The sequence below is a fragment of the Rhipicephalus sanguineus genome, chromosome 10, assembly GCF_013339695.2.
Source record: "Rhipicephalus sanguineus isolate Rsan-2018 chromosome 10, BIME_Rsan_1.4, whole genome shotgun sequence".
Lineage (NCBI taxonomy): Eukaryota > Metazoa > Arthropoda > Arachnida > Ixodida > Ixodidae > Rhipicephalus > Rhipicephalus sanguineus.
This window is the reverse complement of record NC_051185.1, coordinates 41880643-41940925: the sequence shown is the minus strand read 5'-3', so window position 1 is coordinate 41940925 and position 60283 is coordinate 41880643. Positions and strand designations below refer to the sequence as shown.

The window sequence follows — 60283 nt, the reverse complement described above, 5'->3', positions numbered from 1 at the left end:
TTCTATTTCCTTAGGCGAGAGAACCAGCACCGCGTGCCCAACTTGTAAGCTTTATATGTGTTGCCTCTTCAATAAACTTTCAGTTGAGAGTGTGCGCTTGTGTTGCCGGCCTCCTCTGTATGTCCCTGTTTTATTTCGCGCCTCCCGTTCTTTACTCTCGAGATCAGTTGTCTTTGCTTACGCGACGATAGTGTCGATAGTGTTGTGTCGCAGCTCACTGCGACACGGCACTATCGTGCTATCGCACACCGGTCACTTGAGTGACCAGAGTACAGTAACACGGTATTTTTTCGTTCCGCTTCCTTGTTGGAAATCGTTACAGAAAGGTTGCTATTTCTGCGTGCTCGCTACTCTCACGCAGGCTGTTTGAGCCAAACGCTGCTTTTTCTGAAGTGCTCTGCTTTCCTTATTTTGTGCTTGCTCAATAGCTACGACAAGAGCGCATCAACACCATCCTACAACTTGACGATATCGCAAGTGGAGAACAGGAACGCCATGGCCATCACACCGGGACCTTTCCGCACTGCTTCCAAGCTAGGCATGTTCATAACCATGGTCTTCTTTGCGGACATCTACCAACTGCGCGATTCCCTTGGAGATGACAAGAACGAGGTCTTTAAAAGACTTAAAAATATTTGTCTGGGTGGTTACAGATTCGATTTCGACTGCCTTTTCATTCGGGACGGCGACGGGCAAGTACAAATGGGCTTCAATCTGTTCCTAGTCAGCGGCGAATGGGACGACTACCTTGAGTGGCCTTTCGCCAAGAACATCACCGTGATTGTCACCCACCTGAGAGACCACATGAAAGACATCAGGCTGCCGATACGCATGACTTGGGCGAATGCGACAAGGAAGCCACCACCTGGAGAGGAAAACCCACATGGTGGTGGGTACAGAGGATTGAGCTGGCAGCAGGTTGAACTAAATGGTTTCATTGTCGGCAAGGCTTTGTATGTGAATATCGAAATTTAGGGACAGTGCCTGCAGGACTGTCCTGTGTGCGAATCCTCATTATGTTGGTTTTGTTCTTGTTGTTGGTGGAAGTGGTTGGTGTGTTTAGCATGTGAATTGCATCAATTCTCCCAGTAGTGGCCGTTCTGCTGCCATAGTAATGTTCTTTCAGTGCTTTTCGAACCAGATTTTTATTTTTATTTGGTGCACGTGTGAAGCGTGTTTATTTTTTTTTTTTTGTTGGTCTTCTAACTTGACCCATTTGATGCGCGCCTCCTTCTTATTTTAGATGCGAAGCAGCTTTTGCGCTGGGCGTTGTCCGTAGTTCCATTGGCGACCGTCCGCTTTCTAATACCTACCATAGCCATTTGTAACATATTGAGTGCGCGCTCGCGCCAAGGACAAGTCTTCGTCTTGTTCTTCGACCGCCTTGATGATGATTCGTGCAGAGCACTTTAGGGGCCCGGGCTGCCGTATGCTGTCCTAGCTTGGCGTAACGCAGACAAAACCACGTGTGCTGGCACGCGCTAGCGCGTTCGGGCCTGTGTAAGGGGATGGGTAAGACGCTGTGGCGTCTCCCCCTTACACTCTCTCAGCAATTACGTGATTGCGTCGGGGAATGAGATTCTGCAGACGTGCTATGAACCCGCGTGGCGTGCTCCAACAAGAATTTGGGATGAGTAACAGCAACAGCAACTACAGTGAATTCATGATGTGCTCCACATGCAAGGACGCGTTAACATCGGGCAAGGTGCCCGTGATGAACGGAACTTTAAGTCGACCGAGGCGCTCCTTCGCATCCCCACATGGTTCCCTTTAGTGGGAGATGGTGAAATCTTAAGTGATCCCCGTGCTTACTGAGACACATAATATGTTTGTTTTACCCTATCCTCACTTTCATGTGCTTGGATGATATTCGTGCTTTTTGTTGCCTTATTACATAAAGCCCTTAATTTCTACAATTTTCATAGTTGTATATTTTGCTAACTCTGCAAGGAATTAACAAAACTGATCAGTCCGGATGGAAATCAGAAACACTAGAAGAAAGATGATTATAAATAGAAAACAGAAAATGCCGGCAGATCCCACCCGTTGTGGGAATCGAATTGATGGGAAGCAGTCAACGAGGAGCTGCCTAAGCCACAGTTTGTAGATTTTAGCCAAGTCTTGTGATTTGAATAGACGTCTTTGCGTAAAGTGTGCAGCTGCGTGCTCATCGTGAGCTTGCGGTTTGTACCACGTCGTTGTTGGTCCAGGGTCGGTATAGCCCGTTTGCCAGCGTTTGTCTGCTACTAATGTCGCTGACTATAACTAGCGATATGGGTTTCTCTTGTTTAACGCACGCAAAGTGTATTATAAGTTTACCTGCCATGATAGCTTATTACGTAAGGTCTCAGACTGCTTAGCTCAAGTGCTCGGGTTTGATTCCGGGCCCCGGCAATTCCATATCGGTGGAGGCGAAATATAAAGAACACCCGATTGCTTCAATTTAGTTACAGGGTTAACAACCCCAGGTGGTCGAAATTAACACAGACTTTTGCGCTGTGGCCTGCCACATAATCATATTGTAGTTTGCGCACGTAATACCCTGGCAAGCGCTATTATTATTGTCCTACAAGACATCTGTATATCTTCGCTGGTCTTGAGTTTCACCTGTGACGCATACCCGCATGCCGACGACCGTGGAGTGCAGGTGTGCGCCACACGTGACGCTGGAAGGAATGTCATGGCATATGCTTCTGGCTTCTCATGTTTCTCGTGTCTTGGCCTTTTATACAGCAGTTTTAGCGGAGCGCGGATGAATGTGCTGCTCGCCTGGATAGCGATGAGGGAAAGAGGTCCCCTTATAGTAGATTCCGTTATCGTCATTTGTTTGTGCGGCCACCGCCGAACTTATCCTCATGCTCTCCGTGCAGAGATAACAGCTCATTAGCTCAGATGCGCTTCTGGTGGTCAAAATATCAGGCGTATATCATCCAAGAAGTTATTTTCTCTTATTCGTTGAGTGATTGCCAATAAGGGCTGAGTTTTATCGAAATAGCAGCTCACGGGTCCTTCTTCTTTTTTTTTTATCGAAAGCTGGTTTTCAGCTGACGGGAAGTAATAGCGGGTTCAATGATCACCAAAATATGGGGATTGCGCTTACACTGATGGATGCACAAATTTTATTATGGTCCCTCGGGACGGGCTCTAGCACGTAGCGGGCCGATCCCACGTTGGAGCAGAAACACCAAGTATCTCTGCCGCGTCGCTGGCCCATTGGACTGCTCATAGCCGTTCTTCGAGCATAGGTCGGCAAACTCACTCCTGAGTCGACTCACTCAGACTCAGATCGGCCCGTGAGTCTGAGTGTGAGTGAGTCCGGGTGAGTAATATTTTGGTGACTTTGAGTCCGAGTGAGTCCAGTTGAGGAAATTTAAAGTGAGTCCGAGTCCGAGTGAGTCTGGTTGAGGAAAATATTGGTGAGTCTGAGTCCTAATGAGCCCTAAGCGCAAAATATATTTCTTGAGTTAGTCTGAGTGAGCTCGACCTTTAATTGCCGACCTATGGTCCTATCTACTCATCTTCAACATTACTGTCAGCGTTCTATCGGCTTATGTTTATACTCAAGTCTATTCACACATATCACAACGCATTCACGTTCATGTGCCACCTCGATATTTATTGCTCAGACACGTGAATTGGCAGGGGTGTCGCAACAACCTCCCCTCTAACTCTTTCACGCGAAGTTCTTGATAACAATTTCTCGTTTATGTCGAGTAATTCATAGAAATGTCCTTACTGGATTGTTGATAACTCGTATTTTAAAGTATAAGGTCAAAAGATGTATCGAAGAGTACCGGTTATGTGACATACTGGCATTAAATAGTAGGGACACCAAGATCTAAAAAAAGGTAGTTTACGCTCACGGGCTCATGAGTCAACTCACTAAGGCTCACTCAGACTCAAGTCAAGCCGTGAGTGTGAGTTCGACTGAGTCAGGCTAAGTAATATGTTGCTGAGTTTGAGTCCGAGTGAGTCCGGTGGAGAAAAAATTTAGCGAGTCTTAGTCCGAGTGAGTCCGGGTGAGAAAAATTTTGATGAGTCTGAGTCCGAGTGAGCCCTAAGAGTCGAATATATTTGTTGAGTGAGTCTGAGTGATGCCCAACCTTTTTGCCGACCTATGTCTTCGAGTCCGGAGCTGGTATTAGCAGCCTGCCATTAGGACGGCGTGCTGACTTCTTCCCCGTGTAACGTGGGATACTGCCACAGCATACGTTATAAGTTGGCTATATCCGCCCATAATGAACATGCATTAGTTGGCTGTGTTTCCTGATAAATGTAGTGCAATAGCCCGGGGTTAGGGTACGCCCCACCCTGAAGCAGCCTGAGTGTCGGAGGCTGTGGTCTGCATAATTTTCTGTGTGGTGGAGTGTACTGTCTCCGCCTCAGGTAATAGCGTTTCGTAAGTTCGTTATACGAGGCGGGAGGGTCCCGATTCTCCAGAATCTCACTCAGCTTCAACCCCCTTCCCCCCCCTCCTCCTCCCCGCCGGTAGCTACGCGGTATGTGACTCACTGTCACGGTGGCCCTTGTGTCAAACTTTGGACAATTTATAGCGGCACGAGCTCCGAGCCACACCCGTGTTTCTTTTTCAAGCAGTTCCGGTCCAGCGCTTGCTTCCTGTCTTCTAAAGATTCAGAAGAAGCCTACTAAAATGAAAATCGATGGTTCGGGTTCGCGCTAACGGTTAGTATTAGATGCATATGATATCATAGCACAGCTTTACTTCAGATGAAGGCCAATTACCTGTCAGTATAATTATGAAAATTTTTTCATTGAGTTCATTGAAAGAATGTGAGCAGCTGGGATTGTTGTGGCACCTGGAGGAGCAGACTCAGACCAGTGGCGTAACCAGGGGGGGGGGGGGCAAACCGGGCACGTGGCTTCCTACCAAAATAATTTTGCCATGGTATATAGAGCAAATAATGACATTAGACCACATCTGCCTGCCCCCCCCCCCCCCCCAACGAAAAAAATTTCTGCCTACGCCCATGCCTCAACCACGCGCTTCTTTGTGGTCATATGAAATCCGGTTCAGCAGCTTGCGAATTACAAAGTTAACTCAAGGAATACAGCAGGGCAGACGAACGCCGACGGACGACTGCAACTACCAGACACCTAAGTGAAGGATCAGGGATGTCTACGCAGTTTTGGTTGGTCTTGCTTCGGGTGCAATCAGACGCCCAGTCGTCAAGATCCCTCCTTGTCTATATACGTCTATTCTTTAATATTTCGCGTCGCCATGATGCGAGAGTTTTGAAGTGACCAAAATGGCCCATATTTATCTGCTAACTGCTAGGTTCGAAATTATATCTGGCCGTCACTGGACGCAAACATTCGAAAGCTAGTTGCGCCGCGGTACAGGCCTCAACATGGTAAATCAACTATTGGTAGCAGAACCCGGCCTTCATCACTGCGAGTGGGACGTTTATCGACTGAGCTACAGCACCAGAGACTCCCCTATTCACACTCTTGGAGAGATGAGTATTCTTGAACAGGGGTTGTTGCTGGAGCAAACTTTTGACAAGCGATGCTCTTCCTCAAGGCAGCGAGGCAAGAGCACTCGACGTGGTCACTCTTTCGGCTTCGAATGTCAGCTCACCCGCGATGACGAGGGCCAAGTCCGAATGGTCTTCAGTGTGTTCCTGGTCAGCGGTGAATGGGACGACTACGTTGAGTGGCCCTTCACGAAGAAATTGACGGCGACACTCACTCACATCAAAGATCAAGAAAAAGACATCAGGCTGCCAATACGCATGCCTAGCCTGAATGTGACAAAGAAGCCAGCCCCTGGAAAGAGTAACGCGTTTGGTAATGAGAACGAAAACGTGAGCTGGCGCAGGGTTGAACTGAACGGTTTCATTGTCAACGACACCCTGTACGTGAATATTGACTTTGAATGATAGCGCCTGCATGCCTAATCTCTACATGCCTACACCTTGGGTTACTTAACGTGCGCCTAAATCGAAGTAGACGGGCCTCCAGCATTTCGCATCCATCGAAACGCGACCGCCTTGGCAGGGATCGAACTTGCTGCTTTCGGGTAAGCAGCCGAGCACCGTAATCACTGTACCAGCACCGTGGCTGGCATATATGACGTATCTCAGAAAACTCTCTATTTGAAGTACATAACACCTAACGAAAATAGCTTCGACACAGGTCTGGCGGTAAAGAAGAGAATTGAATCGGAAGGAAATTACGCCATCTTCTATTTTACTAGAGTATTCTGTATTTAGTGCACCATTATTGATTACTATCATTCAGCCGTATTGAGAGCACAAATATTTTTTAGTATTTTTCGGATATGGCGCAAAGTAATTACGTAGGCAACAGCCACAGTGAATAATCTGCTATGTATTCCAAGTTATCATGCGGAAGTTCTGCGAACGAAACCGCGATAAAACCTTACACATTCAGAGTACACGAGCCTCGTTACTTCAGCTCGAGCGTCACGTACAAGGTATCGTGGAACACAAGACCCTTGCTTTCCAATTCATACCAGCTCACTGGCTCACTACGTCGGCCCTCGATCCAACAGTCCGGTCGCACTTGCTTCAAAACACGGCCTTCGTCACCTATGGCAACCGCCAACTCGATGTCGTTCTCCTGTCGGTGAGGATGAGTGAGGATCACCGAGAGTTTCTTATCTGACAGCCAGTCCAGGTCACCCTCCAGGTCACTGCCTCGTAGGTATGGAATGAAGGTCACATTGATCGCCCCTCTGTCGTCTCTTCTCAGCTCGCATTCGATGCCGACAGTGTATCCACCAATCTCGTTGACTTGCACCTCTATCGTCTCGATGATCTTTTGTGAGACCAGGGACTCGCGCTTGGACTGCACGTCACAGAACTTGAACACGGTTCTGAAGGTACCGGGCTTTGTGGCGCGGTGGTAGGGACCGGAGGTCACGGGACCCGCCATGTCCGTAACCGGAAGTGACGCGTCGTGCCGGAGACCGCTGTTGAGTTGATCCGCTTGGGAAGCTGGTGAACCCGACATTGTGTTCTCGCACGTGTCGGTCAACTCTGCGAGCTAGCGAGAGCAGAGAATGAACCACAAATCGCGGCAGTTGCGTGGCGCCTAGTGCGGACTGTCGATGCCAGTGGCCATCCACTTATAAAGCCACTGTTATCTTTCTTTTTCGTCTCTCTCTGCCCCTGGGGAGGGCATCAAACAGGACACCCATCCGGTTGGTCCCCCTGCCCTTCCTTCCTTCCTTTCCTCCTTCTCCTGTTATCACTCAGTAGGCATCACAATACGGAACTTACATGTCACCGTTGTGAAACCACCTGACGCAAACTCTTATCGCAGTGGTTCGCTGAGTTTGCTGAACGACCTTCTAATAACGGCTGGTGACGATAAAGCAGGTTTCATCACCTGAGTAATGCTCCCAAACAAGAAGTGAACATGATCAGGACATTATGAATAGGTGTGTTTCTGTGCTCTGTTCAAGGACGTTTAATTTTTACATCATACGGGGTGATCGTGTCCTGACAAGCAACGCTGACAGCGAGTCCTTGTACCTTTGTTGTCGTGGTGGGAGCGGTTGTTATGTGCTTTGAAAATAAGCACTACGACAATAATACGATCTCCTCTTCGCGATGTTTTTTATGTAACACTCTTGATTTTATAGATGCATAGGTTAGAGTTCTGGATTGCGAACGTTCTTCACTTTTATTTCATGTGTATCGTCAATGTCCTAAATTCAATGTGCTTACCGTGCTCTAAAGACCGTTACGTCTTTCGTCCATTTTCCTGCTTAGCAGGTAAACTATAAGTCGTGTCACATCTTTAACAGCGGCGCTGTTTATGCCAACCCTCCTCCGTAATCTGCGAACAGAAAACTATCGTCACCATGAAGGAGCACGCGCTATTTTCATCCAAGGACGTTTCACCTACTGATCAGACGGAGCAATCATGTCCTAACAAGCACCGATAGTTCAGATAACTGCGAAGCCCTAATATAATGAACTGCCCCCCTGGACAACGCATCACTGCGTGCCTATGACAACTAATTGTGAATTGCGTACCTGTTATTGTGCCTTTGTCTTTCTTTTTTTCTCACGCTAGGCTCAGCTTTTATAAACTGCCCGACTTTATAAAGTGAAGTTCAACGGAATTCTAAATACTGTAATATTTCATGGTGAATGTGTTTTCTATTGACCTTTTTGCTTGAGCCCAACTCAGTTGAGGTTATGTAGCAAGAACAGAACAAATGAATGATATCGTAAGTTTTTTTTTTTTTACAACAAAACTGTTTAAGCTCAGAGAATGCCCGAAAGCCGCGAACAGAAATTATCATCATGATGAACTGGCACGCACTCTCTTTTTTTGTATCCGCTCCTAGAACACGTGCACCGGTTAGCTTTGCGTGGGATGCAATAACATATGGGCGAGGAAACTAGTTCAAAGAAAGAGAGATAAAGAAAGGGAGCTAAAGAAAGGGAGAAAGAGAGAGAAAAGGAAAGATAAAAAGAAGAAGAAAGCGAGAAATTCTTAGTGAAAAATAAAATTTCTTGGCGAGTCTGGATTTGAGCCCGCGTACCCACCATTCGAAAGCGAGCGTCTCAACCACTCGACTGGTCCAGTGATTATGGTGCTGACCCGAAGGTCGCGGGATCGCATCCCGGCCTCGGCGGCTGCATTTTCGATGAAGGCGAAAACGTTTGAGACCCGTGTACTTAGATTTGGGTGCACGTTAAAGAAGCCGAGGGGGTCGAAATTTGCGGAGCCCTCCACTACCGCGTCCCTCATAATCATATCGTGGTTTTGGCACGTTGAACCTTCGATATTATTATTATTAACCGCTCGGCTATCCAGTTTCTTTAATTTAGTAATCGCAATGCATCATCAAAAAGGAAAGGGATTAAAATACGTGAGCCTACTTTAGTTTATATGAATCCATAAAAATCATTCAGTTTACGCAATTAATTGAAAAGATAAGTCCACACAGGTAGTTCTCCTTGGGTTCTAAAAACGTATGTTGCAGACACTTTATACAAAATTCTGTCTTGGTGATTTCGTTTTGGCGTCAGCGTGTGTCACTGGCTTACGCGTTTTTCACAAACTGTGAAGGTCCAGAAGCACGATGCTATCATATGGTATGCTACTAGTAAGTACCTAATGCCAATGGGTGTTATGGTTAAGTGCCTTTTAAGACATCTTTGAAGGACATCCCAAGAGAATATCCCATCCCAACATTCAATAAATGCGTGCTCAATGGTTTCCGGTTTATTGCATAACAGACAGTCTGTTGTCCGTGGCGCGAATAAGACGTTTTCAACAAGCCGCGTTTTCACTGGTACGGTATCACAGTAAACTTTAGAAAAGAATGATTTTATACTCGGTTTTACAAGCATTCGCTTAACTCTTTTTAAAGCCCCATGTCCCGGACACCTCCACAATTTATACATCTGTACATGCGGACTGGCAGTATGACGTCAATCAAATTTTTGTAAAGCTGCTCCCTTGTTACAATACTGAGGTAATCCAAGGAGGATCGTGCCCTTCAGAACTGTTATGAATGTACTAGTTCTTTTAAGTAACCCGTGATTCTAGCAATCATTGTGCGCACGCAGATACAATAAAATCTGGAAGCACTCTGCTTAGTCGGGTTTGAATCACCCAGCGCAAGAAGGGGTCTTCCTTCATTTTCTCTTCGCGGATGTCGTTTGCGTATAAGCCAGGTTTCATCGTTTCCACGGTCATTAGAAAACCAAGATGACACTGCAGTTCCTTGGTCTTCTTCTTTTATGCGTCACTGAGAACAGTCCCCCTCACTATCGCAATAACCTTATTTGTATGCTCAATATTGTCCCCCTTATTAATGTTACTTGCCTTAGTGATTTTCGTTTTTTCGATTTCTTTTTTGACTTCGTCAACAAATATCTTGTCTTCCAACAACTTAACATGAAGTTTCCAAAGATCCCAATAAAACGTGTTTTGTAAGGCTTACTACCAAGTCTTATCATGACTAGGCTATGGTCGCCGAATGAGACGGGCTGAACGTCATTACGACTGCATTCTCTAATTAAATCTAGGCCACAAATTGCGTCTAGCCTCGCATTCCAACCGCGCTGGAAATGTACGAAAATGAGATTAGACACACCTGACAACAACCACCTGAGATCCCTGAAATTATAATCCTCTAATAAAGCATCTAGATACCGGGCACTCTAATCACTAATTAACTCAGTGGACGACCGGTCCTCTGCCATGCATACACAGTTATATTCATCTAACAGTAGAAGACGCTTGTCGCAACTTAGGTGAGAATCAATGCTTTCTAAAAAAGCAATACGCTAATTTGCATTATTAGGAGCACAAATGCAAGCAATGCGACAAAATATCCCTGAAAAGAAGTTTAGTCGCGGAAACAGGGTGGCCGTTCAAGGCAATGGAGCGATGCTGCCCTACCACGCAAAGGGTCGGCTTGTTTTCAATACTGTAGTTTTCCATAGAGACCTTCGAGCACGTCCGTATCGCGTCGGGTACTCCCTTGATTCTTTGGGTGTGCTTTCCGATGTCGATGCCCTCAGGGCGTTCCAAATGAATGATGTTGGGCAGTAGCGTTTAAGAACTAAGCAAGCAGGAAATCTGTGTCAAGCTGCATTGAATTCTGCACTGTGCCTCGGATGGAAAGGTGCGTGCTGCATTCTTGCCCTATGGTGAAGAGTGAATTATAATTACACAGGGAGCGATGGCGCGTCGATGACATCACTAATAAAGGGTCCATAACACGTGTGCTGAGTATGAAATAGACGGCTGGAGTTACTATTGAGGATGTTCGCCATCAAATTAGCATTGCAGGTGAACTTATTCTTTTGGTGGTAGCCGGACGGCCACCGCTAGGTCTTCGCTGCCAAGTGAAAGGCCGTGTTCGTCGCAACTGTCGAGTCTGTCGTTTGTCACGATCCAGACGCTTTGGTCACGACGAAAGCCAGTGAGTACCAACGTACGCTAGCATGACGGGGCCGTCGAGAAACTCTGACTTTCAAGAGCACGTTAATGGACGAAGAAGAAGCTCAAGACGCGGCCAGGTCAGCTAAAGGTGTCAAGATGACAAGCTCGAACGCGTCGCAGGCATTGCCCACTACTCCAAGCGTGAAGGGAGTCCAACCGAAGAGGGCTGATGAAAAGGTCCCAGGCGCTACTCTGCAATCAAACAACCCAAATGACATAGCCAAACAATCGCGTGGAGATATTCATTTTACACATCCAACTAATACGAGTCACACAGTGAAAGAACGCGAAGGTTCAGGGGCCAGCGGAACCGTAATGATGGATGCGTCGGCAGTAGTCATGAAACGCTCACATGGTCAGGAGCTCGAAGACAGCCCAAACGACGACAGTGCGCGGACACTATATATGCGTGCACTATGTTTTGCCTTATGATCCGATAAATTAACGTTGTGTGTAAAGTAAAGAAGATTGCGAATTCTAGCGCGACAAATAACTTAGCGAACTCCTGATCGATAACAGGAATTATATAGTGAGCACTGCGTGTTCACGAAGGAAACCGTGGCCGGGAAAACTGATTCACGAAATTCCGGCGAACACAGTACTCCGAAACGTTGCCCCGTTTTCTTATCTAGTAGATATGGGTCGCCAGGCTTACGTGTGTTGCTATTGCATCCTTGCAAAGCACATTGTTTCCCCGGATACCGAGGCAAGCGCTCGGCGTTAAATGTTATCCTCATCATCCCGTTGCCCGTTGGACACTGTACTCAACAAGTTCACCGACGATGAAACGCACTTCACAACTCGAAGAACAACGAAAATTAAATTCTCACCACAATAATTCAGAGAACACATGGAAGAGTGGAACACCAAAACACGTAAGGGGGCTTGTCGTCACAGACGAATATTAGGAGCGCGCCTTTTGATGCAACGCAAGGGCTGCAGCTGCACAGAATACTAACGGCGTGCGCCTCTCTCGGAGGGCGCTAACAACAAGGTTTTTCGTAATAATTAAACCCTATCATAAATTCTTTACAAATTGCACCTACATAATGTTGTTAAGGAAATAAGTGCCAATTGTAAATCTTAACGGTTGCTACGCCCTTGGTTTATCGCGATTAGTTTTTGTTTCCTCCTCACCTAGTCGCGCTTCCATCGCCGCACCCATAACTCCTTGTGCTGATATCACTGGCAATAGGTTCTGAATCACTTTTCAACCGACGCTTCGCCACCTATTCGCATAGACCTTGGTACAGACGGATCGCATGGTTGAAATCTTTAAGATGCTTTACAGCGTTTGTGTATGTCATGCAGTTGGCGCGTCTTGAGGTTGTGCTTTACTCTTACGTAACAACGTTAGAATTGTAAGGTTATTACGGGTGCGTAATCCGAAGCTTGCATGTTCGGTCCGTGCCAGCAGCAAGTTGTCTTTTCGGTCACTTTACTTTTTTTCGCATCTATGTCACAATTGTTACAATACAGTTAAAACAGTGCAACCGACGCCCCTACACGTTCCTTAGCTTCATTATCTACTGGTTTTCGTTCAGGTTGTGTCAAACGAAGAAGCGTGCCCTCAAAAATTTTCTTCATTCATTCATAGCGAGGGTCTCGTTCCGACAGAGTTCATGCCTTCAGGTAGTATGCGAGGGCCTATTGATCATCTGCCCGCTCATTAAAAAATTTGCAGCGGCTTAGCTCGGCTATGCTAGGATATACGTAGCGTTGGCAAAGGTTCAGCTGATTATTCTTAGCTTTCCAGATTGTCTAGGATTATTAGCCTCCTTCTGTTCATTCTTCGTACGCTGCACCGCTAATTGCCAGCAACTACTTCGGGATCCGATGAGATCAGCTTCTCGGCTCTTCTTCGCCGTCGAGCAGCATATGCGCTCTCCTTCTCCATGGCGTTACCCACCTGCAAACGCCAGTCACAGGCGCTATCAAGCGGCCCCAGCGCAGTGTCAGACGGCGACTGCACAGCGAAGGCGAATAGCTGCGCGCGCGCCGGCGCCACTGTGTCTATGGCTACGACGTCACTCCTCTGGAATACGGCGCAGACCAGCAGCGGCGAGCCGCGCGGTGGTGGCGGAGTCTGCGCGCGCGCCGGCGCCAGTGTGTCTGCCGCGCCTACGACGCCACTCTTCCCGAACGCGCAGACCAGCAGCGGCGAGCCGCGCGCGGCGGTGTCGGAGAGCGCGTGAGATGCCAGCTCCGGTGACCCAGCTGTGTGACATCACTGATCCTCGCGCATGCGCAGCACGTCTCATGACCCTCCACGCAAAATCGGCTCCGGCTAGGCAACTGTATCTAACGCTACAAAAATGTTCACGTGCTACGTGACGCCATCTGGCAAAGACGGAGTGTTCCACAGTCGCCGTCATGGCAAAGAGCAGCGCTGGCTCACACTCTCAGGATTTGCATACACATAAATACACTCTAAGTGGACGAGGGGACGACCGCCGCTGTAGCTCAGTTGGTAAGAGCATCGGGCACATAATCTGAAGGTCACAGGTTCGGCCCCTGCAAGCGGAAAGTTGTCTTTTCTTCGACTTTACTCTCTTCACATCTACGTCACAATTGTCACAATAGATTTAAAACAGTACAACTGACGTTTCCTATAACTTCATTGGTTTCATTATCTGCTGGTTTTCGTAAGCTTTTGTCAAACAAAGAAGCGCGCCCTCAAAAATTCCCTTCCTTCATTCAAACTTAGAATTGAGGAAGTTAAAGGGGCCCTGCACCCAGAATTACGCATGTCCTTTTCCTAAGCCGTTTGCTTGCTATGGGTCTTGATGTGTGCTGTGACAATGGTGAAAACGGCGGAAGAGAGCGTTTGATATTTATTTTTTTTTTCCCGATATGGGTTTCCCTGCCGATTGCAGCGTCGTACATCAACGATTTCTGCTGCCGGAAGTGAGGTATCGCTCAGCCAATGCTGTTCAATTTGATTGGTTGAAAATAAAGAATATATATTGCGCGCGCTTGCGATGTGAGGAATTCACGAATTGTGAGGTACTTATTAATTTTTACAGCTGCAAGAAAAACAGCAATTGGTGCATCAGTTTCATTTTTTTTTTTTGCAACTATGACACCGATAGCGCTGTCAAAGGGTCTACAGTGTGCGCCCGCGTTCCTCATTACACCGCATTCCAACTGCATTCCTGCATGGACCTCGTCCCTGTCGTCTACGCTCTAGCATCGGTCTCGGCGGCGTCGATGGAACGTTTAGAAGCTTCTCTTAACACGTAACAACGCATGGCTTGTCGCTTCCTTGTTCTAGCTCACGTTCAAAGCTCGTCCAGCCGCAGCAGCTCATTGTTTCTGGCGCGTTTTGACCTCCCATTTGTCAACACGGAGTCGTTATGTGCAGCACCAAATGGTGGCCTTTCTGCCGCATGCGGCAGAAAGGCCACCATGTCCTGCAGCGTTCTGTTAAAGTAAAATGTATTCCGCGTTTACATTTGAAGTAGCCACAACCAGGCTAATTGACGGAAATACGAAAGGCTATGCCTGTTTTTGTCGACTGCTTTTGTTTTGAAATTTGAAGCTCAATAACTTCAGTTTGCGTGCGTCTATCTCCAAAAATCTTTTTGCATTCATCTGAGGACGACACAAAGAAGGCGTTGAAGCGTGAAACTACGAGGGTGAAATTTGGGTCCAGGGCCCCTAAAAGGTCCAGGTCCCTACAGTGGTCCACGGCCCTACAATTTGGGTCCAGGGCCCCGCAAGTTACCCGTCCTCGATTAAGAACCGTAACATTTCAAGCCTATTTTTTTCCTCGGGCTGCCAGAGACTGGAACAACCTGCCCCATCGTGCTGCTGTCATAACAAATCATTCTGAATTTCTAGACAATGTGCAAACGTGCATCACACCATAACAACTGCTTTTATAGTACAAGCATGCTACCCACCCCTTATGTAATACCACTGACGGGGGCTTTAAGGTATTAAAATGAAATGAAACGAAATGTTATTGCCTTTGCAGAAGGAACGTTACTTGTAGCAACTCGGCTACCCAGGCACGCTAGCAGAGCATAGCATAGCCTTGTATAGTACAGCATAGCAAGGGGGTAAGGGCAGTGAGGATGAAGAGGCACCGATTTGTCCGCTGTGAGATGCAATAGCTTTGATGCGCGAGAGAATGAGTACAGAGAGATAGATGGAGCATAGCAACTATGTGCATAAATCGGTGCAAGGAGGCTTGCATTGTAGAGAGTGCGGATGCCAGCGGAGGTTCCGCTAAACCAAGGCATAATAATCAGATGATTCGCGAAATCATTCAGGCGTCCGAGAATATTTGCCTGGGGGATGACTGCCTCAGTGTGGCATCTTTTGGACTAACGCAGAAGGAAATAACAGTATCTGAATTCGGTATCGCGGGGATATGCGATAGGTGCACGTTTCCTCGGCATGAGTGGTTACCGGTATTGTACTATTTATATTTTTTGTATATGTTTCGGATTTGTTTGTATGTAACTACGATACGCGATTGTATAAAAAGCATCATGTGTCCATCCAATAAATTCAGCTGAAAGTTTGCGCTTGTGTTCGTGTGGTTCAGTCTTTGTCCTCAAAGCGGTGCGCAATAACATAACACTGAATAGATACCAACTGGCCCAAGCAAGTGCCCTTATAAGATAGAGGGAGAAAGAGATAGAAAGAAAGAAAAAAAGAGAGATAGAGAGAAAGAAAGAAAAGAATGACGCAAAAAGAGATAGAAAAAATGGAGAGCATGACAGAAATAGAGATAGGAAGGAAGCATAGCATAGTCACGTATAGTATAGCATATCCAGGTGTGGGAAAGGGAAGTGAGGGTTGGGAAGAAAAGGAAGCGGGGAAAGGGTGAAACATAGTATATCCATATATATTATGGTATAACAAGAGGTGGGGAAAGGAAAGGGAGGGCGAGGAGGAGGGAAGGAAGATGAGAATGGGAACGCTACAAGCTCCGCTCTCTCCTCAGTCTTCGCACCACTGGTGCTTAGGTGCCCCAACTTTTCGGCAGGCTTCATGGTTTCAACATTGTAAAAACAGAATGATGCAACACTTCAATAAAAAATTTTCTGGAATAATTAGGGGGATGCGGGCGAATTCAACCATCTTGAACATAACCTAAGGCAGGCGCGAAGATGCAAAAACAAGTCATGATCGTGATTATCATCAAATGTTCTTGATGATGACTGTTTGGTGATTTCTATTGGAAATATTTATGAAACAGGACGGCATCGAATAGTCACCCAGACTGGTTGAACTAATGAAGTTTTTATAATGGTATTTAAGTCCAACATGTCGCCAGATCAGTGTATATGTGACCCCCCTCTCTTCCGTCTTACCTGTGTCTTGTTGCTCGCGTCAACACGCTTAACTTTGTTCGCTTACATCGACCTTTGACCAGTAAAGAATTAAATCCCGCGCTTCTGGTACGGTCCCTGCTACACTCGCATGCGTGTCCGCAAGTAAGAACAACATGCAACTGCGTGAGAAAACCTGCACCACAACGCCGGCGGCGTGTAAACAGGATCCAGCACTTCTGGAGCACAAAGCGGAAGCACATCACCACTAAAGCTGCTAGTATTTCTTTGGATAGTATTCCAGTATGTTGCTATCACATTAATTTCATAATCATTCCCTCGAAACTACAGATTTTTTCCTCGCAAGAGCACGCTGTACGGTAGAGCTTGGCAGCTTTATCAGATTGCACGGAGGATTCACAAGTTCAACTACTCTCAAAATAAACCTGAGTTATCAACGTGTCATTGCCTTTGTCTTTTTATCTACACCTCGCAGATTCCAGCTCCTCTCTTTTTAAGACAATAGATGGAACTTTAAAGGCAAATAAGTATACGGCTCAACAAACAAGTGGCCGATGACAATGGAGTGTAGATAACAATCCGCGTGATTGTACAAAATAATTATTGCTGATTCACAATATTTGCCGCCCACCTCTCACAACGGCAGGTTGAATGGAAGTGCATCGCCACAATACAATAGCGTTTGTCGCGCAGGAAGGAATTCTGAGGAATGCTCACTATTGAGATGTGCGCCTAGATTTGCAGCGTCGTGGACATTGAACTAGGGGCGTGCGCTTCTCGCTCATATGAAAGCAGCATCTATGCATATATAAAGAACACATTCGAGAGCTCTCCTGCATATAGCTGGCACCTGGAGTCGTAGTGAAAGGCCATTCTCTTGTGTGTCTGAGTCATTTCCATAGAAAGCCAGCATATCCCACTCTACCCTTCGGGGCTTCCAGCCACGTACGACTTTGCCACTACTTCGCGGTCTTCGAGCGTCGTCGAGTACATCATCTTTGAGAAGGACTACGGAGCAATGGGACAAGGTGGGTCGACGTACACACCTGGGCCTTACCGCCCCGCTACAGCGGCTGGTGCGTTCATGATGATGGTTGTGTTCTCCGAGATCCCCGAAAAGCACGACACTCTGAGGCCCAGCCAGTCGTGGGTCGAACAGAGGGAGTTAGTTGTCGGTGGCTACACGATGACGGCCGCCTGCAAGATCCACAGGGATTTCAGTGACCAAGTAAGCTTGACTTTCGGTGTCGCCCTGAGCGGTGGTCAGTGGGACGACCACGTCGAGTGGCCCTTCTCCAAGTACGTCACGCTTACTGTCCCGAATCTAGAGGACTACCAGAAGGACATCAAGCTGCCGATAACGTTTCAAGCTGATGATGCGGTGCAGAGACCGGGTAAAAGACAATCAAACCCGGCGCGCTGGAGCACCTTGGTCTACTGGAATGAGGTCTCGTTAAACGGTTTCATCCACAACAAAACTTTACACGTGAACATTGAACTGGTGTGAAATTCCAGCACGCTGACAGCCTTGTACCTTTGTTGTTGTGATGGAAGCGGTTGTTGTGGGCATCAACAATAAGCACTACGGAAATAATACAATTATTTATTCGCGATGTTTTTATGTAATCCTCTCGATTTCGTAGATGTAGAGGTGAGATTCTGCATTGTGAAAGTACTTCTCTTTAATTTCGCGAGTCTCGTCTATGTCCTAAATAAACTATGCTTACTGTGCTCTTGGGACCGATGTCTTTCGTGCATTTCGTACTCATCGCAGATGACCTATTAGTCAAATCACATTTTTCCCAAAGCACTTCCTTACTAACACGAATTTGCCTCGTGGTGTGGTAGTGTTCACACTGCCTCTTGAAGCCTAAACCTTACGTGTCTGCCGCTGTGCAGACAAAATTGTATACAGTGGCAGCGCCTGTGTCTGCCGTTCTTCTCCGTCCCGTGTTTAGCGCTGTTTGCTCTCGTCCTAATCATGTACCAACCAGCCCAGTTAAGCGCACTCCAGCAGCCATGGCTAATGGCAGTTCTCGTGCCATTCTTGCGGCAACCCCCTTGCCAAGTGAATGACATTTTACGAATCACTATATCGGCGATTGTTACGCTTACATTAGGCCAACATATGAGGACAATAGCGAGAACGAACACAATGCATGGCGTTTTGAAATCTATAATGTCAAGGTCGAAAAACAATAAGCAGCAGCACTGTCGCATTGACAGATATAAGCTGGCGAACGGGATAGCCTTATCTTCATGAGTGACGCTATTAGCGAACACTTCCTTGTTTTGCCTTTTAACAATGGCCTAACATTGCCTCATCGAGAGAGGTCAGATCGGTCACCTCAATGAAGATAATATCGAAAAACTACGATGAGATAATAAGCCGCCAAACGGAACAGGACACAGACATAATTACATTGACCAAATCTGCCTGTACCTTTTAGCAAAATTGCTTACTGCAAGCGCAGTTCCACAATTCAAGGCGTCAGCTAGACGACGAGCAATGCCACAGAGACAAGCTGAATTTTCAGAAAATTCCACTGTCCGATCACGATCTCCTAATAGATTTAAAGCAACCTTCGGGATGTGCGCTCTTTCTCATCGATTGGGAATGTATGCCCGGACTATTTAGTACTGCCATCTAGAACAGCCGTCAGAGCGCGAAAAGTCGTTTGCAAAGCACCAAGCTTTAGGAAACACGACTTGTTCGAATGTTTCGAAGCTTTCGAAATCTGACAACGCCGGACAAAACTTGCTGCTTTGCGCGCACTGACGTGAATTTAAGTGAAAGAAAAATGAGCAATTTTCACTTCTCTTTCGTTGAGCAGCGGCTGCTTAACCGCTACATTAATCGTCAATCTTCGGTACTTTGCTGTTCTTTAATAAAAGCAGCGATTCTATCACTCAAAAGCACCATTAAAATCTCGGCTACAGGTGCTGCAGCCTCATGCATTTTAATCTTCAGTAGAAGAGGCATAGACGCGATAAACGTTATGGTTTTCGTAACTACATAAGGCAGAATTGTTTCCATGTTTCAGCTTACATGGCTTTTCTGATAGTGCAATCCATGCAGAATAGTCCTTTTTTCTTATTTACACATCCACCAAGACATTGATGAAATAATGATGTCAATGTTGGTTTGAGTTTGCATGAATCACCTTCCCTCTCAGTTTTATTCAGCTGATTCCCATTTCGGATCATTTCACAGAAATATTCGCAGTTTCCTTTCCCCTATATGATTTCTCATTAAGCATTTTACACAGGCAGAAACGTGAAATTACTTTTGGAGCTGATTTTTTTTATAAATGTGACTCCTCGTAGTAACGTTAAGCAAGAATTGCAACTGCGGCCTAATCGTCACTTCATACAAAGCTGTCTAACATGGCTTCCATGGCTTGCTGCAACGTGTGAAACGCTCTCGATTCCTTCTTATGAAAGTGTCCACGACGAGCTGCTACAAACACTTCCGCATTCTTACGCAGCACATGTCAGCTAAAATTTCTGAGAAATCAAGGAGACGTCAAAAGTACCCCTTATGCATAACTCTAAAAAAAGAGGCAAACTGTATGCAATTTAGCTTGCTTCCATTGGTAGATGTGATATATAAAGTCATATTGAAGTTAATGTAGGTCCGCTTTGTGCGTAAACTATATGCAAAAGTGAAATAAACTACATTGTCCGCTAGCCATCATTCGTAAACTTTTAAGTCACTTAATCATTACTCAGGTTTCCATTTCTAAGTACCTTTCGGGAACTCTCGTTGTGCCTGTGCTCACTCAAACAGGAGGACCCGCAATCCCTTTTATGTTGAGCACATGTCCCGGAGTCTTCGTCAATATTTTATAAATACAGTAACATAATCAAGCATCAGGCTGCTATAAAGGCTACATTTATTTTATCCTTTACTCATCGACATGGCTCCCCTAGGATATTGAGGTTCTTAACCATTTAACTAGGACGTCACCTCTAAATGAAGCAGAAATGTTGAAGTTGACGTTGAGTTGACAAGGTCCGTTAAAGAACCCCAGGTGGTTGAAATTCCAGAGCCCTCAGCTATGGCGCGCATCATAATCATAGCGTGGTTTCGGCACGTAAAACCTCACATATTATCATTTCATACAAAGTAGTGTAGCATAGCTTGCATTAGTTACAGCAACGTGTGAAATATTCTGGATTCCTTCTTATAGAATTGTCTACGACGAGCACCTGTGAACATTTACGGATACTTAAGCGGCGCATATCTTCAGCTAGAGCTTTTTAAATATACAGGAAAATGCCACAAATCCCTCTTGAACACAAACTTTATTCTCAATAAAGATCCAAACTGTATGCAGGTCAACCTTTTCTTCTATGTTGTCATATGATATATAAGGCCATAATGAAATCAATGTGGACGCGTTTCGCGACGATCTATAGCGTATGAAAGAGTGCCGTATAATTTGGTGTCTGCTAGCCATCATTCGTAAACTTAAAGTGAATCACTTGTGAAGTTTCCCTTTCTAACTACCCTTTCGAGGACTGCTTTTTGCGCTAGTGCATGCTCAAACAAAATGACGCGCAAGCTCATATATATATGCTATGTATATGCCCCGGAGACCCTAGTGAAAAATTAAATACACTAGCATAATTAGCGACATAACAGCTTCCGGCTGCTAAATGGCTGCATTCCTTATATTCTTCACTCATCTAAATGGCTCCCGTACGATATTAGGTCTCTTAATCATTAAACTTGGGCGTCACCGCAAAATGAAACAGCAATATTGAAAGGTGACGTTGAGTTGGCGTGTTTCTTAAAGAACCCCATGTTGTCGAAATTTCTAGAGCCCACCATTAAGACGTCCCTCACCGTGGCGCAGCGTGAGGGTGGCACACCGGGCCACTCCCTGGCTCTAACGCTTCTCTCTCATGCATCTGCCACGCAATATTACATGCGTTAAGGAGACTCGTCGCACTATACGACATTCGTGTAGGGTTTCTTTCCCTAAAGAATTTCAAGCGTAGGCGGTACTCTCGTAGAACACCTGCTTGCCACGCAGAAGGCCTGGGGTAGATTTCTGCTGAATCCGAAGATTTTTATTGCGTATTTATTTGCAGCTATCTCAAATTTACGCACAGGGACAACGCGCCGATTTTTTTGCTTGCTCTCAGCCAACGACGCCTTCGCCGAAATGTCCGCGAAATGAGCTCTTTAAGACTATCGCGTTAAAACGAGTCTTATACCTTAAACCTTCTCGCTAGCAACAGCAAAACTGTAGTATAGAGATACAACAGCGCGGGTTAAATACGTCATCCAAAAGGTTTCTAGGTGCCTAGAGCTAATTTTATGTCTTTTTTTATGGTGCGACTTCATCCTCCGTGTGGTGTAGATGGGAAAAGTAAGTTTTCAGTGAACGATTCACCCAGACAATCATTAAGTTGTGTTTACCGTCATAGGCGTGCGCAGGGATCCCCATTAGGGGGGGCAAAGGTTCATCCCAGCGCCCCCCCACCCTAATAAGTCAATGTACGGGGCAGATTTTGCGCCTCCCCTCTTAACTGATTAGGGGGGGGCGGCCGCCCCCTCTTGCCCCTCCCCTGTGCGCACGCCTATGTTTACTGTCGCACTAACGTCATACCCGTCCCTTTCATCATTTCTCTAGAGCCGCTCAATGGACACACTACATAGATTATATTCCTTGCTACAGAACAGTTGTAATTCTATATTACGTCAACCTGCACCTTAGAACTTGAATACATAGCGAACACGAAATTCGAGAGGCCCGTGTACTGTGCGATGTCAGTGCGCGTTAAAGAATACCAGAAGGTCGAAATTTCCGGAGCCCTCCACTACGGCGTCTGCCATAATCATATCGTGGTTCTGGGACGTAAAACCGCAGATATTCTTTATACATACCGAACTTACTTAAGCCAATGAGTGCTTAAATATTCTTTTTGTGCTTTGTTCATTGAATGGTTAAAATATAGTCGCCCTGATATATGTCGCTTTTTCTCTATGATTTCTGTTCGTCTACTATCCTTGTTGTTTTGTTGTTCTTTATTTCAGCTATTATTAGCACAAAGCACACCCCTCTCTGTCACAAGAACATTGCACATATTTGCATGCTATTGTTATGTTATTTAACTAATCTTTTACACACTTTCCTTCAAACGAGGCATTACGTTATATGCATAAAAAACAAAGCAACAGCCGGCACGTAGCGTCACGGGTAGCGTAATGCCACTCAGGGGAAGAACATGATGGTGGTGGGCTGAGCCTCTAGCTTCCTGGTTGGCTTGAAGAACCGTGGGCTCTGTGCAGCATTAGCTTGTCCAGTGCTGACGTGTTATAGATTCTCCCCGCAACATCTTTGTTTTTGTGTGTGTCTGGAGCTGCTGAATACAAAATCAATTTATAACAAATGGCCCTTTGAGCAGAGTAAATTTCAAGAAACCTTTATTTCTATTGCTTCTGCTAAAGTTTGTCTTTACGTTGTCTTTATTTACTCCACGTTAAGCCATTGTGCTAATTAAAACCACTTGTGTCCATAACACTTGCTGCATATTATTTTGACATCTCCAGCAATCTGGATCACAATATTTTGCATCCATGCTTCTCTCAACACCCGCTGGCTTAAATTTCGCTTAACTTGCCCACTTACATCGTCCGTAGTTCCTTAGGATCTGCGTAGTAGCTCGGCGTATGAAACGCTTCGATTACAGCTATAACTCTTTTGTTAGTTCTCCAACATACCAACGAAACCTGTTTTGAGTACTTTTATCTGAGGTGTACATGAAAATTTGCATAAAATCTTATTGAGTTATTTATTGAATTTTAGACAAGTCGGCAAAAACTGTTCGGGCTTGCGGGGTCACTTGCGCTTTTCGTGTTTATTGGCGTGTCTTTCACCAACTCTTGAGCCACACACGTCCCAGAGGCAGAACTTTCCACGCTCAGAACCGATGCTGTATTCTGACAAAACAGTCAAACGAAGCCAAACGTTTGCAGTTAAAGAACGGATTTTATTTACTATCCATCAATAGCCATAAGTAGCACCATCATGAGGCGTTGACATGTCACACACATTCATCATTGGAGACACAAGGTTGGCCCAATTTCGATTACAGTTGCTTGCAATCAAGAGAACTAGAGCTTGCAGTAAAGAGTATGCTGATCACATCTAGGGTTATTCGAGTTCGACGTTTACATACAAGGTGTTGTTGAATACTAGACCTGCGCCTTCAATCTCTTGCCAGCTCAATGGCTCGCTCTGGTGTCCTTTGTTGCAGGAGCCCGGGGCTGGTTTCTTGATGACGTCACTCTCGTCACTCGTTGCTATAGGCAGCCTGATGTCCTTCTCCGGGCCATCGACGTGCGAGAGGACCACGGTCAGCTTCTTGGCGAATGGCCAGTCCATGTAAGTGTCCCATTCACCGCAGCGGAGACACAGGATAAAGGAGGCACTTATCGCTCCTTTGTCGTCCTTCTTGAGTCTGCATTGTAGAACCACCGTGTAGCCGCCCAAGTTTCTGGCTTCGCTATCCATCGTCGCCTCAGCGCTGTCCTCGATGAGCGAGTCGAGCTTGGCTTGCACGTCGCGTAGCTCGAACAAGGTGACGAATGTTCCGAACTGGGAGGCAGAGCGGTGCGGCCCAGTAGGAAATGGCTCTGAGGGCCTGTCTTTTGGAGTTGGCGACTCCCACTGCGAACCGCTGCTCTCTTCTTCGGCGGCGAGAGGTTGGATCATTGGCTCCGACATGCTTGCCTTGAACTGGTCGGCAGTCTAACAAATAGGCTTTTTGAGTGAAACGAAGCTGCGCGGTGGTTTATGCGGAGCTTGGATGAGTTTGAGGCGGGCATTGATAGCGACGCGGGGGAGAGGTCCTCTTATAGCAGATTCTGTTATCGCGACTTGCTTGTGTGGTCAACGCGGAACTGATACTCGGGCTTGCCGGGCAGAGATAGCTGCTCATCATGTCACACGCGGTTCCGGTAATCAAAATATAATGAGGCATATTTCACCCCGAAAATTATTTGCTCGTATAGGTTGAGTCATTGCCAATAAGCGATCAGTGCGGCAACAAAATTGCACCACACAGTTCCTTTGTCTTTTATAAAAAGCTTGTTTCCAACTGACTGGAAGTAACAGCGGCGAACAATGGCCGCCAAAATAAATAGAACGCACTAACCTTGAGTGACAGGTCGCTTTAGGCTCTTTTTTTTTTTTTTTTTTGCTCGGGGTGCAATTAGACTCACGCTCATCAATGTTCTATCCTGTCGGGCCCACTCGGATTTCCTCGTTGTAATTCTACTCGCCCGTGGTAATTCACTCTGGTATGCATTGCTTCCAAGTACGGTAAGCGTGGTAACAAGCGTTTTAAAGAGACATTAAAGACAAAAACAAATTTAAATGTGTTAGTAAGTTGCTCTTTCACAATACCAAGACCCCACGCTTGCCGTAAGAAGCTTTGTAAGCAAGAAAACAAGCAAAAAGAAAATACTGGTGGCGACGCCGCCTTGAAGTTCCCGCACCAGTTGGCGTGACGTCATACGTTTTGACGGCGTCTAGTATGGCCTAAGTAGTTCCTAATCGGCAAATAGGGAGCATATTGTCCTCTTAGGGAGCCAGAAACTCAGCATACTAAGTTTCAGAAATATTTGTTGAGCCAGTGTGATCGAAATACGAATAGAACGTTTTGAAATCCGTGACGTCACGTGCAGAAATTCTGACGCGAAATTTGAAATTGAAATAATTACGTTTATTTTTTTCTGCTAATAATAAGCCTATGATGATGAAATTAACGAGAATAGAGTTTTCAGAGTACATTTTGTCCTTCTAAACTGATTCATTCTCTCACTTTAGTGTCCCTTTAAGGACATGTTAGTCGAAATCAAGAAGAAATGGACATGGGCAGGGCATGTCGCGCGTAGGCAAGATAACCGCTGGTCATGAGGAGTAACAAACTGAATTCCAAGAGGAGGCAAGCGCGTGACGGGGAGGTAGGAAGTTAAGTAGGCAGTGTAGAATAAGAATTTTTCGGGAATGGTGTGGCTGCAGCATCACAGCACCGGGTTGATTGGCGAAACGTGAGAGAATCATTTGCCCTGCAGTGGGTGTAGTCAGGCTGATGATCATCATCATCATGATACGTGGGGTCGTCTGACCCTAAGTGAGCCTGAATGAGTCGAGTAATGAGTTAGTCTGCCGACCTATGCCAATGAATACGTATTTACCCAGAATACGTACAAAATTATTCTGTAGAGCTCTAATGATTTCTCGTTTCCTTTCGTCCTTCTAAAGGGGCGCGACTCATGTGCAAATTGCCAAAATAATTAGTAACAATTGTTGTGATGGAAATTAATAATATTTCATCATAAGAAAGCAATGGGTTCCCATTTAATTGACTCATTATAATTATACCAATGGCGCCGCAAAATAATACGATTGTTTTTTCTCATACTGTCGAACTTCAAATTAGAGAATAATGACTGCAATCCTTTCGATAATCGTAAGAACCAGCTGATTTTTTTTGTGTGGAAGCATTTTAAAGCTCATGAACAAAGCATGAAGCGCAGACCTGCAACACGAAATACTTCAAAACCAATTTGCGCCAAAACATTTAATACAGGAGGTAAAGCTATTCTCAACATCTGGACCCTGTAATTTCTGCGTAGTGTTCTTGTTTTGAATTTTTTCATGAGCCGAAGAGATACACAGAAGAGTACTCGGGTAACTCTACTAATCTCTAAGCATTAATATATTGTTCTGTATTTCTAATATATTGCACCCTGTGATATACCGTTCTTTATTGCAATACTGTGTAGTATTGTCACTCTTCTTCCTCCTCTTTCATTCTTTCATACGCCATTTCACCTTCCCAAGTAAAAGGTAGCCAACCGGAAAGTTCCTCTGGTTCACTTTCTTGAATTTCATTTACCATTCTCTGTCTTTTGTTTCTTGTGCCCTTCAGTTTGGGAAAATTCAATGTAACTGAGACACATAAACCACATTACATGCACGCAACCTTAGCGTTCACGAAGTCCGTAACGGTTCATCAAAATGGCGCCTGTGTATGTTTAATAATCTCGCGGAATGCGCATCACTCAATGTCACGACTATCGCACGTCACTAGTCAACATGTCCTATCGCCCGCTTGGGCTCGTGGTCGCTTTCCAATAGTGTAAACAAAAATAATAGATCGCAAAAGGATGTCACGCAAAAACAAATGTCGCTCCTATTCCGTAACAACAAGTAACGATTCACGATTATCCGTTACGCATATTGGAACCGAATCGCATGCCAATCGAACAGCTCTGTCACCCCGCTGTCATCCCGCCTCGATAAAATTGTTTGGGATAATACGAAACTGCTCATCGCGGGGCAGGCCGGATCCTTTGGCCATGAGTGAACTTCCTATCAGCAATTCAACAAGGATTGCCCGTGTTATTTTCGGCCTTAGTTCCACACAGTGAGTGAAGCATTAAAAACAATAAACCATCGGCCCTATAAAAGGAACGCTTTCTGGCATCACTGCAGTAGCATACGCTCCTCCGGGCACAGCGATTCAGGAATCCGCGAAGTTCAGTGGCGAGGGTCATCGCTTTCCTGTGATTCAATCGCACGACAGTGGCCAATAAGCAACGTGAAAAGCTAACCATCGCCCGGCATTTCTGACGACCTTGCCAACACCTCGTGAAGACATGGGCAGCAGCGGATCGAAGAAGAAACATCCGCAGGGACCCGTCCGGCACGCCAGTGGGAGCGGTGTGTTCATCCAGCTGCTCGAATTTCCCGGCATCTACGGCGTTCGTGACGACCTCCTCAAGGGCAAGAAATACACGTGGACACAACATCATAAGTGCTCGCTCGGTGGTTACACCTTCGCGGTCCGATGCCGATTCGAAATCGACAAAGACGGCGACGTGATGATGGGCGTCATTGTCTACTTGCAAACCGGCGAGTGGGACAACAACATGGAGTGGCCTTTCGATAGGACAATCTGGGTGGACATCACGCATCCAAGGGACCACGAGAAGGACATATGGTTTCGGGTGAACCTCAGCGGAGATAATATGACGAGGAGGCCACGACCATGCTGTTGGAACACGGGACGTATTACCCACTTAGTGAACTTCAAACGGCTCGAGCACAACGGTTTCATTCACGACGACAAACTGTATGTGAACATCGAGCTGCACTAACAGCCATTAGTTACGCCGCAAGCTTCTTAATTGTTAAAGCTTGCTGATTTCTCCCCGAACTCGGAAAAGGTATCTATAAGTGTCAATACTACTATGTAAGGCTTCCTGGTTCAAATCACTGTTAGCAACTGCGTCGAGAAAGGTGCGCTTGGTTATCGACGGAGAAGAATTCTGAATGTGAATATTTATTGCTTTCAGAACAGAAATAAATTCAATCTGTTTTGTTAAATCGCTAATTTGTCTTTCCTCAGATTTTTACACGTTTACTGTTCTTCAACCAAAGGTATTTTTCCAGAGGCATATCATTTTCCTCATCGCGCACATTTGTGTTGACAACTTTGACAAATCCTCAACGTTTCAACGCTATTTTAAGCATGCGTTGGCGCTAAATTATGGCAATCACCGGGGACGTCCGCACCTTATTCAAGTATGGAGTACCATGCTATACATGCACTACAGTATGACATTGGCGCCGTGCATTACGTACTTTGCGCTTCGATAAGTTTTACTCAAAATTGTGTAACTTTTACCATCGCATTACCTTAGCCATAACATTAGCATCGTTAGGAGAACAGGGTGCTTTCGAATGTACACATATGCGAATTTACGGGAGGTCTTCATTTTTAAAGGTTGATGGCCTATAAAGACTAAATTAACGTTCTAGTTCGCTCGTACTAAGAATTCAGACATGCGGCTGATGGCGTAAAGAAGAAACATCTTTAGTAGTTCAGGACTTAGCTCACTGAACCTACAGACCAATGAATATTCCAGGATCCTTACACTACTGGAAAGCGGGATCGCGAGGTAGTGTTGTGTCCATTGTCATTTCTGACGTATGTCTGCGAAAACAGATTGTAACTGACATTGCTTGTACAATCTGATTGTCCTCTAGCCGATAGTTACGCACCTGTGAAGGCAGGACTGCAAATGTAGATAAAGATTTTTAAATCTATTAGCACATAGTAGGTACTTCCGACAAGGGTTGCCTAATAGTCGGGTACTTCAATATAAGCAACCGTTCAGCCGAAATCGCCGCCTTCTTGAAGCATTTTCATATCGTGTCACACAAAATATTTTCATCACGCATTTCATCATCTCGTCCTCATTTTCATCCTATCTTATGCCCACTTCAAGACGAAGGCCTCTGCCAATAATCTCCAGTTTACCTTAGCCTTAGCCTTAGATGCCAGCTGATTCCATTCTGTGCCTGGGACTTCTTAATTTTGTCACTCCACCTAACTTCCTGCCGTCCTCATCTTCATTTTCCATCATTCGGTATCCATTCCGTCGCTCTAACTGACCCCTGGTTGTCCATCTTCCGCATTGCGTGTTCTGCCCAGGTCTACTTTTTCATTTTCAAGTCAGCTGGAATGTTGACTATGTCTGTATGCTCTGTAATGCACTCTACTCTCTTACTGGCCCTTAATGTTACGCCAATCATTTTTACTTGACTTCGCCACCATCATCGCTGCAGATCAGTGGCCCATTTGCAAATCGTATAGGTTGCAGAGATATTGCCGAGACACACATGTGATCAGGCGTTAACCGTCAACTAGTTGAACGGAATCTGGCAGCACCCAGCAACATCAACGTATCGAGCGATATTTCAAAAACGTGTCCCTTTAGGAACATTTCGTACACTTCTTGCCGTCTCGAACTATGAGCTAGGTATGCCAAATGGCAAACTGAGCACAGAGCAAATAAGAAAAAAAGTGGTTACTGCTAGAACGACACATACAGTGCTGGCTTCCAAGAATGTATACTTGCGAAGTAAAGACTACAGACATCTGTAGAAGCGTGCAGTCTTTTCCTTGGAAGTCGCTCTTTTGGCACAGTCTTCGAAATACGTGTGTATCCTCTACTTCAGCATTAAAAACGTGCGCGCCTGTTTGTCCATCTGAGCTCGGTTGACCATTTATTATCAATACCGATCCTCGCTTCAAAAGTACCAGTCTTGCATGCGATAGCGAATTTTGGAGAAAATCTATTTCTAATCCTAAAACAACCGTTAGTCCAGTCTTGCCTCGCAGTACGAATCTTTATTTAATGCATGCTTATTCCACATACACTGCACAGTTTTTCACTTTGTGTTTGCATAAGGCCGCACAGTGAAGTACATGCCCGATGCGCAGCCTCAAATTCTGTGGCACTAAGATCTAAATCTGCGCCAGTTTGCATATTCAACGGTAAGTGTGCAACTATAATGTAACGCACACAAAAAAATAGAAGATACGAGAATAATTAAGTCAGCTTGGCACTGCCATCTTCTGTAACTGTGTGCGCCGTCTTTTAATACTAATATCTGGCGTTTAACGTCCCATAACCACGATATGATAATGAGAGACGCCGTAGTAGAGGGCTCCGGAAATGTCGACCTCCTCGGGTTCTTTAACGTGCACCTAAATCCCTAAGTGCACGGGCCTCAAACATTTTCGCCTCCATCGAAAATATAGCAGCCGCGGCCGGGATACGCCGTCGTTTAGCTGGCTGCTCTCAGTTATAAGGGGCTAGTTTTTCCTGTTCTTTTTTCATAAAAGACAGCAAGCTATCGAAACTCGGCGTCATTGTCGCATTCATTTGATTGTGCAAGACTTCCATCTTCATCCCAGCACGCGACGTGACGATATTGGCCAGGTTCAAATCCACACCAGTCATACTCCAGCTTCCATAAAACACTAAATAGAGCAGTATGTATGAACACGCAACTAACACAACGCTGTGACCCTTTCTTTGCACGACTCAGCCACTACAGCATTTTCATTTTCCGACGTTGCTTGCAGTGTGATGCCTCGTAAAACCTTGTGCGTGAACTGCGTTGCCAAAATATTTCTCAGAAGTTTACGCAAATGACAATGACTTGCATATGGACTGGGCTAATTGTAAAGTGCCACGAAGCATTTATTACAGTGACATTTTTCGCTCGATATGAGCACAAAAACAAGCTTATTCTAGGAAGCCGCCAACTCTGCCGTAACTATATAACGACTTGAAAACCTAACTTAAAGGGGCCATGACACGGTCACCCACCAAATCCTGGTTTTCAGCGAAAAACAGAAGTAGAGGGTTTAGTCTGCCTGTACATATATGAAAAACGGACTGCTAAAAGATTTTTTCATTGCGAAATGAACCCTAGAAGTCGCTGGCTTTAAACCTCGCCTACAGCCGGTGACCGCCATTTCGCCATGGCGTGTGTGACGTCATGTGCTTCACGGTGTGGAGCCGTCGTGTTCTACCTAAGTTTCAGCCGCTGCAAATCATTCAGTTTTCAATGCCAAGCTGAAGAAAGCTGAAATAGCTCCATTGTACGCGCAGCTGACCACGAAAGAAAATCGTTGGCCGGAATACAGACGCTCGCAAAGCAAGTGGCTTGTTACGTCACGGCTCGCGAGTGCGCCAGTGCTGTCATACTCTAGGACCGCTCGCGTGTTTATAAAAATATTCGTTATAAATAAAGTTCTCGACCAAATGCGCTGACATTTTGCCAGCTTGGTTGTGAACACCAAAGGATTAAACCACATAACACAGATTATCAGCGAAAACTGGTTGTCATGGCCCCCTTTAACTGAACGTGCTCCATTCGAAATACCCATGGAGCAATAACAATATAGCCAGTTAAGAATTGCATGACATTCATGGTTGTTCTCTATTTTCAGCTCTTAGGCGCCCATTCCTGCGTTGAGCGGCGTCGCCATCGCCGTCGCCGTCGGTGGCGTAACCGATAGACATGAAAAAGTAACCGATAGACACGAAAAAATAAAATGACAAAAAAATACCAAGGATCAGATGGAATTTTAACTCAGGTCCTCTGCGTAGCAGTGGAGTATTCTACTACAGAGTGCTGCTTGAAACTCATTTGCAAAAAGACCCTACGCGGGCGTCATGTCGGGCAAGGAATCGCGTTAACTTATGAAATATAGCGTGGCAGAAGAGTAAAATAACCAGTCATCACACAATGCTCATTGCGCAACGAGTGTGGGGTCTAATGCTTCCCACCCAATGCAAAGGGCTCAGCCTTAATTCTTCATCGTCTTCAGTCACATGCACCATCAACAAAGTGCACATACCTTACAGATGTGTAGCGGGTACCTCGCTTATCCGTAGACGGACGAATAATGGCCTAGTGGGTGCTTCCCTACTTCACAAAAATTATATATGATGTAGGTAGTCGATACCTTGCGGAAAGCCAAAACTTAAAACACAGTTGGCCTTGCCCCAATACGAAGCGGCGCTCAGAATTTGCATTAGGCAATGCTATACTCATGGGTGATTTACTTTTCTCTAATTCAGAATTTGCCTGATATTTCCGGGATGAATTCATAAAGCTCGCGCAACTTATTTTTATAGATACTATTTTCTCGTCATTTGCTACGCATAATCCTTCCAATGCGCAGTTCACGAAGAGTCTTTTACGGGCATCTGCAAAACGAATTCTCGAAAGGCTATTTGAAAGCGCTCCTGCTCATTACCGTGTTTGTTGCTGGCGTGTTGATATGATTTAAATGCTTTCCGTATAAGGATACACTCGAATATTATATAAATTACATACTAATTTAACATCATATCGTCGAGAGAATAGCGGGAACGACATGATATTAGTAAAGCTTTGGCCATAGGATTATAGGCAAAATACATTAACTTCCCGGTAAAACCTTAGCGTTCGGCGAAACCATGGTGGTTGGTACGGAGGAAGGTACTATGGCGTTAGCTTGCGGCATTTACGGAAAGGCAGCGCTGCTGATACTCTGAAATATATCCCTAGCTTACGATATTTCTGCATAGAGAATAGACTAATGAGGAAAAAAACGTTGATCGCGTGTTTGAGTACGTACTCAATTGGCGTTCTATATACCGCGTTAGCGTGACACCATTTACGGAAACGCAGCGTCGCTAAAACTTTCAAATTTATCCGTAGCTCACAATATTTCTGCATAGGCACCGTACACTGACCAGAGGGAGCTGCGTTGCTCGCACTGGCCCGTCCCAAGTTCGCTGGCATTGGCCGTTAGGGGCACGCAGAAAACAGACGCGCGAACGCGTCCCCCGTGTATCCCGGCCGCAGTCCGCCCACTCATTCAGAGAGGGAGACGCGCACATCGCGTTCCATTTTGAGCAACCCCGTCTCATTATTGCGTTTTTTGTCCGCTAGGTTTTGCGTTCTGGCGCTGCAGTCGCACTGGAAAACTCGACTGTACGGTGCCTATAGTAAATGGACTGATGAGCAAAAACGCATTGATCGCGTGCTCGAGTATGTGCTCAATAGGCGTACTAGATATCGCGTTAGCGTAACGCCACTTACGGAAACGCAGCGTCGCTAAAACTCCCTATCGGCCCATAGCCTATATGCAATATTTCTGTATTTTAAAAGAATGTGTACGAATGAGCAAAACATTATGAGCGTGTGCTCGAGTGGGACTTTGATTGTAGACCCGTTATTTAGAAGGACTGACAATTGGGCAAGTTAGTACGGATTATACTACTGAAACGGCGCCACAAGGGAAGACGAATGCACATGAGAAAGATTACACGAAACACAAGCGTGTAATCTTCCTCGTGTGCATTCGTCTTCCCTTGTGGTGCCATTTCAGTAGTATAGACCCGTTATTCACAAAGATCACGCAGACGTAAAACATTTCGGAATTTTCTTCGTCGTAGAAGGCGCTGCCGGTTTTTTTTTTTTGTCTTTTTAGAAGAACCTCATAAAACGATTGGGCCCCCCGTCGTTATAGGCACTGCCGCGAGTCCTGCCTGCCGCATCGCACTGCGCATGCTGTCAAGCAGCGGGAATGGCGGCGGCACTGCCGCCCTCGCGATCACGATTCGTCGCCGCTGAACTGGTTGAGTATCTGCAGGATGAAGAGGAACAAGTTGATGGCGTCCAGGTACAGCATCAGTGCGCCGGCGATGTAGTCCTCGGGTGACAGCGAGCACTGCCGCTTGGCGCCGCCCACGATCAGTTGAGTGTCCATGACGATGTACTGGGATGCATCAGTAACACAACTGTATATTCCGCACGACATTATATATACGTGTATGTACAATGAAATCACACCTCGTCAAAGCAACCAAAAGGAACATCTGTAAGGTCGTCTAAGCAAACTTACAAAGCAGAATATCGCGGCTCCGCAGCATGAGTAGACCATTTGGAGCGTCTGAAAAAAGTACGCGCACAAAAACGTGAACAGGCGCATATTTTGAGCAAATAAAGCGCACGAAAAGCACGGAAGCAGTCTAACAACCTCGCTTTTACACGAAAGCACCAGTCAAGCAAAGACTTTCCGAAGTTCATAATTGGTAAGAGAAGCGAAAAGCGATTTAATGAACAAATTTTGGTTATTTCAATGCCACTGCATATCGCTATACTGAAGTCAAGTGAATCATATGGTCAGCTTTGAAAACAAACTTTTAGAATTTTTTTTGTAAGTGCACCTTCTTTTCTGTTTGGGGTTTTGAACCTCCGTCTTCTTCAATGTAGACTTCATAGCCAGATGAGTTAGACCAACTTATGCATAATAAGGCTGTCATAGACCTCTCACAAATACGGAACAACGAAAATACAAAACAACTTTCAGCTATTGCGTATGTATACCACACGTCTAATGAGAAGCGCTTGTTTGTATCTGAATGTCGATGTGGACTAAACTAGCAAACTAAATTATGGCCTGCGCGGCAATATTGTGAGAGTAAGCTGCATCTACCATATTTTCTTTTATTTAGTTTACCTTGAGGCGTAAAAGAAGAGAAAAACACCAATATTTAATTCAAATATTACACATTCAAACACAAAAGCCAGAAATGTGCTAATGTTGTCACATTATTGTGGTTTAGAACACGGCAACCTTAATCGTATGAAGAACGAAACCTTAATCAGGTGGACTTCTGCCCAGCGAAAAAAAAAATCTCAATCTGCAACGACAGCGTCCAGCACAGCCTTCGTTAGCTGAAATTTGATCTACAGGGCGAGATGCGTCCCCTCTTTACACATTCGTTATGGAACACATCAGAGCTATCCCTGGTGCTCGCGCTAATTTCTGTCTAGAACGTACGCGGGCATTCGAGTCGGGCTGATTTAAGACTAGCGATGACGCTCGAGAAGGGTGCAATTCATTAAAGCGTGGCATGTGACGAGCGGAAGCACTTGAAAAATTGTTAACCAGTCAGAAACACGGTCGCTGCAAAAAACAAATTACGCATGTCAATATCATGAGAGATACCTAATAGTAGGAAATTCAATATGATGTCTCAATTAACAATAAATTATGCGTTCGAAGATCTGATTATGTGATTAAAAACTAATGTTCTCTGGCAGTTGCTACATTTTTTTTTACTCAAGCATTTGCGCATCCATATTTATATGTTTTCAGTCTTGACATCGCTTAACAATGTGAAATAAAGCATATACGTTTCATATTGGGCCGCACAGGTTTTTTTGTTTTTTTTTTCATTCCCCAAGTATTTTACATTTTTAGTAACAGACTTTTCGTGTATAGACTACTCGGGCATCTATTTCCAGAGTGCATACGTTCTGTAGGAACCCATGCGAGCACAGATCATGTTTTTTTTTTGTATCTAGAATTCTGTTTATAATGACAGCTACAAAGAACAAACCTTTGTAAGCAACTCTACTTCATGACTACATAATCGAAGGATAAAAAAACGACACGCAAAATATTAAAGCAGAGCAGTCACGTGGCAGCCAGGATTTGGTACTTGAAGGTTTGGGCTGCGCAGAAGCGCATCCCATTCGGCCTTGCTGCAAACCTTCAAGACCAAATCCTAGCCGTCCAGTGCGCCCGCGACTGGGCCGTTAGGCTAGACCTGCCGGTCCCCACGTGGGAGTAGCCGGGTGGCACGTTGCAACCTCAGCGTCTGCACGGGGCTCTAATAAATTGTTCTCTTTCTCATGCGACATCCACCCTCTTCATCCCTCTGCTACACCGCTACGCTTTCAGACGTAAGAAGAATCCACGTACCCTCGATGGAAAAATCGCGACCACGATTCCGAAGATCAGCAGGAGAATAATCAGGACAAAGGAGATGGCCGAGCAACCTGTGAAGTCGATCTGCGAACAATGAATTAACGATAGCGACGTTAATTGCAGAAGGGGAACGGCTCTCGGCCGCTGTTGGGGATTATTGAAATTCAAATTCAAATGTTTTATTTCTGTTATGTAGAGCTACAGACAGTGGAGGCGTAGAAAAAGAGCTGTCAGACACAGCTTGACAGAGCTGCGCCTATTCATTCGCTCGGCACTGGCTTCACAGCATGGCTTATAAAGAAAAAGTTAATGACACAGTGAAATTACAGGTACACAGCAACAGAAAATGCGAAAAAGAAACACATTATACAATATATCGATAATATTCGCATTGGATACACGCAGCTATGGCTGCAAACAAAAAAAACACTTTAAAAATCTACATGTTAACGTACATAACACGCAGAGCACTGTTTGACAAACTCAATAAAGCAATTACTATGTACATACCAATTTCAGAGAGAATGAAGAGCGAATTGCAGGCGTTCTCTGCCTGAATTTATTCGAGATGGGAAAGAGGTCTAGATTAAAGGATTAAGAGGTGAAAAGCATGCAAAGCATTAGCTCCTGCTTGTTTCAGTGGCATGTGTAGACTTATGTCAGGTACGCATTCAATTCGGTCGCTTTCGTTCAAGGCTGAATTAGAAGGCCCTATGCACCGTCTCTGTTATTTGTTTGCATGAGCTTTTTTTTTCTGCTAACAATAACAGAACAGACGCTTAGTTTTGAATTCAGCCTAACGCGTCAAATGCTGTAAATATTAGTAGTTTAGATCTGCTTGAATCGTTCACGCAATATTCACAGACTTTTACGGAGACTGTGGGGCCTTGTACCGGCCCTTCTTGAAAGGCTGTTTATATTTCGTCTTTCCTTCCCACTCTACAGAGATGCTATCTCCTCCTCGCCACTTACGTCTTTAGAAAACGTGTGGAGAACGTCCGTACCGAGCGTTCTACCGTTGTACTGCAACTGTCTAAGCAGTATCATAATTTTCGCCAATCAAAACTTTTTGCCGTTTTGCCGTCTCTATACATTTGCATTCTCTATACACCGCTTATCCCTCCAATGATGTCTTACTTCTGTAAGACATCATTGGAGACATCAATATTTCATTGGAGACATCAATATTTCAAATATTGTACTGCTTTTTTGTCTTTCATCGTTATCACTCTAAGGCTTTGATTAGACCTAATAACTTGCTCGTCCCTATCCAGGCTTTTCTTTTTATTCATCCATCGTCATTTTGTCTGCTTATTCATAAACAAATTCCGAGACTAAGGCGTAGCCAACGCATAGCTGGCTTTGTTTCGCAGGGGCACGTTACCTGTCCCATACACTCATTGCACGTTTCTAGCAAATTCAACACCAAAGAACCATCGCAACTGGTATATTCGAGGAGATCCTCCATGTGTCCGTTCCTCTCTCTCTCTCATCAATATCTCTAGGCAGGACATTCTAAACTCAGTAATCCTGTTTTAGTACTATCAATCGATTACTTACCTTCATCTCTATCATCAGTATCATTTTGCTAGGTAATCTACTCCGAGCCATGACTTTTATTGCGATATTGCGATTATATGGACTCTTGGGGCCCATTTTTGCCTCGCCGTCATGTTGCGTACAAAGTTCCAATCGATAACATCACCCCGAGTGTCGTATGTTTATATGCGAGTGAAATCTTGAGAAGGCTGCAGACGGGCGCGGCTCGAGCAGGGATAAAACGTGCCGGACGGCTGCGTCCGGCGAAGGAGCATGAAGGGGCGCCAGTGTGTGGGCATTGTCGCTCAGGCAACAACTGCGAACTTTGACCAAAAGGGCGTGGTCGTGCGCGCTATCTCAACTGAGATCAGTAGACGGCTCATACCCCTTGTGCGTGCTGCGCTCTCACTGCTTCACGTTGAAGCGACAGACAGCATGAAAACCTCTTCGCTTCCTGTAGCGGCCGTATTCCATTACGACATTGTTTTGTAGAGCTTCTACACATCGGCTTCTAGTAAAGTTAGCTGCCAGCCTCACTTCGTATAACAAATTGTTGTCATTGCATTCATTGCTTTGCCCCTGCGGCTGAACTGCGACTTTTGGTTTCGTTTCTTTGAAGAGTTACTCTATATGTTCCCCTGGAGGAATATACACCTTAGGGAGCTAATGGAGTAACTCTATTCCTTTGCAGATAGCAACGCCGCTCAGCGATATAAATACTCGCTGAACCTCGTTGGCATTAGAATACTCATCTTACACCTCCACGCAAGATCTCGGAATAAAATCCTCTTTTGAACCGTGTGTTTGTGTGTCTGTAAAGAACAAATTTAGAGTCCTACTTACGGCCGTTTGCATCGCAAACATTGTCAGGAGGACGAATATTACCTGTGCAGAGAACAGGTGCATGGATGTTTGGCTCTCAGAATTCAATACAGGTCAAACATTATTGATACGAATGTAGATAAAATGAACCAAGCAGCTTCATTCGTTGTCTCGTGCATTTATATAATTAAATGCTGCCAAGAGTACGCTCTTACATTGGTGTTACCATCTTATTCGAAAAAGAAACAAGATGGTACAATAACTTCAGCAGCCAGCTTAATGGAGCCACCTGATGGCACATAACTGAAAACGACGCAAAACTGTTATTTCATGAAGTAGCTGCATTGTAAATAGCTGCCAGTGTACGATGCCAGCGTGCAATGCCTACCAGTGTACAACGCCTGTAACGTTAGCATCGATGGCATGAACTAGAACTTTTCATTTTGACAACACAAATGCACCACTGAAATGTACCTGCATAGCATGTTAGCCTGTGAGAAACCTCTACACAACCTGACCATCAGGTTTGTTTCTGCGGCCGATGGCCCTATATAATAAGCTTGTATATCGTAAACGATGCTACTGTTACTGACTGCCAAAGGATGTATTGTTTCCCTACGTGCGTGCACTTTAGAATGTAAGTGCGACACATATGTCGCCAATGTAAGCATCCACTGCCCGTTCTTTAAAACCCCGCAGCCTCACTGAACCGTTGTGCTCGCGATTTCAATAATTCCGTATGTTTTTGTACAACTTGTATAAAAAACATAAATTCTATATATTTTCCACATATTTTTCATTTCTTTTCGGAAGAATTTTATGGAATTATTGGAATGACATATAGAACATCTCTGTAGGGAGTTTCTTTGATATTAAAATACCAATGATCCCTTTGTTATGTACGTTTATTTCTTTTTAATACGAAAGTGTTTTATGGTGAGGTCCATCAGGATCTCAACGACGTCATTTGCGTCACGGAAATGACATGAAAAATGCACGCGAACAGGTCACAACGAAATATTTTTCCCACTATTTCAGTATACGTTCCTACGCTCCATGGAGCGTCTCTGTAATGCTGGCATCACTTTCGTCATATGGAATGGTTATCTGACAATTGTAAGTCAGCCTTGAAAGAAACTCTCATGACTTACCGCTGTTATTCCTACTGCCATCATAACTTCATCGCGCTTGTAGAACCTGGAAAAAGGCAACGTTGCGTCGAATCAAAAGCACTTCAGCTTCCCTTATAATCTCGATGATATTGTACGAGTGAAAATCTGAAAAGTTCGATAGAACCAACCTGCTGATTCGAGCACTCTATATAATCATCGTTTGCATGAACACTCATTTCGACTGATCCCAGCCATCGTCGTGTGTATGGTGGTGAAGCGCCATCAGACAGCGTCAGCATTGCCGCATAACGTTAAATGCCAGTAAAAAAGCGGTCAACTTTTATGAACATAACTTTCATGCATCAGGTGCAATCGTTTTACGTAAGAACATCATGTCATGCAGCTTCTACAGTAGAACTTCGGAAATTTCCCTAAGTGCATATTCCACTGAACTTTTTGAAGTGTACTGAACCAAGTAAAATTATTGAAACAGTGGTAGTGGCAGATGTGCTCTTTATATGGGATCACTTTTCTGAACACTGCTAAAGATTCGTATATGCATTGGGTGTTAAAGGCAAAACGAAATTTCATCAAAAGTTAGCTGTCGGGCGTGGGGTACGTCCATATTTGTCAAAACCATGTTCTGAAGTATTACTCAGCCAAGATTTTCTAAATAATCATTACTTGCTTTACGGTACGTATTGCACTCGACGAATAGTATATATTAGCCGTTGTGATTGCAAGGCATGTTCAGATTAGAATTAAATATGAGGGTGCCGCGGACTGAGAGAGAGGCGCCATCACGCTTGCTGTAAAAAAGTTGCTGCTGTTTAATTTACTTTCGTTAAAAACGCCATTTTGTACAATGAAAAGCAAAGAGTAACGCGAACGTCCATGCAATTCTGTTGCTTTGTTCGGGAAGCCACGTGCGCTTCCTTCTTCACCGTCACGGCCACGTGACCATATCTCGAGACTGACTTCACTCTAAAAATCCGTTCAAAGTGGTTACGCCTTGCAATCTCTCCAGCCACAATTAATCAATTTCAATAAGCGCTTTAGAGTAATTAAGGTATGAATTAGTGAACCTCAGATAAAGAACTACTGGTATGCGTTACTTCGACATCCATGCACGTCCGCCGCACCTTAGGGTTTAACTTGGAAATGTTTTACATTTTTCTTCGGGAACCTTATCTTTTAAGAATTCTCGGTAGTCTTGGAATCAGCACCCGGCTTATGGTGCGACCTATTATTATCGAATAGAAACAATTGTAATACTTGTTTTCTTTCGTCGGCATTGAGCTTGCAAACTTTATACAAGGGAGATCCCCTGCGCAGTGTGTTGACTACGGGACCTCCCTCTGTATGTTTACATAGTGCTTATTTGTGACCTTACTATGTACGTTAAAGGACTCTTGACCCTTCGTTCACGTTTTTGTAAGCCACAACATCAATACGCCGTGGTGCGCACGGAATTCTCGCACACTTACACGCATGCTCCGGCAAGCGAAATCCCGTTGAGGATCGTCTGCGAGAAAGGACGAGAGAGAAAAGGGCAGGACTAAAGCACCAGATGTTCTCGGGGATTACAAACGTTTGAGTTAGGCTTGAAATTATAAAATTGACTCAAACAAGAAAAAGAAAAAGATGTTTAATGACGAGAAAGGAGGAGAGGTTGGCCTTAAAAGCGGGTTTCTAGCCGGCTACTAACTCAAACAAGTCGTCTCACGCCATTACGGAGGCGCTGGCCTATCCAAAGGCTAACACCCTTAACCTTACAAAGCTAGAAGAAAATATTAGTATGCGCGAACGCGGCTCGAACTCCTACTTCCAAGTGAGAAGTTGTAGTTTAAAATTGCGCAGTAAGTCTCCCATAGTTCTTTGAAACGCTGAAAATAAGCCTGATAGCAAGCAGGGTGACTAAAAGAAAAAGTGTTTCTAATCCCCTCTTATGACAGTAGGAGTTATTGGCGTTTTAGACGATTTGATGTTGCAGAAGAAAAACAACGCAAAAATAAATCCATGAATTTTAAGCGACCGCCTCCTGCGGAAACCAGTAATCATCACCATTCTCAGCCTCTTTTAGTCCACTGCAGGAGAAAGACTTAGTCTATGCTATACTGTGTGAGCCGATTTCACTTTATCCCTGCGAACTTTTGAATTTCGTCATTCCGTCTAACTCTCTGTCATCCTCGACTGCGTTTGCCATTCCTTGGTAACCATTCCGTTGCTCTAACTGTCCACCGTATGTCTGTTCTACGTGTTACGGGGCTAGCCCAGGTCCATTTCATTCGCTTGATGTCGACTAGGATGCCTGCAACCCCTGTTTGTTCTCTGACCCATGCTGCCGTCATCCGATCTCTTGCTGTTGCTCCTATAATTTTTCGTTGCATCGCACCCTGCGTGGTCCTCAACTTTTTCTCTAGTTGCTTTGTTATCCTCCATTTTTCAGCCATATATGTTAGAACTGGCAGTATGCAGTGATTGTATACTTTCCGCTTTACTGACAGTGACAGATTTCCTGACATCATTTGAGAGTGCCTGCTGAATGCGCTCCAGCCCATTCTTATCCTTCGGCAAGTATCCTTTTCGTGATTATGCCCTCCTGTTAGTAGTTGTCCTAGGCAGGGGCGTAGCCAGGGGGGGGGGGAGGTTCGTGGGGTTCGAACCCCCCCCCCCGAAAATTTTCAGTTTTGCTTGCGTATATATACACGCGCACATACAAACGCACGCACGAACATACATAAGGTATGGGTGAACCCCTCCCCCCCTCCCCGAAAAATATTTCTGGCTATGCCCCTGGTCCAAGGTATACATATTCTTGTATGCACTCCCATGTATGTTTTCCAATCGTGGACTTTTTCTCTTTCGTCAGGCTATTCAGCATCATATTTGTCTGCATCAAATTCATTTGTATGCCTTCTTTAATACTTTCGGGGTTTAATTCCAGGCTTTTCCCCAGTTAAAAGCAGTAAAAAGTCATGGTAATTTCCGAGACACGCAGCCATGTGACGAACCAATTTCTTATGTATCAGAGATGAGAAAGACTATGCACACGATGTCGCCGGAAACATGCACCGCAGTTTGAATGCGGCGTCGCCACGAGCTGTTAGCTACTGGCGTCCTTATGTCTTAAAGGAGCACTGACACGATATTTTCGGATTGTTGCTCTAAGTAAAAGCACTGATGTCAACAATCCTAAAAAGAGTATAGTGGTGCCTGGCACTGCATTGAATATGTTTTTAAAACCGCTACCTTTGGAAAACGCTTTCGGTTTCGATATCGAACGTGTGGTTTCACAATGACATGTAAACACGCTCTGACATCACGGGTAGACGGCAACCGGCGACGTACTAGCAGCAGCTCTGCCATCGGCTGTCAGTTGCACGTGGCGCATGTAAACAATGATGAGGGAATTGTCATCCAGCGACTCCGACAGCGATTTCTCGATTTAGACTGCATGCTGGCCGCAGAGTTTGGAAACCCAGTGGAACTGTGTTGATTCGTCCTGATAATATCCATTGCGCTGGGCTTTGTTTGCAGATCCTCGGCGACGAAAACTTCAAAATCAAAGTGAAATATTTTACACGTGTTTTCTGACTCCGGTGTGTGGAGAACGTTAACGCTGCATACCAAAAAAAAGGAAATGAAAAATGTCCCTTTTGCGATGCCTCAAAATCGTGTCACTCCTCCTTTAAACAAGCTTCAGGTCGCAGTAATGCTACGAACTATGCTCATCATGAAATGCCTTATACTTAAGCTAGCGTGACTTGATATTTCTCCGTATGATGTCCCCTTTAGCTCGTATGCGTTTTCGCGTTACGTCGTTCGTTGTGTTATACATGCATGTGTGTTACGTTCGCGTACATTCCTAAGCTCCGTGATTAAACTTACGAACAGAAAAAGCAGCACGAAGTTTGTCGGGAAATCGCGCATCAGATTCCCACAGCAGGTGAGAACGAGTAGGATCACTAAGGATCCAATCCTGAAAGTAAAGGGAAGACGTTAGCGCGCTACGACAGTACTCACTACCAAATCCCCCGTCCAAACACACACACACACACACACACACACACACACACACACACACACACACACACACACACACACACACACACACACGCACGCACGCACACACACACACACGCACGCACACACACACACGCACGCACACGCACACGCACACGCACACGCACACGCACACACACACACACACACACACACACACACACACACACACACACCATACTATCTTGTATACCGGCGTCACACGGTCACATTTGATCGCGTCGGGTCTGGTCTGTATGAAATTTCGTGATCGTGGTTGCCTCCTATCGCAAGTTACAGAAGACAGCCGGTCACTGCTGAGAAATCTGATCCCGACCGGGCCCAAACGCTATCAGCCGCACACAGCGTGACACCGGTATCACTCAATGTGAATGCTCTCCTATGCCTGCAGGGTAATAAAACTGACAAGGTCTCTTATGCACTCACCAAAGACGACTCGAAGGCGAAAGCCATCTTATTTTTCTCAGTCGTTGTATTGATCCTGCCCGCCACCCTTCGAAAGCTTTCTGCACCTAACATGGTTTCGCACTGCCTCCAAGATCGGAGGAACCATACCTGGTTTTGCACTCCCTCTGTGATCAGCCGATCTCTGACCAAGTTACGATGTCGTGCGACGTTACGTCGAGTGTCTTCCAAGTGACGTCACGGTGACGTTATCACGTGATGATTTTTGCACCACTCGCATTTCCCCAACGCCGACGGTCAGTTTTCGCGTTTGATGAGGCATCTAATACTTTCGGACGTCTTTAAAACAATACCGAGCGTCTCTTACACTATTGCTAAAAAACAACTCGAAAGCAAAAGCCCGACTGCCGATACATTAAAGGCTGACACCGTCGCGTCAGAATCCGACGAGACGTATGACTCGCTGTTCCTCATTTCGCGTTTGTCGAGCCTGATGTGGCGCTGCGTACTCTACGGCCTACTACACAGTCTGCTATCTTCCGGTTCAGCGTCCTCCATACTCCGCATTACACCATAGACGTGAGTAGACTGAGCACCGCGAACAACGTGACCGTCGGCGTCGCCATCAGCACGAGTGATGCAAAAGTCATCATCACGGGATCACGTCACCACGTACACCACGCCACCATGACGTCACAAAGCGCCAAAATTTTTTCTCCAACGTGACGTCACTGTGAAGTCATCATGACGTCACTACTACAGTACTTCGTCACTTATCGTGACGTTAATTGATGACGCCATCACATGACACCGTCGCTAGGTCAAAGGTGGGCTGATCACGGAGGCAGTGCAAAACCAGGTGAGGGAGGTGCAGAAAGCTCGCAATGCCTTCGATCCTGGAGGCAGAGCAAATACGACGTTAGCTGCAGACAACTTTCGGAGGGGTGCGGGAGAGAATCAAAACATCGACTGAGAAGAAAAAGATGATGGTGGCTGTCGCCTTCAAGCCGCCTTACGCGAGGGCATAAGGGACCATGTGCGTTTTTTTATTTCATTAGTCATACGAAGTCCGCAAAGATGAAGTCCTCGAGCCACGCTTGAGGCGAAAGCCACATTTTTATCCTTAGTCGCGCGAACGCCGCAAGGATGAAGCGATGATGATGATCCAAACTTTATTTCTCCCGAAAGAGGGGACCGACCCAGAAATCGGTTACGCTGCTTAGAGCAAGCGCGCAGTTCGCGCGCTCACGTGATATTTTAAAGACGATAGTCTTTCTTGAAATTTTGGTCTGTCTTTCTGTCTTTCTGTTTGTCGGCACGTCACCCGATCCAGCCCACCGGCCAAAGTTGAACCACTTGCTTACCGCTTACCCATCTTGAACTGGTACGGCTGTTCATACTTGTGAACGTTGTCGATCAAAAAGTAAATATACGCATATCTGAGGCGTAACATCATTAGGTAAGTATTAGGTGGTGTGTTCCTTTAATAGAAAATACATAGATACGCAATTTTAAAGACCTTGATGGTATGCGTTTAACGTTGAGACAGTAACGCGTTTATTAAAAGATTGCCACAGCTGAAGCGATCAGCGGTCCAAGCCGAGCAAGCGTGAGCGCCAACAACAACCGTCTTCGTCTTCTTCTTTCGCAGGCGTTCTTGTCTGCGCCCTACCATGTTACAAATCACTCCCCCGCGGAAAAGGAGCCATCCTGGCGACCTAAGGAACAGGTACAACTGGTGGGTCATAATGCGGCTTCAGTCGATCGACGTGAACAGTCTCGCGGCCGCGACGACGGCGGTCCGTAGATGATTGAATAGGCTCAATAATATAGTTAACTGGGGATGCTTGACGTAGGATGCGGTAGGGGCCTTCGTACTTAGGCAGTAGCTTTGTGGAAAGGCCAGGAGCGGAGGAGGGAACGCGAAGCCACACCAACGTTCCAGGCGAATACGACTGAGGAGGCAGGTTTTCGTCGTGACGGTCCTTCTGGCCCTACTCGCCCTACCATGTTACAACCATAGTTTTTTAAGGTGCGCTGAAAATGCGACTGCGCTGAAACTTGTCTTCCTCCGTGCCCCCTGCACAAGTTCATGTTGTGTTTCGGTTTCGGTTCAGTATTGCATTGTACGAATGACAGGGGGCGCCGCTCTGGCATTCCTGTTTTACCCAGGCGACGTGTAAATAAGAGAGTTTGTGGAGAGTACTCGTTGAGTGCGGACGTTTCTTCTCCTTCGGCGCATCGCGCCAAACAGCGTGTTCGGGCTGGCCGGCGTCCCCACCGGTCGCGTTGGTCACCGCCGGTCTTCGCCTGCCGCTGCGCCGGGACTACCAGCCCGCAACACAGCACTCATGTTTCCCGACGTATTGCCAGATGGCGTCCATATCTCACGCAGCGCCTCTTCTATCGTCTTTAGACAGGGCTGGGCAGTATCGCGATACAAGAGTATCGCGATAGTATTTCAGAGATACTTTTGAGTATCTGTATTTCTGTATCGAGATACATTTGATAAATGTATTTGTATCTCAGTAGTGAAATACATTTACGATGTATCGCCTGTATCGCGATACTATGCAGGACACGGGTATCTCGTTACATTGTTTTTTTTTGTGTCGGATATGAGTTGAGGCGTGTTTCTAATGGGGGAATGACGTTTTTTTTTTCCTTTTGTGCCAAGACAAGCAAAGGCGCGCCGCCGGTCGCCGACAGATAGGGCGGCGATGGTTTCCCCTCAAGCACAAAATGGTCCATGTGGTAAAGCGCGCGACAACGCAGACGACAGATTCGCGGGGGCAGTGTTGTTGGCCTCTGCCGACGAAAGTCGCTGTCTCTCAAGGTCAGTGCAGCACGCCTAATTTTTTTCGAGTGGCAAGCCATTACTTCGCGACCCCCGGCGCGGATACCGCCTTGGAACAGGCTTTGCAATGCTTCGCGGGCGTTCAGTTCTCAAAGCGGCGACACTTCGAAAAGCAGTTCCCGTAGTCGCGGCCGAAGTGACTAGAAGATGGCTATCTTTGACGCGCTTTCAGCCACCTCTCCAATGTCAGGGTGCGTTCCTAATTGATGGCATGCCTTGAAACGGTCTTTTGTGGTAGCAGGCTCCCCCACCGCCGGAGCCGACTTCGCCTGTTGCGGCTTTCTGAAATGGGTGCTGGTAGCGTCGGTGGTGGTGACAGCTTCATTGAAGCCGACAGGGTCAGACGGCTGAGGATTCCGAAGATGGGGACCGACTTCGGATTCTGAACAGTCAGAACAACCCAAGTGAGGGCGGAAGTGTTTCGGTATCTAGATGACCCGAGAAGAGATATCGCCACGCTGCAGGGCAATTCGGCTATGAAGGCGGTATTTATTCACTATAACACGAATTTGTGCTCGCCTTCAGTGGTAGACACACTTTCTTTCTTTCGTGAGTCTTGTGCTGAGGCTGAACCGACGCTGTTAGAAGACAGCCTATTTGAGAGGCCTACACAGCAAACTTCTTAGCAAAGCAGATCTTCAAAATAAATGTGTGCTTTTTCTCAATTCACTGAGGTTCATTAGTTCACTAGAAGAGATTCATTAGTGATTCGAGTGATTTGCTTAAAGTGTGCTATTTCTAGTATAGCTTAGTTTGTTCGCCAAGTATGTCGATTTCGGTGTCCAATCCTTGTTACTGTTGCTGTGAAATAGTGTATTTTTATTCCAATTGATACTTGTAATTATGTCATATTACTAATTATGTACTTTGTCCGCCCCCTCCCCTGCAATGTCTTAATGGCGCTGAGGGTACTGTAATAAATAAATAAATGAACTGAGCGTTTCGATACGCTGTAACTTTAATTACAACATCATGCTGCACTAATAAGTGTCTTTTCGTAGTATGAGCATCCTTGAAATAAAAAAAAAGTATTCCAGTATCTGTATTGCTGTAACTGTATTCCAGAATACTTTTTTCGTCTTATTGCAAAAGTATCTCCGAAATATCCCGTTACGTTAAAGGCGAATGTATCTCAGTATCTGTATTTTAGGCTTCCAGTTGATGTATTTCGATATCTGTATTCCGAAATACTTTTCTGAGTATCTCTGCCCAGCCCTGTCTTTAGACGACATTTGCAGCGAAGCACGCAGATACGCGGCCATTTTTTGCTTCATTTCTCTCAAGCCGCTACCGCCGGCTCTTCGTTCAAGATCACGTTCACATGAGACAGAGAAGGCTTTAGCCTTATTAAATGAGCACTCACGCCAATGAGGATGGCCCGTCACTTTAAAGGGACCCTAAACCATCCGAAGGGCGAAATTTAGTTGTGGTGTTGCAGTTGTACACGAGTCTTCAACAAACCCGCAGCCGCAAGAATTTTTCAAAAGGGTGCCGTAATAGCGGAGCTACACGCATTTGATTATTCAAAAGCGGCCCGCACTCACTTCGCTCTTTCCTTCGCTATCTTCCGTTCGTCGACTCGTCTCTCCTCCTGGCCGAGTGCTCCTCCTCGCCGTGCGAGGAGGAAGAGCTGCGAGTGCGTGTACGTGCGAGCAGACAAACAGGTTCTTTTCGTGGAGACGAATTGTATAGCGCGAACGGGGTACTTGGACAGACAGAAAACACGAGGACGGGCGCTAACTTCCAACTGATTTTATTAAGCAGAATCGAACATTTATATATGGCACAAAATGCAAAAGATGAACATGTGACAGAGGATACAATTCGTCATGACTTACCAACTAGCCCAAGCCGCTACCCTTCTAAGTTATTTTTCGTGTAGAGCACGACCAGATTTTCCTGGTGACGTCACGTCCAACACTGGACATATCCGAAAGGCCCGGAGAAGAGAAGGGATTTTTTATTGGAATTCGTGGTGCACCCACGGCTCGTAGCGCTGCCGCGTTTGGCAACATTGATCGTGACGGCATTCTGAACTCGATGCGCGCGTTTACTTGAAATGTTAAAATTTATAGGAGGTGGTTCAGGGATCCTTGAACAGAGGAGTGATGAGGCAACGATTATATATACAGGTTCAAGATTGGCTCTGAATGGAGTATTAGTGGGGAGGTGAAATTGGCAATCCTCCCCTGATGCTCCGTTCGCTTCGCTCCCTCTTGCCCAGGATGAACAGCGCGTGAATTAATTTTTCGAGGAGAGGGGAAGCGGTTCGCGTGGGCATGCAGTTGTTCTACTTACCCAGCCATGGTCATCGCTAACCCGTTCGTCTTGGCGAACTTGTTGAGTTCCGGCCTGCAAAAGTGATAATAACTGTTGGGGTTTAACGTCCCAAAACCAAGATATGATTATGAGAGACGTAGTAGTGGAGGGCTCCGGAAGTTTCGACCACCTGGGGTTAACGTGCACCTAAATCTAAATACACGGGCGTCAAGCATTATCACCTCCATCCAAAATGCGACCGCCGCGGAAGGAATTCGATGCAATCGAGCATCATAATTACTAGAAAACCGTGGCGGGTTGCAAAAGTGATAGATATGTTTACTGCGGTGTCAGTTAGATGACACGAGTGAGTTGCGGGCTTTATATTTATCCTGTCATGCTGTCCGCAAACGCAATAAATATGTTCAAATATAAAGATGGGATATCTGAGTAAGTGCTTGGGTTTTATGTCGCAAAACTGCGATATGATTGAGAGACGTCATAGTGGAGGGTTCCGCAAACTTCGATCATCTGGGTTTTTTTTAACGTATGGAATACTTGAGCGAGAAAAGATTGTGCACTTCGGCATCCGAGATAGTTCATACGTAAGCTGTTTAATTTACAGGACGAGATAAAGCGCGTGCACCAAATCGTGGCCTAATTAAATCTCACTATTTGCTATTCTATGATTTAATGAGACGCCTACCTGAGGATGACTGCCATCAATTTTTTACCTCTTGTACGACTAGTACTGCCAACTCATTAGTGGAAGCTTGAGGGTAGCTCTTAAAAGTATATAGCTTTCCTATTTCACTGCTGTCATATGATAAACGTTACGCACTTGTGCGTAACGTTTATCATGTGACAGCGGTGAAGTAGCAGTCAGAAGCTGTACAAGTAAACGCTGCGCACTTCCGTCTGTACATTCTTTCCGGAAGTAAGTACCGGAAAACCGGAACTTCCGATTTTTACCTCCGCGCTTTTAACTCTAAATACGACGCGCAAACTTCAAAAAAAGAAATGTGGGCAGTTTGCCCTAGTGCAAGGCTGGATTAAGAGTGGGGCTTGTGGACGTCCTGGCGTATTAGCAAGGCCTTAATCAACATGGTCTTAATTAGCAATGTTTTATATAGCAATATCTTAATTAGCATGCTCTCAGTTAGAGAGGTATTGACTATCAATGTCTTAATTAGCATAACCTTAATTACCACGGTCTTAATTAACCTGATCTTAGCATGGCTTGGCTTAGTTAGCTTGATATTAGCATAGCTTGCCTTATTTGGCCTGACTAAGAATATTCCGGCAATGCGAGGAGACGTCATAACTAGGCAGAGCTTTTGTTCGCTCCACGCGGCACAGCGAAAAGCTTCACAGCTCAGCTGTAAAAATGTCGTGTAAAAATGCCCCGCTATCTTCGTGCAAACTAATTCAATATACTGGGTTGTCTAGCTTTTTATTTTGTAATAGACCTTATCGCATGCGATTCTTTTTTTGCCAGGAACTTTACAGAATGAAAACATTTGTGGCTGTGACACTCACACAAATATAAAAGCAGCGATGATGGCCGCGGTTATCAAGAGCTGCACGGAGAGGATTGCGTACACCTTCCGAATGAAACCTGCAACATGAAAGAGGAAAGAAAACGCAGAAAGCAATTAGTCGTGAGGTGCTGCTTTATGTCAAATGAAGTGCCATGCATTAAGTATGTTTCATGTTTCCCTCCCGTGAAAGAAACTCTACATTTTTGTGTGGCTCCATATTCATATTACAGCCATGTAGTGGACATCCTGCACTGCCTGCTCAGGAGGAGTACCCTGCGTGGTTCATGGGCACATCCGCTACGCGACCGCTATTCATACACTCTAGAGGAAAAATAGATTATGTGTTACTCTTTTGGGTGAGTCATTTGCCACGTATACGACTCTCTTTAAAGAGCTGTTAGGTTGAACGAGCAGGACAAAGTGCGTCAGACAGGCTGGCCGACGTTTCGATAGCAGGACCTATCGTTGTCAAAGGCGCCTTATCCTCATTGGCGTGTTAGTTTTAAAGGGGTCAGTGCTGACGTCATGTCCAGTGGTGGCACGTGGCGCCGTTGGTAATCGCCGTCTGGAAAGAAGAAACTCTAAAGCAGGTGAGTATGGCCATTTCCCCTTTTGAAGGAAAGTTGTAACGGGGCTGAAGAATCGCATTGAGGAGAAAAGGGGTGCAAAACAAAGCAAAGAAAAGGAAAGAAAATGGTAGGAGGAGCGGGACAGCAAAGCGAGAGCCGCCAAAGGCACGACGAAGGAAAGAACCGAGCACGAAAGAAACATGAACCCCCCGCAGATGGTCGCCGCGCCATGCTCCCGCAAAATCTACAGAAGATCTTTAAAAATTGTGGACAGTAAGTGAGACTGGGAGGCGCGTCCGAACGACAACGTGATTGACAGACACATACATCGAGGTCACCGTAGCTTTCTGCAGCCTTTGCGGGAGCATGGCTCGGCGCCCCTCTGCCGGCGCTTTAACTTTCTTTCATTCTCCGCTCTATCCTTCGTCGTACCTCTGACAGCTCTCGCTTTGCTGTCCCGCTCCTCCTATCCTTTTCTTTGCTGTTCCTTTTTCTTCCTTTTCTTTGCTCCCCATAGCTCCGCGATGCGATTCTTGAGCCCCGTTACAACCTTCCTTCTAAAAGGAACAGCGCCATACTCATCGCCTTCATAGTTTCTTATTTCCAGACGGCGATTACCAAGAGCGACACGTGGCACCAAAGGACATGACGTCAACAAATCAAATGCTTAGAACTAACAGGCGAAGGAGGACAAGGCGCCTTTGAAAAAGATAGCTCCTCCTATCGAAACGTCGACCAGCCTGTCTTAGGAACTTTCTGCTGCTCGTTCAACCCGCACTTTGTGTTTCCATCTGTCGGCTCCCATCTTGACTTTGGATCTCTTTAAAAGAGACACGTCAGCTCTGTTGTTGCCGACTTATGGTCCTATCTACTCATCTTCAGCATTACTGTCAACCTTATATCCGCTTAAGTTTATACTCAAATCTATTCACACGCATCTCAGCACACTAGCATTCATGCGCCACCTCAATATTTATTGATCAGAGGCGCGAGTTAGGGGAAGGGGTGGCATGACCTCCCCCCGCAAACTGTTTCATGGGTAGTTCTTGATAAAACTGTCTTGTGTGAGTCGTGTATTTCATAAAAATGTCTTTACTGGATTGATATATGATAATTATTATATAAGATGTATGATGATAACTCGTATTTGATGGTACAAGGTCAAAAGGCGTATCGTAGATCACCGATTACGTGAGTATTGGCGTTTAAGAAGATTGACACCATGATCGAAAAAGCTAATTTTACGCCAACGGACTCATGAGTCGACTCACTCAGGCTCACTCAGACTCAGGTGAAGCCGTGAGTCTGAGTCTTACTGAATCCGGCTGAGTAATATATATGTTTGTGAGTTTGAGTCTGAGTGAGTGCGGTTGAGCATAAGTTTGTGAGTCTGAGTCTGAGTGAGTCCGGCTGAGGGAAATTGTGGTGAGTCTGAGTCCGAGTGAGCCCTCGGAGCAAAATACATTTCTTCAGTGAGTCCGAGTGAGCTCCAATTTTTTGCCGAGCTATGGACGTCAGTAAAATGCACACGAACAGATGACCAGGAAAAATGGGAAAGAAAGGTTGGTTGATTAGGATGACAAGAGAGTCGAACCCACGACCTCTCGGTCCGCCACGATAGGATCCGGGCGCTTTACCCACTGCGAGACCGACGCTCATGCATGATGAGCCTTTACAAACGCGCCTTATATCTTTTACGCCTCCTCTTTAACAGTGATCTTGTTAGTGTGGGGTGGTGTCGCCGTGTTGCAGAGGTGAAATACAGCATCACGACACTAACGAGCGCCGACAGGACGCACTTCGGTAGTCTCAGCACAATAGAGGCCGGCTTCCCGATTTTCACTCCGTTTCATTTCCACACAGTTTGAGTGAGTGCTCTGTTCGAACGAGAGACCAACCAGGGGGCAGCGGAACGCCTTCGTGGGTTCGCGGCTCAAGCTACGCGCTCCGCATCTCGCGTTCCTGAAGCGCTATGTGGTAATGTATGCATGAGAAGTAGTGTAGGCTACCCACTTGCTGAAGAGCGCACACCTTGCCGTTCATCTCCACAAATGACGACGCTTTCCATGAGCGCGTATCGAGTACTAGTGATAATGTGCTTGTTGAGGCGATCTTTGCGCGGGATTCACCACACGTTGTGTCTGGGATTATGTTAACTACTACAGCTACCAAAAAGGTTGCATCTTGGTCATTGACGTTAGTCATCAGGATGGAGATGTGCCGCCAGGCGCGAACGTAGGTGCGTCCACATCCAATGGTGATATAGCCGCGAAACACCAGCAGACAGCGCGCAAGTTTTCATTTATCACTGTACAATGAAGATTGAACTACATTTGCAAAGACACGTTTCACGTCCATGTTATATCGATTCCTATGACGGAGGGATCAACCATGTTTTCTTTAGTGTATAATAAGGCTTAACTACTCAGCCATCTCAGTTACCTCCAAGCCTTGCGTTTACTATAGGTCATCAGTGCCAAGTTGATATAGGTGGCGTTGATCAAAGTTAAGATACTCAAAACGGCCGCAACGAGGTGCGGATAGCTATACAAAACCGAGTGAATTGAGATGCCCATGATTATAGTCACAATCTTTAATGAATCCATAGGGAGGGGGCCAAAGCGCTTGGTCCTTTAGCGGGCACCTCACAAGAACGCTATGTTCTTTAGGTAAAGCGGCGGCGCTTGCTCCTAATACGTTGTGAGTTCTTCCACTCCGGAATTTTTTAAACCTCCTAGGAGGGGTAGTTAGTTGATCATCCATGTCATATGGATACCGATAACGTTGATGATACAGTTGCAACTCGATTTAACGAAATGATGGGGACGCTCGAATTATTTCGTTAAATCGGGAATTCCGTAAAATCGATAACGGAATTTTTTATCCTTCGAAATCTAAATTGTAAGACAATGGCACCCATAAGCTACCCCGGCATTGTTTCTGTCGGCAACCCATGCCTGCTCGTCTGAATAGTCTGCGAGGGTGGCCCAGACATCAGGGACACCATGTCCGAATGATGCAGGCTAGGTAAATGATCACGTGGAGTTGTGACAGCGTACCAATATTCGATGACGCGGAGAACGAATGCAGTGACCGTGTGAGCAGGCCGAGAGAGAAAGAGGTGATGATCAGTGCTTATCTTTCGGATAAACCATGAAATAACCAATGCAGCCGCCGCCGCCTCCAGCACCCCACGGAACTTAAGACCGCTACCGGCTGATTAGTCCGTTGTTTCTTGCATTGACGCGGCGTGCAGCCTCGTAGACGCAAAGCTAGGGCCGCAACTATGTCACGGAGTTGTTTTAACGAGATAGCGTTGAGCGCACTCTCTAAGAAAATTCCGTCTCGGTCAAAATTAGAAAGAAATAACCGCTTTTTCTTTCAGTTATTTCAGGAAAAACTTCGTTAAATCGGGGTCGGTGGCCAAATTAAATTATTAATTCGGGTTGATAGCAACACTGAATCCTATGTATGTTTGCCGGGGAACGGAAATGTCTCCGTTGGATCGGGAACCTCGTAAAATCGACTTTCGTTAGATCGAGTTTTAACTGCAATTAGAATGCTCAAGGCAGTCAGTGGGAAGGACGGTTAGCTAACCTGCTACTTGGGACGGATTACCTCTCCCGCATGCGCTTTGGGTGTCGTGCACGATTTTGAGGAGCTTTTTACGCGACAAAACCACAATATGATTATGAGGCACGTCACAGCGGGGGACTCCGAATTAATTTCGACCGCCCGGGGTTCACTAACTTGCATTTAAATGCGAGTACGCGGTTTCGACCCCAACGAAATGCGACCGCCTTGAACGGGTATCAAACCCGCGTCTTCTCGAGCTACTCAGAGCGACACCTAAGCCACTAAGCTTTACCACAGCGGGTTTCGCGATGTAGCACAATTGTATAAGAGTGGCTGGTCGTATCGCTCTGCTTAATACTGCTTTCATAGATTGCTTGGACTCAGTCTTCCACTGGGACCATTCTACAATGAACAGTTAAAAATATCTTCCAATTACACCAATAGCAATACGGTTTCTGCCCACTGATAAACATGACGGAACATCCTACGACATATTCATGCTCTTAAGTCTCCTTAGCTTGTGGAAAGCAAGGATGGCAGTACGCCATGTCGAGGTAAAGGTTTGCACGGTACGGGAAAATTTCATTGCAAGCATTGCGAGTCTTAGAGAACTGTATCGTGCTCAAACCGAGCCTCCTGATTGGGTGGCTATCCTAGATGCACAAGTAAACAATTTTAGTTTGTCCATACCTCGTTAGCGTGATTGATCTGTTTATATATATATATCAATTTGCGCATTCATTTGGTGTATTGTTTTTGAAAGAAGGATCCACCGCTAACGTCGTTCTTCTGTAGGGATTGGTGTAGTCCTAAGTCCTTCGCTAAATGCAGCTCCACTGCTGTGAAACCAGAGGAAGTGCGTAGCACGGCCACCCAGAGATTCCCGTTGCGCTGCTGTTCGTCTCTGTGTACGAATGATCCCTCGCAGGAGTTCGTAACACCGGCGCCGGAGAAGCAGAAGTGAGAGAAGAAATCCCGCGCCTGGCGAGTCGCTGGCGCCCTCTCTTGAGCGGCGCGGGTATCAGCCACGCGTTTCCGAAACGTTTTAGCAATTTTAACTTAATTATTGAAATTTCTTCTTCGTTAATTCTGTTATTTATATTATCTTGGACTTTGTTCTTATATTTAACCTGGCTTTGAGCATTACCAGCCTTGTCTTAGGCCTGTATTGAGCGCTTGATTGTGAGCGTGACCACGCCACATGAGATAAATGGTTGGACGACAAGCCGGCCCCCTAACGTGCTACGCACTTAAAAAAAAGGAAAAGTGGCTGGTCAGAGGAGACACAAAACAAGCTCACCCATTCGGATGTACTTGTCGCTGAAGGGGTTTACAGAACCAGCTGAAGCAGCGGGAAGACCCATCTCGGGGTCGGACGGCCTTCGCGTGGACGGCCCTTCCATCATCATTTTGCCCAAAATTTAGGAGCAGCCTCTCTGGCGAACAACCAGGAATCTGCGGTGGAGAACATCATAACGCGTTATCACTGACACGACCAATGAGCGGCACTCTTGTTTCTCTAATAACCACTTCCGGTCGAGCACTTACTTCCGGTTTTCTGAATATTCAGAAAAGACCTTATAAAGAATAAAACTGGCGCGAAATCGATTGTTCTGTTTTGTTTCAAGTTTAAAGTTTTATTGCATAAGTATCATATCGCAGCATAAGCTTTCGTGAGATAAGGGCCAATTAACTTTCAAAATAATGAAAATTAATTTAATTAGTTCAGTGAAAGAGCAGCCAGTTTTTTTGTGCGTGTGTATGTGTGAGCAGCTGCGATCATTGCGGCACCTGGTGGAGAAGATCTCAACTACGCATTTCTTTCTTACGTGGCCTCTGGGATCCGTTTCGGCTGTGCGACGAAACACGAAGTTAACCCAAAGAATACACTAGACCACACGAACGCTGACATGCGAGTGGCACTCCCAGAAACCTAAGTCAAGGATTAAGGTCGCCTCCAATTTTTCTTTCTTTTTTACGATACAGACAGCGCTAAGAAGAAAAAAAAATGTCCCAGTTTCGCCGCAACGGCGAAGCAATGAATGTGATAGCAAAAAATTACACCATCTCCCCGCTAAAGGGGACCATGAGCCGATGCGAAGGCGGAACACTTGCACAATCGCGTTCCGTTGGCGTTCGTTGGGCATGCTACGACCAAGGAGGTTGGCTACGACCTTGCGTCGTGGGAACGCGAAGAGGGACACTACGCGCGTCGTATCTTCCATCTAGCCTGGCCATTAATTCTCACGGGGCGAGCGGGCAACGCGGTCGACAGGCGGGCAAGAGGGGGGCAGCGTAGGAGAGGAGAGAGAAGGGGAGGGGACGCGCATGCGCTCGAGCTCATCGCGGCGTTGCGCAGGAGAGAATTTCGGCATGTCTAGCCCGCGTTTCGGAGGAAGAGTGGAAAGGGGAGGGGAGAGGAGAAGTGGAGAGGGGTATGGGAGAGGGGAGGGAAAGGGGAGAGGGTGAGTGGAAAGAGGAAAGGGGAGAGGGGTAGAGGACAGGGGAATGGTGAGGGGGAGCGGAGAGGAGGTGTGTGGGGAGGGTATGCGCATGCGCAGTAAGGGTGGTCACGCCGCACACCACCACCACCACCACCACCGGATTGAGCTCCGCCTTAAGATACTTCGCATCTAATAAATTGAATGTAACGCCAAGAACGGAAAGCAGCTCGAAATTGCCAGCGCTTCGCTCGAGCCCAAAGGACGCACGAAAAGAACGCACACAGGACGAGCGCGAACTAATGCGTCACAGCTCGACACTTGAAGCGCACTGCTCAAACATAAAGCAGGACGCACGAAACGAACGAACAGGTACACACAAGCATCGTGTATTCTCGTGACTGCACACTTCGTACCTTGGCAGACTCAGTTGTTATCTCGAATACCGCTTATATAATACATCACAGGTCATCCGAATTATATAGCCGAACTGAACTACGTATAGATTGGTTCGAAATAATCAGTAATAGGTGTTGGGGGATTCAAACACTATACCGCCCCCCCCCTCCCTAAATTTCTTCAAACGTTGTTCGCGCAGTCGGCGTAGTCTCTGGACTTGTAACGCCGACTGTACGTGCAGTAAGTACGAGAGCGCATTCATACGCATAAGTGAGATATAGGCTCCCCAAGCATCGTTTAATGGTGCTGCTACTCTTGACAGGCACCGCCATATCTGGCAGAAAAAAATCACAGCATATCCACGGAGTGAATGATGATGAGTGGGCGAAGCTGCGGAGGTTCATCGGTAAACCGTGAATCTTCCGTGAATTCTGCCCAGTACATCATCACCGACGTGAGATCGGGCGCGTTTATACTAAAGGTTCGATGAGAGTTATGACGACTTGCAGCTCACTTTAATTTTACATGTACGCTGTGAATTTTCATTGTTTAATCACGCACAGGAGAAATCGCACACACGCACTACCTTGGAGATCAAAATCCAGTGCCTATATATACGGGGTGGTCAGTGAACGGTTGTGCAGCGCGAGCGGTCGGTTTTTTCAATCAAGACGCTGCCTCGCGACGCTGCCCGCGCCGCGAGGCAAGATAGGGGGGGGGGGGGGACCGTAGGAGAGGAGAAGGAGGGGGAAGCGTAGGAGAGGAGAGGGCGATACATATCACGTACTGTCGCAGCGCATTGTCTTTAGGGAGCCTTCGTGTGTGCACGCCCCCTCCGTTTTTAAGACTGGTTATGGGAGTGGGGAAGGGGAGAGGGGAAGTGGAGAGGGGTATGGGGGAGGGGAGAGGGGTAGAGGACATGGGGAATGGTGAGGGGGAGTGGAGAGGAGGTGTGTGGAGAGGGTATGCGCATGCGCAGTAAGGGTGGTCACGCCGCACACCACCACCACCGGACAGATACTGCCGGCTGCCGGGAGATACGCCGGACAACGGAGACGTGACAAGGTTAGACTAAGAGGAGCTACGCCCCTAAAATAGAAACTGGGGGCAAACAATGCGCGTTTTCCCTTCTAATAGGCAACCCAAGCTAGGGTGGCTAAAAGGCACCCTAACCCAAGCTCAAGTTTGAGGCGCGATGACAGCGCCGCGCCAGCCGCGCTGCGGCTCTGTCGGAAAGCTCTGAACCTTCTGCGCGGCCGACTCAGCCCCTTTCACGGTAGCGGTAGCGCACGTGCGCACGCGTTCTTCTCTCGGTGGGTAACTGGGGGGTCGTCAGCTGGGTACGTTGAACCGAGAGGCTTGCTGTGCGAAGCTGCGCATTTCCGCGATGGCAGAAGCGACCCCGCGGAAGCGCAAGCGTGGTCCGAAGTATTGCGGTTTAGCGGCCAGCCACAACAGAGCAGACAACACCAAGGCAAGGCACACGATTCACGTATTAAACTGTATCGTTTCCCGGGCGTGTCGTACGAGAAATAAAGGCGGCAAGCGTGGATAGCTGACAGCGCTGTATTTTGGCTGTCTGAGTTCATCGCTTTCGTTCGTTCCGACTACCTGAATCGGTAAGTAACGCGGCGCATGCACGCAGCGACTACATTAATGATTACTCGCTGTCTTCTCGTATTGTTAAAGTCCAGTTACGGTTGTAGGTGAAGCAACTTTGTGTTTTGATTCCCCGTGTTCGTGAGACCTACCCGTCGTTGCGCGGTTGGTTGAATTCAACTGAACTCGGCACATTGTCAGAAGTTCGGCGCCTGCATTTCACGCGTCGGGAAGGCTGCTTTATCACGCCGGAACGGACGTCTGTGCATTTGCAGCAAGCTTTGACATCGTTCTGCATGTTTGCTTTGTTTTTGTCACTTTATTAGGGTGATATATATTTAAGCCACTAAATATAACTGGCACTTAATACATGCTTTGCAATTGCAACCTTGAAGTAACCACCTTCTGACCTTGTGCGATTTTGTAGCCGCGTTCACGCAGCAGGTTTTATACGCCTGTCAAGTCGATATCATAAAAAGAGACTGCAAGCATGACGCGAGAGCCGAAAAAACGGGGCGAGCAGTTCATCTTGCTTCACAGTGGTTAAAGCTCAGCTAGCTGCCTCGCGTCTTAATCGGCGGGTGATTCTCCAGCGGCACGGAGGACTTGACTCTAACCTTCTCAGGAAGCAGTGCCATGGCCGTATAATCTTTTTGTCGCACGCCGCAAACGTTTGTTCACGAAAGTACACGGCTGCTACTGTAAGCATGCCATATCAAAACAACAATCATATGATTCGTAGTCCACGCCGCAGAACATCGATAGCGTGTACGGCTTCATTTCGGAGTGCATGTGGACCATTATTCATCTTTAACATGACAGAATGAGACTTACCTCGAGGTATACGTCCTACACGGTGTAATCGCGACTTGGGGAATGCATTTCGCTTTGAGTTGGGCGTCGTTGTTGTCGATCGTCCGCTCTTCACCGTTAACGTGATTGACGAGCCTTTCTCATTTTATCAAGTTCGCTTTTCGGAAGTGCCAGTCAAGCTTGAAAATCCTTTTGAAGCCGCACTGCAAGCGGTACATTGTGAGGCGGCGCAAGTGCACCGCGAGAGCTCTGCACGTGCAAAGCGAGCGGCAACGCGGTGGAGAGAAGGGAAAACGCGCGCTGCTAACACCCCAGTTTCTCTTTTTCTGCCAGAGATGGCGCTGCCTGTCAAGAGCAGCAGCGCCGCTAAGCGTTGCTTGGGAAGCCTGCCGCTCGCTTCCATGCACGTGCAGAGCTCTCGCGGTGCACTTGCGGGCCTCACAATGTACGCATGCGGTTTCAAAAAGATCTTCAAGCAGGGCAGGCACTTCCGAAAAGCGAACTTGTTAAAAGGAGAAAGGCTCGTCACTCACGTTTACGGTGAAGAGCAGACGATCGACGACAACGACACCCGACTCAAAGCGAAATGTATTTCTCAAGTCGCGATTACACCGTGTAGGACGTATACCTCGGGGTAAGTCTCATTCTGTCATGTGAAAGATGCGTAATGGTCCATATGCACTCCGAAATGAAGCCGTGCATGCTATCGATGTTCTGCGTTGTGGACTATGAATCATATGATTGTTGTTTTGATATGGCATGCTTGCAGCAGCAGTCATGTACTTTCGTCAACAACCGTATGCGGCGTGTGAAGAAATTATAGGGTCATGGCACTATTTCCTGAGAAAGATAGATTTAAG

General features: G+C 46.2%; 1 protein-coding gene across 1 annotated transcript; it reads right to left on the bottom strand.

Annotated features, from left to right (window-relative positions):
- Positions 1-33242: 33242 nt before the first annotated feature.
- On the bottom strand, positions 33243-55555 carry LOC119406359 (protein lifeguard 1-like). The gene is made up of 8 exons (XM_049419719.1): positions 55472-55555; positions 50025-50103; positions 48525-48578; positions 38939-38984; positions 37809-37850; positions 35421-35510; positions 33552-33599; positions 33243-33425 (listed from the first exon to the last, which is right to left on the bottom strand). Exons 1-8 carry the CDS (start codon positions 55533-55535, stop codon positions 33261-33263), a joined length of 588 nt encoding a protein of 195 aa, XP_049275676.1. The 5' UTR covers positions 55536-55555; the 3' UTR covers positions 33243-33260.
- Positions 55556-60283: the final 4728 nt, after the last annotated feature.

What these genes read in the sequence shown, in the direction of transcription:
- LOC119406359 (XM_049419719.1), bottom strand. Translation starts at nt 55,535, where the DNA reads ATGGGTCTTCCCGCTGCTTCAGCTGGTTCTGTAAACCCCTTCAGCGAC. An exon ending in TTAGCGATGACCATGGCTGG is followed by an intron (nt 38,985 to 48,524) that starts GTAAGTAGAACA and finishes GCCTTTTTCCAG; the next exon opens with GTTCTACAAGCGCGATGAAG. An exon ending in TGGCAGTAGGAATAACAGCG is followed by an intron (nt 37,851 to 38,938) that starts GTAAGTCATGAG and finishes TTCTCTGCACAG; the next exon opens with GTAATATTCGTCCTCCTGAC.